Source organism: Micrasema longulum, unplaced genomic scaffold (genome assembly GCF_059751315.1).
Source record: "Micrasema longulum isolate JH-2025_06_02 unplaced genomic scaffold, ASM5975131v1 h1tg000012l, whole genome shotgun sequence".
Lineage (NCBI taxonomy): Eukaryota > Metazoa > Arthropoda > Insecta > Trichoptera > Brachycentridae > Micrasema > Micrasema longulum.
Window position 1 is genome coordinate 37584 of NW_028277220.1, and position 72089 is coordinate 109672.

The window sequence follows — 72089 nt, forward strand, 5'->3', positions numbered from 1 at the left end:
TTAACTAACAAAAATATCGGCCGTACTGACTATGAAGTACAAAAGACTAGATTAGGTGGCAAAAACTTTCAACAATTTATGTATCTAAAGAACTTCATAGAGGCTGAACTTGCTTCGATAGAGTAGAAGTCGATAGCTTCTGTTTCTTCAAAATGAATGAAAATATATATTTATATATACCTTCCGTTACAAATACAAGAGTTACTAGATACTCCACCATGATGCTGCAAAAAAATAAATACAACCTTCGGTCAAAGAGGATTGGCCTACTACTCGGTTGAAGTATACAATCTACTTCCATTATCCACAAGGACAATTAGTAAGTACTCACAGTATAAAATTGCTATTAAGAAATGGATAGTGGAGGTGGGTTGCACTCGGATCGATGAGTGGATCAAGCCAAATAGGTAAAATGTGTGTGCTGTTTATGAAATTTGGTCTATTGGTCTATATAAATTGGTTATGTTTTTTATGATTATTTTAGTTTTTTATTGTTTATTATGTTAATGATAATTAGGTTAATTGGATTGATTACGTTTTTTTTACTGTTATTATCATGTTAACTTAGTTAAATAGCTAATCTAAGGCGTGTTTCACATTTTTTTAATGTTTCCCTCGGCACGGGACACCCCAGTGAGGGAACATTAATAGTATAAAAAATAATACAAACAATGTAAAAGTATAAATAAATAAATATATATTTGAATAAAAATTTACTACTTTGCATGACGTCACTAATTCTTCCTAATCCAATAATACGACAGTTGTGATATATTTACACAATGTCTCGCCATGCATCCGCGTGGGAATTCGTTTCCCCACCATATATTGTATATGTATATAAAGTGTTAAATAAATAAAATAAAGATACTTTAAATATTAATAATAATACATGTCAGTTTGGAATATTTACTATTATCAGTTAAGTTCTCGGGATCAACAAAAATATGTAAAACTTTTAATGCTTTTTACAATCGGCCAGAATCATGAGAACGAAAGCCAAATGCACGTATTTATTACCAAATGGTACTGTTTATCTCCCGTACACCGACCATAAAACTTTTAATATAACTGATGCAAGATCTGTTTTGTATCAGCGGATGTGCGCGTAAATGAACTTGGTAGTCGGGTCTACAGTATGGAAATCGTTATCCAAGGCGTGACGATAAAGGAAAATATATTTAAATGACTGTACGAGATTGCCGGTGACAGGCGCAGGCGAGGGGATGTGACTATCGGCGTCGTGCAATAGTGACAATCGGCGGAAGTGGTCGCTGCACGAGAGGTAGAAAACGTCGCGAACTACGTCTTAAAACAGCAAAAAAAGAGTTAATTCCGTCTAACACGGATCAGAAAACTAATCCGATTTTGAATCAAAAAGTAAATCGGTTGATATCTTTAGTGCGAATGGTAAATTTAAAAACACGTCCTAATTTTGATTAAATGCATCACTAAAATTCTGCGCGCGCATACAAATACTTTGAAGAAATCCGGAAAAAATTCCGTCGTGACACTATTAAACGCGATAGAATCCAACATACTTTCGGGCTCTTACTTAATTCGTGTCCGCTCCCTAAGTGATGTTTAGTATAAAACAGCATTTTTTGATATTATTCCTATCCGATTACCTTTGTTTTCCATCCTTCTCTTAACCCATCCTTATGATACCTACCTAACATCAAGATGGAAGATTAAATTTTTTTGAATTTGGAACATATTATCATAATCCATTGTTAACTTTTATCATCCAGTGCCCAAAATATAAGAAAATAATCATAGCATCAAAGGTAGGTCCACTTCCGTGCTCCTTTCCTTTACTCAAATATTCCAATCTTACTCAAAATTGAATGATATTCACTTTTAAACTAACAGGTGAAGCATATGGTATCCACGAAATCTCTGCAGGCTTCTCTGACTGCGGTTAACTGTCGTGTGATTCCGGGCTCTAGAATCTATGTATTTTCTGATTCAGAATCTGCGCGCGCGTATGCGTAGTATTGCGCTTGAGCGCATAACGCGCAACATTGCTTACTGAGCACAGTGTAGTACAAAAATTTGCGGAATCAGGTACATATGCCCTAGAAACGGTCACATTGTCCAAAGCGCCGAAAAACTACGAGTGGCATAAAGAGCTATATAAGGGATGCGCTCTAGAGACAATAGAGCCAGAAATGAAGAGGTTAGAAGCAGAACAAAATTCACTGACATCATTCTCCGCATAGCGTGCACCAGAAGCTCGGTAGAGAAATGGGCAAAAAGCCTGTCGACTTGGATAACGGAATCTAATAACGGAAATAGACAGAGAAAGAAGAAGAAGCTATAAAATGACTTGTTCGGTTTTCTGATCCGTGCTATACGGATTTAAGTGACAATGACCGCAGTCAATAGCGCGGAAACGTGTAGATTCTTAAGACAAAGCGAGGAGACATTACACAATTATCTCTAAAGAACTTACTAATCTCTCAATTTCGTAAACATAGGATTAATTTATTATGGCAATTCTCCACAGTTATAACTACTGTCATTCACGGTAACTCACGATGAGCCATGAATGTAATATTATAGTCACCTTACCAGTTTGCAAGTAGCGGAAATTTGCTACGCCATTTTTTTTGTGAGCTCTGATATTCTTTTTTTTTTTTTTAAACCTACGGTTATGGTTACATAAAACGAGACATGTTTTTTTTTCTATTATAATCTTGTTTTAAATATTTAGTTAATCTGAAAACTGTAACTTTTTAAAAGAGACTAGCTCTTGTGCTTGGAGAGTGGCCTACACTGTGGCCATATCGACGGCCAAAACAGATAAAGTCACATTTCGACAATTTGCGATTTTTTAGAATCACAATCACACAATACGAGTAAAATTACTATGAGCGAATCTGAGGTCTTCCAAGTGCAGTTTTGCAACAAATGCTTACAAACATCTACGGTTTACGTCCGAAAAGCAATTGGATTTAACTTTGAAACGAATATAACAACGAACGCAGTACCCTCTAGTGATAACTGTTATCGGGCGAAGACGATTAGGATGACTTGGCCATACACAGCGGATGCCTGACGAGAACCTTAACCACCCGCTTACTTTTCAAGGTATTAGGTTCTCAAGTTCTGGAGGTCCACTGCTAACAGTCGTTGCCGGTTCATGATTGAATTACAATACGCAACATTTGCAAGTGTTGGCACAATATAGCAGTGGCGAGCCGTGATCTACTTTATAGGCAATGTACAAAAAATGATAATTAATTTGAGTATAAAATATGAATATAAAATAAGTACAAAATATACAAGTAATATAATTATAAATGACTATTTTTTCTGTGGTTTTGTTAAAATCAACTCAAACAACAATTATTATTAACCACGCGATAAACGTATCTTCATTCTACACTATTTTAATACGAGCAAAAGTTCATTAAAAAATACCACAGTGACATTCAGTAGATATTTCCATTATGATTTAAATGTCAACACTGAGCACTAGCCGATTCCTTTTTAATTAATAATGCTAAAAACGGCTACTTCGAACGCCACATGTCCTATGTCCATAATATGTCAACGGTATCCTATCGAAGAAAAATAGTCCTTCGAAAATAATGTTAGAAATACTAGATTCCAAATAGAGAATCTTCAAATAATATTTGTGATCTGCAAGCCTGTTTTAGTACTAAAAACCCCGACTGCGTTAAAAATGTAAAATATTGTGTACTTTTTAGTATAGAGAAATAAGCTGAAGTAATCGGCTAGTTTCATCGTCCATTGAGAACAAGTTGGGCGCACTTCATAGTTTTTTTTTGTAGGAATATATAAATGGTGGTGGTGATTTATAATATTTAGATCAACAATTATTTTATTTATTTTCCCATAAACATAGTCACTATAAAACATTATAATCGAAAGTCAAATATAATGGTAAGCTGTGCATAGTCGCTTATTTGAACGATTCGCTACTGCAAAATAGTAAGATAGGCCCGGAGGCCGTATGTGGAGATTATATGTTTTAACAAAATAATATAACCTCCACACACAAAGCGGTATCACTGTCATACAGGAAAACAAGAATAAGGTAAATGTACTGACCATGTACATTTGATTGATCACTAATTGACTTTACTGCAGTGAAAACTTTTAATGTTTCTATGATTTGTTATTTCCGCGGTTAGATTGTAAATATAAATAATATTCGTGTAAAAAAAATAAATTATTTAGTTTATTTTATTTAACTTTTTGTACCTACATAATGTTAATTATACATTAGCATCATTATATCACATACTACGAATACCGATAAAAATATACGAAATGGATTTAGAATAATTAATTGTATTTTCAAAATCAATTTGGATATTGTGGAGAAATGTTTTCATATATAAATGTAAAAAATAAATTTAATAAAAATACGTAACAAGAAAAACGCGACGTGTTTGGCCTTGGTTGTTGTGACGTCATGATTCGTGATAATGTTCTTAACACATTTCAATGGCCGGGAACAAATAAACTAGAATCGTGACGTATTAGGGGCGTGGCCAATGGAATGACCGTTTTTGCGGGAATTCAAAATTACAAATTTAAAAATGTTTTTTATGCTACCAATAATTAGTAAAAAAAAAATTTTTACTGGACAGTATTTTATAGACCTTTATTATTTTTTAAATGTTAAAAAAAGTGATATTTCCCTATTCATGTTGGAAACAAAAGGAAGACACTCGTCTCTATAAACAGTTACGGGAAAGTGAGGACATTCCTTTGCAACTAGGGGGCGGATTTGTATACAATATGTAATTTTTTTATTGGGTGAATGTGAAGTTTGTATAAATTATTTTTGAATAAAAAAGAATACAGTCATCGCGGGGATTCGAGGGATGGGGACGGCGTGTTGACCTCTGTCCATATATCCTCATCCCCCATTGGAGTTGGTATTTCTTAGGAATAATTAAGTTACCTTTTCTCAATGCCCCGCTGACAGTCCCCCAGAACTAGAACAGCTGCGAGCGGAGGGCGGGCTTTTGGATACCCTCAATATAACTAGGGGGCGAACAAGATAATTAAGAAATACCAATCGCCCATTTTATTAGTCAGAGATAGCCACGGTAAGGCAGTAACATTTTGATCCGAGTTCAAACAATAAATTAAAATTTAACATAGCAACCTATATAGTAAATGTGGCGCAACCTATCGATGTGTAAAATATGTATGATCTTGTTACCTTAGTTCCCCCGGGTATCGAAGTTTCGGCCGCGAGAGCTGCCGAATTGCCATTTGAAGAGTTGGGGGTTGATCCTGGATTCGCGCTGTCGGGTATAGCGCCTGTTGGAATAATAAATTGAATTAGCTATATGATACCGGGCACAGTAATTCTACGGCCCTCTAATACAATGGAAAGTTAACAGAGTAAGCTTCGATTGTGTGTAAAGTAAAAAATAAATTTTCTGCATGAAGAAAAAAAATATTATAGGTATATATTTTTTTTTAAACGTGTTACTTCAAATTTCAATTAAAATATACGCATACTTCGTACAGAAAAATTCTTTGTACTCAATTGAAGATCTGTTATCTTTCCATGGACCATAATTTGCATTTATTCTTCTGGAAAATCCAATCATATGCGACTACTCACTGAACGATGAAATATTATCATCTATGTCTAGTATACGAGATTTGGGCATTATACTTGACACTAAACTTTTTTTTACAATTACAATATTTGAGTTTGTCCAAATGTTCGTAGACAAAAGACAGGATTTCGCCCCAGAATTGAAGAAATATGGATGTTCAAATATGGGCAAAATGGTGAATGTTGCAGTGTGTAAAGTGGCCACTTAAGCTAGGGTTTCGTAGGACAGCGGTGCCCGTATTTTAACGGCCGTAGTGAACGGTGATGCAGTGGACAGCCATCGTAAAAGTGATTAGAGAGTGGTTTCCTAGGAAAACGGTGTTAAATGGTGTTGATAACACCGTTTTCCTAGAAAACCACACTCTAGTCACCTCTACGACGGCTGTCCACTGCATCATCGTTCACTACGGCCGTTAAAATACGGGCACCGCTGTCCTAGGAAACCCTAGCTTTAAACCAGCCAATTACAGGTCATAAGCCCTGTAAATGTCTAGACTTCCATATTCCCTTAGTTAGGGTATTCTCCATCCGTTGTAATTTGTTTTTTTTTTTTACAATTTATATTGAACATGTTATCAATAAATCTTTAAAACTTTTAAAAACGTTGCACTACCTCATATCAATACCGAGAATATATTGAACGCCCTTCGTACCATTGTGTCTTTCTACTTTTTTTTTTTTACAAAAAACATAAGAGCTAAAACAGAGAATTCAAAAAATAAAGCATAATTACATAGCAATGAAAGACATATTAATAGTAAAAATAGTAAACAAAACCCCACAAAGGCATGGCCTGTTCGTGGGTATACAAGAAAATGTTAGTGAATTTTTGCTTCTGTAATAAATAATGGACAGTTATAATATTTTTGTGTAACATAAGAAAGAAAAAATAAAATATTCTGTAAAATATTATGTTTTTTTTTATTTTATAGTAATTAAAAAAGGAAATGAAAAATATTTTAAAAAAACACAACAATATTTCTTATTATTAAAGACCAACAAAATATATCATAGAAAAAAAGAGTTCATATCTTTGGTTTGAATCCAGGATAGTGCATGTTTTTTAAAAGAAGGAAAATTTTGAATGTTTGGAATCTATGAAATATTATCATTAAAAAAATAATTTAAATTTTTGGGCCAATAAAATATGCATGTCTCTGTGCGAGCCTCGTTCTACAATGTGGTATTTCTAACACACGATTCATTCTTTGACTGTATCATCTATTTGAATTGCTTGTAAATAAATTTTGGTTCTTAAATATATATTTTAAACATTGAAAACAATATATTTGTCTTAGATCTAAAAGTTTATTTTCTTGGAACAATTGGAAAGAGGGAAAAGTGCGATTTTTGTAATAAGTTTCTACGTAAACATTTGTCCTTAAAAATGCTCATTGGGCGTATGTATAAAAAATAAATTTAAATGTACTCAGTACACCAAATACAGAGAACCTCGACCAAAACATAGAAATAATTATTTTAACTATCATATTTCATGGTCCCACATACAAGGGAAAATTGCTCGTTGCAGAACGAGAAAAGCTTCCCAAAGAAGCTCTAATAGTAGCTTTGGTATATTTGTGGATACTACAGTTGACAATTAGACCAAAAGAAGATTTGTTAATGTATGCACACACTCACAAATGTTTGCATACAAATCTACAAGACTGCAAATGCACAAAAATAGATCATGTATCAAAATATAAGTATTTAGGTCCCCTTTAAATTAGGAAGAACAGGTAAAAACAGTTTGCAATAAGCTAAGAGTTTGCCTACTTAACATGTACCATTTAAACCCATTACATACCATACCAAGTGCTAAGACTAGTTTACTTGGGGCTAGTTAACCCAATTATTCAATATGGATTAAGAATATGGGACTAAGTTTCAAATCTTAAAAACTATCGCACCTGTAAAAATAAAGATTGAGGCAAAAGACAACAATAAAATATTATTTGATTATGTTAACGTTTTGCCTATTAACAAACAGTGTCAGTATAATATTTAAGATTTAATAATTTTAATATTTTAATATTATTTCCATTTGTAAATACTCACTACAAACTACAAACCTTAAAATATCTTTTTTTTCACTTCAATTTTAATTTTTAAACAACTTTCATTTATGTTTTTATTTTTCCTTCTCTTTTTTATACTTTCATAATTAACCTTACATATAATTGCTTTATAATATGGAAACTTCACTGGTCCATTAGAATTAAGTCTAATTGTGTAAAATATTAAACTTTGTAACTGTACTGTATGTTTCCTGAATAAAAGAAAAAAAAAAAAAGAAGATAAAGACAGATTATTTCCTCGATTGCAGTTTTAAATCCAAAATAACCCACCAGATCGTGACCCGACAAGTATCGGCACAGCAGCTGACGGTACCACGACAGAAGAACTACTATGGAGATAGAACAATAAGGAGTGTAGTACTAAAACTGTACATATTAATAGCAGCTGAAAATCGTGAGGAAAAAAACCTAAATTCATTTTTTTAAATATTAAAAACAGCAAGTGAAACATAAGTGTGCATATAAATATATTTTATTTTTCATTTATTATTAAACTATGTAATAACTTTTTTTTTAATGTAATGTAACCCGCATACAAGCTTCGGCTTTGCGGGAGCAAAAATACAATTATGTATGTTACAGATTTGTTAAAATTAAAAAAATAAAAAAAATAAAATTACAGCGTGAATAGTAAAAAGTGAAACATTAATTTCCTGTGATTGGAAAAGACATCGCATAAATATTCACACAGTTTAATCCGGCACCTTTACTTTGGGATTAAGGTGTGCAAGTTTAGATCTCACAGCAAATTAATTCTTGGAGCAGAGCAATAAACGAGTTGGAGTTTCCCTTACCCGTTTCAACCCAGGCGCCGAGTTCCCTGCGCAGAGCGGCCGTCTGCTCGTTCAGTTGCAGCAGCTGGCCGAGCAGCTCCCTATAGCGCCCCAGCGGCAGCGCCGACATTGTCCAGCCGCTGAAACAAACTGTCAACTCAATATCTCCAATCTCCACATAGGACTCAAGAGTCACACAGTGTATATTTACTGAAATTCACAAGTACAAAAATATATGTATACAGGATGTGGCGTAATGAATGGATAACCTTATACCTACGTATAGGGGACATCATTATGGTTCAGAAAATAAAAAATGTGTTTAGTAAAAGTCTCATAGTTTTCAAGTTATTTGTAAGAAAATTACACCATTCGCCACTCTTTTCGGTGGTAAGATTGTATGTGTGTAGGTATATGTATATACAGCAGTGGCGAGCCGTGATTTTTTTTATAGGTAATCTATTAAACATGTTCATTAATTTGTACTACATATAAGTACTTACATAACATGTAAGTAATGTAAATAAATAAATTACTACTTTTTCTGTGGTTCTGTGAAAATCAACTCAAACAACAATTATTACTAACCACGCGATATACGTAGCTTTTATCAACACTATTTTATTAGAATACTAAACTTGTACAAAAGTTTATTAACACATACCACAATGACGTTCAACAGATACTTTCATTATGATCTGTCATTGACAGTACTGTCAAGACTTGAGCACTGGCCGATTTCTTTTAAAATGAATAATGCCTAAAACGGCCACTGCGAACGCCACCTGTCCTATTATATACATAATATGCCAACGGTATCTCATCAAAGAAAAATAGTCCTTCGGAAATAATGTTCGAAATACTAGTTTCCAAATAGAGAATCTTCTAAAAATATTTGTAATCTGCAAGTTTGTTTTAGTACTAAAAAAGCCGACTTGGGTTAAAGACGAAAAATACAGTGTACTTTTTTGTATGGAAGAATAAGCTGAGGTAATCGGCTAGTTTTATCGTTCAGTGAGAATGGACTGGGCGCTGGCGCTGGGCGCACTTCATAGATATTTTTTTGTAGAAAGACATAAACGGTGATTTATAATAAATAACAATTACTTTATATATTTTCCCATAAACATGGTTACTATAAATTATTATAATTTAAAGTCAAATATAATGGTAAGCTGTGCATAATCGCTTACTTTGACGATTCGCCCCTGATATACAGGTGTTCTTTAAACCCTGTCACATCCGAAACCACAATAACCAGTATGGGCAAGAAGACATATTAGCATATTTTAAAAAATATTTAGAACCAAGAAATTTAAAAAAAAATATATTTGAAGAACAAATGGTTGCTTACTTCTGCAGGGGAGAAGTGAGGGGACCGCGGCGCAGTATCAGACTCCCCCCTCTCCCCTCCTCGTTTCTCCCCTGCAGAAGTAAGCAACCATTTGCTTTTTTTGATATTGTATTTTTTAAAACTTTACTCGTTCTAAAAAAATAATTTAACGTGCCAACATGTCTTCTTGCTCATACTGATCATCGTGGTTTCGGATGTGACAGGGTTTATTAAACACCATGTATATGTGTATGTATCAATATGTATTTACTAGTAAGTTTATATTTTATTTGTCTGTCCTTTCTTTTAACTTGTAAATAATTATTATGTTTAAAAAATTGATTGCCTAGCTTGGAACGGGGTATGCATTCTTGTAAACTGTGCAAAGCGTATATATTACATAAAAAATGTATGTAATATGATATGCAGGCGTTTCTTAAAAGTAGCCGAGGAAGTTGCATTTTTTACATTAAGAGGTAGCTCATTTTAAAGTCTGGCATCTTGAGTAGAAAAAGAATGGCAGAAGAATGATGTGCTACAGCACTCGACATATCGAGGAATGGAATATGCTCTCTCCTGAATGTTTGTTAGTACGAAGCAGGAACGATAGCGAAATACTATTTTCATTACGTCAGATAAAATAGATGGGATACGAACGAATTTACGAAACGAAGGCACGATATGCTAAGGGGTCTACAGTACAGAAAAAATTAACGGATAGCGATCAATAGAAATGATTCTCAGATAACCTTAATTCCTTGGGGTTCCTTACATGGTTTTGGGCAGCGGAACAGTAAAAGAGGCAATAAAAGTTTGCAACATTATTTCAGCAACCAAAAAAATGTATTGTATAAAAACAGTGTTAATTTATTCCGCAGCTGACTATCCGCAGGAAGTAAAAATGGTAAGAAGGTAATTTCGTATTACCATAAAGCCGTACATTTGAATAAAGGTATTGCTTAAAATAATATTCTGGTCAAGTTTACATAGAGATTTGGACATTCGTAAAAAGTTGTTACAATAGGAACGCCTCATAAAGGACCCAGGAAGCCAAATACGGGACACCAAATTATATAATTATAACAAAAATTAATAAAGTTATTTAAAGATTCCTATTACTCTCGATATATTTTGGACAATTTAAATTAAAATATTATACTTTTAATTACTTTTCATCCAAACGAATTTCATTGAAGAATATTGTGAGACCACAATTTATATAATAGATTTTTAAAATCTACTAATAAAATATTAAACGACATGGAATTGTGTAAATAAATGGGTATGTTATTTATATTTATAGCATTTAAGTGTCCAAGCGGTTGAAGAATAAAGTTCTGTGTGTGAAATATAACCAGAACCCTGGACAAGTGTTTGTGACTTAGTGGCTGATATCAGTTTAAAATTCTGAATAAGAAATTCTAGTGAAGACAAGTCCGCCTCGTTGTGTAGTGGTTGGCGCGTTCGCCTTCCGCTAAAAGTAAATTGAGCTTGTTCATTTTTTTAAATACCGTGTGTACGGTGCATTTATGAAAGTATTTTAATTTTGTCAATATTTCGCGTAGCAGATGTTCTTAGACTGACTTGATCAATATACAATAAAAAAATATCAGGTTTTATTTTTACATTTTTTAAGTAATAAAGGTATATGAAAATGTCCAGTAAAAAAATATTATTTAGATAATTTATTAGTAGAATAAAAAATATTTTGACTTTTGTAATTTTGAATCCCCGCGAATACGGTCCTTCCATTGGCCACGCCCGTAATACGTCACGATTCATGTTTATTTGTTCCTGGCTATTGAAATTTGTTTCGAACATTATCACGAATCTTGACGTTACAACTACCAAGGCCAAACACGTCGCGTTTTTCTAGCAATGTATTTTACTTAAATTTATTTATTATGAATGAAAACATTTCTACACAATAAACTTATTTATTTTGAAAATACAATTAATTATTTTAAATCCATTTCATGTATTTTTATCGGTATAAGTAATATGTGATATTTCCCTATTATCAATGAGGAAGTTCAGTGGGTTTTTTTTATTTGTAGACTATAATAGACTATTAAACAAAAAAAAAATATTTTTATTTTTATACATCGTATTATCAGCGCTATGATTTTTTAAAGTTTTGTATTTCTGGGCTGGTATTCCGAACGCGTTTACAGCGCGCTATAATGCGTATTTAGTACGTAAAAACGCGCTATACCGCGCTATAATTTCGTTTAGAATACCAGCCCTGAAATAACTCCGCGTGTGACGTCAGAGATTCTCCTCCGCTTATTATCTGTCAGTTCTGCCGATTGGTCCGCTACGGTAAGCCAACCGGATAATTCACAAATTTAGAAAAAACAACATTTTCCACCAACGCAATGAGGAACTTCAGCCCTACAGGAAATTGGATACAAAAATGTTTTCTTGCGCGCAGTAAAAATTAGAGCATTAAATTTTACGGCAGTTTTTTGAAAATGTACAAAAAAAAAACAAAATTAATACAAACGCACTACTTTGAACGATGTTGCTGGTTCATATGAACCGACCAATGAAATATGAGAGCTGAGAAGGATATCCGGTTAGCTTACCGTAAACGAACCATTCGCAAGAACTGACAGAGAGGAACCTCTGACTTCACACGCGGAGTTTTTTCTGAAATACAAAGCTTTAAAAATCATAGCGCTTTAAGTCAATATTGAAATGTCACTATCTAAATATTTAAATTGTTCCTTTATCCTTATTCTTTCCTTCCCATCCCCTCTCCTCTCTTCATAGTATAGTGTTAATTTTTTTATTTTGTTAATCTTTGTTTTTAATTTTTGTATAAAATTGTAAGATTCAATATGTCCATGTATTTGTAATTTTCTCAAACTGAACGGCAAACCCAAAGGTATGTAGGAAGAAATTGCCTTAAGGCAATATGCCCGCCCTTATGTATATATATATAAACTTCTAGAGATATCTTTATCGTTCAAAAAATATGCTTCCATTAGATCAAAACTTACTTGATATGCCATGTTCGCAATAAATTAATACGATAACACTTGTGTAAGTGAATTAAGACTAAACAGATCAATATCCAAAAAACAAACGCTCGCACACACTGTTCCATTTTCAAATTTAAGAACAAAATGTATGAAGTGGGTACTTATTTACGAATAATCAATGCTATCTTTGGAATGATAATATCGCTACTTTTCGAACTTCGTCGTCGGCAATAAATAACTTTCTTGAAATTTGACTCAATCATTTTACGTTGTTCCTTCCTTTTAAAATACTATGTTACTTAAGCAAAGTTATTATTTTTTAGCTATTCTTTCGATTGGCATCATAAAAGTAGGGTGATTTTTTTTTGGACATTTAAGTCGGTTCGATTCCCAGACGAAGCAAGTAATTTTTAGAAAATCTATGAATGTAGAATTACTAACTTTTAAAAGTAACATAAAGTCTTCTTTCAGCAAAATACACTATCTACGATATTTAAGGTACTTCCCCTTCATGTCCCATAAGTTTGGGACGCCCTGTATATATATACATACATATATATATATATTGTATATGTATATAAAGTGTTAAATAAATAAAAATAAATACGATATACAGGGTGTTCTTTAAACCCTGTCACATCCGAAACCACGATAATCAGTATGGGCAAGAAGATATATTAGCATATTAAAAAAAATACGTAGAGCAAAGAAAATGTTTAAAATGAAATATAAAAAAAACAAATGGTTGCTTACTTCTGTAGGGGAGAAGCAAGGGGAGCACGGTCGCGCAGTTATCGGCGTATCAGACTCTCCCCTCCCCTTTTTTCCCCTGCAGAAGTAAGCAACCATTTGCGTTTTTTAAATATTTTATTTGTCAGAATTTTATTCGTTCTAAAAATTCCTTTTAATGTGCCAATATGTCTTCTTACTCATACTGATCATCGTGGTTTTGGACGTGACAGGGTTTAATGAACAACCTGTAAAAAAAATATTTTTTTTTAATTTGGCTTAGTTAAATTGTCTATCAACAAATAAAAAAAGACACTGAACTTAGTTGTTGTGAATTCGCGATTAAATTTTTTGCGCTAATGTCAACTTTTATTAAATTATGCATGGATTCAGGGATCCGCACTCCTGCCCGGTGATTCATCACCATGTAGGCTTGGTACAATACTGTTATTGGTGGTGGCAGATCGGCAAGCGGGCGTCTTGTCATGGCCAGACATCCATTACTATTATTTAATAAGTATTTACAACAGTGAGACCTTGAAAATATGCAATGTTTGTAGAACCTGACAGAGAAGTTTACTGCTTCTTTGAATTGCGCTCAGGAATACAGTTGCCAAACCAAAAAACAATCATTTAGAGCGCGCGTTTTCTCGCGCAAGGTAAAAATTGGAGCAATAATAGGGAGATATCACATACTACGAATACCGATAAAATATATGAAATGGATTTAGAATAATTAATTGTATTTTCAAAATCAGCATGAAATGTTTTCATACATAAATGTAAAAAATAAATTTAATAAAAATACATTGCTAGAAAAACGCGCCGTGTTTGGCCTTAGTTGTTGTGACGTCAAGATTCGTGAAAATGTCCTAGACAAATTTGAATGGCAGAAACAAATAAACATGAATCGTGACGTATTAGGGGCGTGGTCAATGGAATGATTGTTTTTGCAGGAGTTAAAAATTACAAATTTAGAAGTATTTTTTATGCTACTAATAATAAGAAAATTTTTTTTTTTACTGGACAGTATTTTATAGACCTTTATTACTTTAAAAATGTAAAAAAACGTGATATTTCCCTTTGTATGGCAAAGTTTCTTGTACGAAAAAAAACATTTTAAAAAATAACTACTTTGAAGGAAGTCACTGGTTCATACGAATAAAACAATGATAAGAGAGATGTGAAAGATATCCGGTTTGCTTACCGTAAACGGACCAATCGCCAGAACTGACAGAGAATGAACGGAAAAGAATCTCTGACGTCAAACACGGAATTATTTCGGAATTACAATACTTTAAAAAAATCATAGATTAGATATATATAGCATAGCCTAGATTTTGTCGGCCTCGTGGTGTAATGGCCGGCGCGTTTGCCTACCATGCAAGAGGTCTCGGGTACGATTCCCGACATGGTTAATATGAAATATTTATTTAACATTTCTTAATTTTTAAAATTAATTTTATACCATTACTGGGTTATTATTATGTGTACACTTGATTAATGACTTACATAACTGTGGAAAATGATTATTTTCTGTTTTTACAATTTAAGTTCCAATGTAGCCTTATCTTCTATATGAATTATATGCAAAAACTGTTGTTTTTTTCCCAAATAAATAAGTGGGTGTTTTTACACTAGAACATTTAAAAGTCCCTATACTGCTACCTAAAGCGTAAGACCGATCATCTTACCTTAATGAAACAAAAATGATCGCGATACGGTGCAATTAGTGTACCAATGCAGTGCCCTATGCACCATTATTTGCGGAAAGGCAATGATGATGATACTACGACATATATATAATAATTGAAAAAAAAATATTGGCTTAGTTTAATATTAATAGTATAATAACATATTTAAGAAAATAAAAATCTTCATCGGTACATATCGAGACGGTAAACTAGCATCGATATTTATCTACGAAAATGTGTATATTTATATGAACATACCTAGTATCTTCGTAGGTAACCTGTAATTGAAAATGTTTAGAAAAAAAAATTGTAAACATATTGTATTTTTCTCAGAGAAAACTTAATTTAATATCGTAGATAAAATTTCGTAGAAAAAAATTGAGATAAATTTTAACTTCCCATGAAAATACGGGCCCTGGGCCTCGATTACAACAGCAAGTTAATAGAGTTATCTTCGTCTGTCTATAAAGAAAAACCGAAATTTGTGTACGAAAATGAATATATTTTTGCATGAACATTTAAAGTATCTTCATCGGTAACAATTGAACGCGTTTAAAATAAAAGAAAAAATGTATGCATATTCTGCTTTTCATACAGAAAACTTAATTTTACTTTGTAGATAAAATTGAAGATAAATTTTAACTTCCCATTAGAATACGGGCCCTGGAAATTCTGCTTTTTTGAATGATGTACGACTCTATTTTATCGGAAGTACGATGTAGCAAACATTATCATTTTTACTTACATAACTAAGTATCAGCGTTATAAAAGAAACAACAATACAATAGAATAAATCTGTGAAAAGGCTAAATCTAAGATAATTAAAACAATGAGCAATTTATTACACGAGTATTTTCCGGAAGCTAAAAGGCTAATCGTAAACACGTAATCGAGAAATGATGGAATCGATTGAAAGACGTGCATAAATCTGCTTCGCAAAACACACAACGGAGAAAGAGAGGAATCACAGACAGTAATTAGTAGTCAGACATTCAAATGATTGTCAATTTTTATTGTTACGTATCGTGAGAGTGGCGGAATAAATGAGCGACCGTCAAACTGCCAGTCTGTCGTACGTTTTGACAATAGTAGGTAGCTACTTGCGGAGTAACTTTCACACAAGACGGATTATTCGCTCTGCGCTGATAACCATTTGTCACAATAGTATCAAGAAGCCTGGTAAAATAAAGGCGACAGTTGATTACAAAAGAGAAGTGATAGAGTCAGCGATTACCTACCTATTTACTACTATCATTGTATATGATGATGATCTTTCGCTGGCTTGGTTGTCATTGAAAACAATAATATAATAAAACAGTAAAAATTCTCGAAGGAATTTCATTGTAATTTATTATGGAAATAAAAGACGGGTGATACTTAAATCCACAAATTTTTAATTCAAGCATAAATATTAGATTGGTTTAAAAAAAGTTAAAATAATCAAAAATAATAAACAATTTTTAACCATAATATAAGTATACAATATCATAATTGGAGACGAGGAACTAGAATCCCAACCGTCCATGCGCTCTGTAGCTGCAAGACGTGTTGGGATATTTATCTATTGTACAGCGCCTTTGAGGTGATTTTCACAAAAATGGCGCTATATATAAATTATCCAAACATTATTATTATTATTATTACAATGTGATAATACAAAAAATAAAACAAAGGTATACATGGTTAAATGGCGGACATATTCCTGCTAGCAATTTCTTACAGCTTGACCAAAAACTAATAAAAAACAATGATAATGAAATTTTTATTAAAAAAACAAAAAAAAGTTAAGAAAACACAAACAGTGAAAACATTATGTAAGTTATTTATTTATTTGTATATACGCCCAATGGGCATTTTTATGGACACATTTATATATAGAAAATTAATATAAAGGAAAGTAGAAAGACAATGGTATATTATTATAGTAGATTTGGTGGGAGTGGAAGAGAGTGAGAGGTGTTTATAATTGAATTTGATTAAGTGATCGTTTGAAAGAATCGACGCAATCAATACTGGTATGTTTGTTGGCAGACCTAAGAATTCTGGGCACAGGGGAATGTAAACCATTGTTAGTTCTATGGTTATCGGTATGAAAGAGGAAGTTTTGTCTGAGAATTCTAGTTGAGATATTTAATTTTATTGAGCTCAATAGTTCAGGCGCATCAAAGAGTAAGTTGAGAATTTTAAATAGGACTAGAAGATCGGATTTATTTCGACGGTCTTGAAGAGAATATATATTTAAGGTAGTATCTAACTCATTATACGTATATTGGTCTCTGGATAACCCCAATCTCCAGCCTATCTTTCTTAAAAATCGACATTGAACTGATTCAATATTCTTGATGTGAACATCATATATGGAGACCAGATAACAAGGAATACTCTAGGTGCGTGCGAACCAGGGAACAGAAGACAGTTGTGGTTCTGATAAATCCAAAGAGTTTTAAGGATTTATTGATAACATGTTCAATGTGAATTGTAAAAGAAAGTTTAGTATCAAGTATAATACCTAAAGCTCGTATTTATTTATTAACGGACATTGTCCATGTATACAATTTATAAGGTTTAAATATTACAATAAAAGAATAGTTTAAAACATTTGAAAAAAAAAGAAAGAAGCATTGACAAACATAAGGGACATCGAGACAAGATCTGGACTATTTATTTAGTGCTCGTTTAAATCGTTGTAAACTTAAACCAAAAAAGTCCAGATCTCGTCTTGAGTTAACAATACGACAAAGGCGGGTCATTGGAGAATTTAGGCCATAGTTTGTTCTATGCTGATCGATGAACAGTACTTCATTGTTTCTCAATCTACGAGTCGGAATATTGAATTTTACTTGTCCCAGTAATGATGGAACATCGATTATACCATTTAGTATGCCGAACATATATATGGAGTCAATATTAGTTCTACGTTTTTGTAGACTAGAAATATTTAACATTGACTCTATTTCAGCATAAGAATAATTATCTCTCTCTAGTCCAAGCATCCACGCTATTTTTCGAAGCAAGCGATGTTGGACTGATTCAATGTGATTTATGCGATTGACATAGAATGGAGACCAGACCACTGAGGCATATTCAAGAAGAGGGCGAACAGTATACTAGATACAGATGATAATATTTCATCGTTCAGTGAGTTGTCGTATATGATTGGGTATTTTCCAGTTATGGTGTCTATTGCTTACATTTAATGCATTTGTATTTATTCATTTGCATCTTTCAAATATTCATTTATACATAAGTAACATGTATTTATTAAAAACACTTTAACACTCTTAGTTTTTTTATTAATACAATTTACTTCCTTAAATTTTTGTGAAGCTTATCATAAATTTTACTGCCGTGCATATGGGCCCTCCCTGTATAAGTGATTGTTTCGCCAATGGAATTTTTAATTTACTTCTATGTCTGGTGTTATGAAAGTGTCTCTTTCCTGTGTGCTAAAATATTCAGGTTTGATTTAACAATAATACAAAGTTCCATAATATAAATACCCGTCTTTGTTAATAAATTTAATCTAATAAAATTGGCCTACATGTTGCCAGGTAATCAGAATTTACCATTTTCCTAATACATTTTTTTTTTTTTAATTGCATATTGCTCCTAAAGACCAGAAGTGAGATAAATTGGAAATCAATAGATAAAATAAACCAACGTAGAATTAAAAGTCAAAATTAAATAAAATACAAAATAAAATAAAAGGAAAAAATATAATTAGCAAATTTGATTACTTTTAGCGTTTTTCATTTGATTGTTATGTTATTTATTTATTTATTTATTCACACTCTTTATCAAAATACAATTCCATATTCACTTTGCCCAGCTAACAAGGGTACATACCCCGTTCCAAGCTAGGCAATTACATTTTAATATATTATAATACTTAACAAATTAATATAGAGCACAGACAAACAAAATATAAACTTATTCGGATACACATTTTGATTCATATACATACAGACATACACATATATACACATGTACATACACACACACGTACATACACCCATGCGCATACACATACATACATTCATAAACACATAGACAATTTATTTATGCGAAACTTCATGGTTGTCATCTATAAATATATATTTTTAAATTATTCTTTATTTTTTATATTTTATTTTTGACATCCAGTAAGGTTCTCCAATCCGTGGCATGCATCAACTTTTCTGACTCCCTACGACCAATGTCATGAAAGAGCGAGGTCAACACCTTCCGTAACTTGACAACACTCCCGTCTTTCCACGATTCTGGCAAAAGGTTATGGACCTTTTTGCCTACGTTATAGTGTTGTCTCGATGCCAGAACAGTGTTGACCCCTTCACTTAGTATCAGATCCCTATTAGAGTATCTTGTATTATGGTTGTGGTTGACGCTTGGGTAAATGTCTCTCTTATACATTATAACTTATATGTAACAGTTCTTTAATGTATGCTATTGTAATTTTAAAATATAAAGGAACTACAAAAATATAAATGAAAGATCAGAACTACTAACTATAGCCAAGAAACCACAAAATCAGTTTAGTTTTTATATTTTTACGTTAGACAATGGCAATACAAAACTAATTATTTGAATGGACAACAAACCGATATCTCTAATTTTATGCGTATTTTTATATATGAATATACGAGCCCGCGTACGGACGTAATCAGATACATGCCGACCGCAGGTTTCAGCTGAGCAGAAAATTCGGCCATTTTTGGGCAAAACCAAAACCGAGGTGGGTAACTAATTTGATTGGTCGATTCACAAGAACTAGTGACGTAAACATTTTCAAGATTCAATTTCCCGTAGTACTGAACTTCCTCATTCTTTATTCTTACTGTTTTTGTACAAATTTTATAATAAAGAAGATACCAGAGTCGAAATTGTCGCAAAAGCGATGAAACTAGTTACTGATTATTCTAAATTGGTAGAAAAGTATCTATCTTCTTTTATTTCTATAAAATGTTTAATACTTATTATGTATTAATCAATAAAATTATTTAAAACGTTATCGAGTCTTTTTTTTTAAGGCAAAAACTTTGTTCCAATAAAGAAAAACATTTTTATACATGAAGCCTATGTAAAAAATTTAATATGTTATATGCAACTAATATGGGGAACAGGAAATCAAAATGACATAAACAGACTACAAAGACAGCAAAATAAAATATTAAAGTTAGTATATGACCTACCTTATCTAACAGCAACTAAAGAACTTTTTAAACACACTAAACAATTAAATGTAACTGAACTCTTTTAACTAGAATCCTTAAAATTTATTCATAATTTAGCCACTGATGTAATTGTAGACGAAGAATTAAAACTTTAAAAAAAAACAGTGGTAAACATTAACACAATACTAGAATATCAGAAAAATATCATATACAACCTTTTAAAACGAGAAAAGAACAATCGAGAAGGGACTGAAATTATACAATAAACTACCAGACAAAACTAAACAAAAAACTCAGACAACCTTTACAAAAGATGATAAAAATATTATTATTAACAGTAGAATTAGAATTTTAAAAGTAAAAATATTTTGTTAAATGTACGTAAACCCGTATCAATGAAAAATTTTAATGAAAAATTTAAATAAAAAAAATAGTATAGTGCGTTGACCAGATACCTGTGTAGACGTAGTAATTAGTAATGGGTAATGTATGGATATGTGAAACAAATTAGAGATGGATTTATGCTGTAAGAAAGTGTGCAGTGCGCAGTCGCGGTCGTGATGTGCACAATTCTAAATGAAATTCGGTTAATAAGAGCATATTTAAGTTTGTTATGTTTTACATTCATCGCTTTTTAAAAACCGCAATTCGAAAGTGGAATGCTACATTAATATCATAATAACGAAGAGTGATATAACTATTAGCGACCAAGAAATATCAGGAAAAGTTTATTAAAAAAATATAAAAAAATTACATAATAAATATAACTAACTACTAACTAACTAACCATCACGCCATTTCCCCGGAGGGGTAGGCAGAGAGGATAGAAAGCCACACCACTCTGTCCTGGCACACTTCCTTTGCTTCCTTCACATTCATACATCTTCTCATGCACGCACGTCGATTATTCCGACTTTTCACATGACCACTTTCAAGAATTTGTTGTACTTGATCATGCCATGTCTTTCTCGGCCTTCCTCGACTTCTACAACCAGACACATTCGCATCATAAATCTTTTTAGCCGTTCTTTCATCATTCATTCGCTCCACATGACCGAACCATCGCAAAAGACCTTTCTTAATTTTGTCGATAATGCTTAACTCAGCCTTGCATTCTGCTCTAATTTCGACATTAGGGCACCTATCATACATTGTTTTTCCGCACATTCGCCTGAGGGATCGCATTTCAACAGCATTCAGTCTACTTTCGTCCCTTTTTTTTCCAACTCCATGCTTCGCTTCCATACATTAGGGTTGGTACCAGAACTCCATTATGAACTGCTAATTTAGCCTCTTGCGATAGACACTTATTTGCTACGACAGACTTTAAGGCACCATTAACTCTGTTACCGGCACTAACCCTCCTTTCAATATCCTTGTCCATATTTCCATCTCTAGTAAACATACTACCCAGATATACAAATTCTTCGACCTGTTTCAAACTATCTCCATTTACTACAATTTTACATTCAGGCATAGTTACATTTCTTCATAGTTACATACATAATAAATATATCCAAAATTTAAATAAAACACCATATTTTAAATCCTGATACAGTGGTGCATTGGGCACTGCATTGGCACCCTACTTGCGGAAAATCTAGTTTTAGCGCTCTAGGGCCCCAATTACAACGGGAAGCTTGAAAAGTTATCTTCAATTGTCTATTAAGTCGAATTTTCTGTACGATTCTACAACGGAGTTCTAGTGCCAACTCTAATGTATGGAAGCGAAGTATGAAATTGGAAAAACGATGATGAAAGTAGGTTGAATGCTGTCGAAATGCGATCCCTCGGGCGAATGTGTGGTAAAAACGATGTACGCTAGGTGCACAAATGTCGGGATCCATCAAGTGTGTAAGGCTAAGACATGCATTATCGACAGAATCGAGAAAGGCGTGCTGCGTTGGTTTGGACATGTAGAGCGAATGGACAGCGAAAGAACGGCTAAAGGGATCTACGATGCGAATGTTGATGGATGCAGACAACGAGGAAGGCCGAGAAAAACATGGCACGATCGAGTCCATCAAATACTTGAAGATGGACATGTCAAAAGTAGGAATAATCGGCGTGCGTGCATGAGAAGATGTATGAATCTAGAGGAAGCGAGGTCTCTATGCCAAGATAGTGAAAACGGCGTAATGATTTATTTGTGTTTGTTTTGTTAGATAATGTGTATATTTTAATGATTTTTTTAAAAATATGTTCAATTACACGTTAACGATGAAAGTACATCATTTTTTAATAGAAATATTATAATTTCGTTTAAAAAATCTATTTACTTCATAGACATAAAATAATTGAAGACATAGGGGCCAAGGACCCCGATTACATTATTAAGTTTTATAAAAACAGTATCCTCGTAGTTCGCTTGAAATTGAACATGTTTTAAAAATAAATTTATGTGAATAATTCATTTTTTATACGGAAAATTCGATTTTTCTAGACAGACAATAATTTAAAATAAATCTGTTATCTTCCATATTGAAATACGATTCTAGGCCCGTATTACAATGGGAAGTTGACTTTTATCTTAAATTTTTACTACAAAGAAAAATGAAGTTTTCTATATGAAAAATAGAATCTGCGTACAATTTTGTTTTTCTAAACATGTTAAATTACAGGTTATCGACGAAGATACTTTATTTATTTTTTACAAATATACACATTTTCGTACATAAATATCGTTTTACTTTATGGACGGTCGGAGATTTTTTATTTTTTAATTTTATTTAATATAATGAAAAAGTTACAACATGTTAACAAAAAAGAAATACATAATAAAGCAAAAGTACATAAACAAAAAACGAAACAAAATACCACACCAAAAAAAAAGCAAACTGTTGTGCTTGCTGTGGGATTAAAATATTAATAATTTAAGTACAAAATACACATATATTTCAAAAAATAAATGAAGGTAGATAACTCTGTTAACTTCAGATTGTAACTGCCCCCCAAGTCTGGTATTCCGAACGCATTTACAGCGCGCTGTAAGGCGTATTTAGTACGTAAAAACACGCTATACCGCGCTATAATTGCGTTCGGAATAAAAGCCCAGGGCTGGTATTCCGAACGCATTTACAGCGCGCTATAATGCGTATTTAGTACGTAAAAATGCGCTATACCGCGCTATTTTTTGGTTTTGAATACCAGCCCAGGTGTACATATTATAATGTTCGTAATATATCGAAATAGGGGTAAGGAGATAAAATTAGAAGATCTTTTCTTACCTGACACAAATCAGTGTTGTGTGAGGTACTTTGATAATGGACACATGTTTACGAAATTGAAAATAAATCTGGTATAAAGTTTAAATTTAAGTGGTCACATTCTCGTAGAGATTCCTATGTAAAAAAAAAACATTGATTTATTTCAAAATTCCAGCACACTATTATGCTATTTGACGCTGGAACCATACATCACACACGAAAACACATTTGAGCGAACGACGAATTGACTAATACTGAATTGTGTGAGAAAATAATTCGGTAAAATGATTGAATGAACGAACACACGACACGAATAATATTATGATTTATTTTTAGTGGTGATAAACATCATACCAGTACATTTTAGGCGCCGGAGTTCCAATGCGAGCCTTGGGGGGCACGATCGGTGAGTCACAAGTTTACTACTCACTACTCACAAGGCACTTTACAACATTATACACTGCACAGTAGTACCCAGGCGGTGCAATATTGCCTCACAGTGTGTAGTTGTAGTGCAGTTATACCCCACTATCCGCTACCGCACTGCACTAACCTCAAGCTTGTATTACACGGATCAAAAAATCGTACACAATCTTGTGCAAGATTTGACCCGACGACTATTCTGTCGCATAATACACGAATAGGATGAAATCTATGGTCAAATTCAGAAAAATTAGAACACGTCCCATTTTACAATAAATATTTGAACCGAGATCTGCGCGCGCATTCCACGTCTGTGATATTATTCATTGTCAACATCAACTGTCACCTTATTTAACTTAAGTCTTTTTTGTTTCCCTGCACTTTTCCACTTCACGCTTGTCTTTCTTTTCTGGAAATAATCATTTTTAATAAAGTTCACCATCCATAGAAACTTGATGTTGATTGTTGATCGCAGAACAATACGTTGTAATAATAAGAATAATACGGCCACTTAAATCAGCCAATGACAGGTTAAAAGCCCTGTAGATGCCTAGACTGCTATATCCCCTTCTTTAAAATGTTCTTCATGTATCTTGTAATATGTTAATACGATGTTAGTTATCAGTAGTCGCGTAGTCATAAGAAAGCTCGTTTTGTCAACTGTGAAACCGCCCGTTATCTGTCATAGCGCCCAATATTTAGCACAGTAATTATTTTACATTAAACTGAACAAGATCTTGCGCAAGATCTTGTACCATTTTCTGATCCATGAAATCGAAGTTTATGTTGAGGTCCAACATAAATAAAATCAAGGATCTTTAAATCAAAGGGCATTTCTGTAAACATGGTAAAGTCATAAATGCAAATAGATTTTTTTCTGGGTTTTTGTGCCGTTATTCGCACTCTTTGCCGACATTCCCAATCGCATTGCATCCGTAGCATTGGTGGATATTTTAACAAGGATAGGAACCACTTCAAGAAGGGTATGTTTTATAGAAGTTTAGACAGGGTTTAATAGCTACTTGTGACTGGTTTAAAATAAAGGACACAATTAAAATAATATAATGAAGTCAGACGTATTAGCAAAGATCTCCTCTGAATAATTAAATAATTTTGTTTTTTTTTTAAATATTTTTTTAAATTTTAATTTTATTTATTTTCTAAAAGTAATATCTTATACATATTATGAAGAACGCTTTAAAGAGTTATATTTTCGCAATGGTCTTTTCAAGGGCGTACGGGTTGAAGCGTACGAAGCGTTTTAAATTTATTAAAACAATCAAAAACACTATTCGTCAAAAAAATCACATATTTAAACTAATTTCGTATTAAGTGACATTAATATTTTTAATTATTTTATGTATCTCTTTTAAAGGGAATAATCGTAAGCAAAGCGAGTTTTGTAGTCTGTATGTAAATATATTGTGGTGTGGAGTTCTATCAACTCTGCCTATCCCCAGAAAAATTGATGTGATGGCCTATGACGGTTTTGTCTCTCGTTTATTTGCTAAACAGTCAAGATGAAAGAGATAGAATTTAATCCGACATTTATATAATTTACTAATGAATTGTGTGTATATTTAAACCTTAATCTTTGAAAACGTTAATCATCCCACAATCATTTCAATCCACTGCAACCTATGGAATAGCTGGCTGGGGGGTTGTGCGGTCCATTTTAAAGCCTCTTATAATTTCACATAAATTATTATTGAGAATAATATTCCGGCGCCCTTCAACATACCCGTCAGAACAGTTGTCCCAATACATGAAGGTGCTGGATATGAGACAACTGTACCTAAAAGAAGCACTTACACACTTCTGGTCGAACGATGAGGAGAGGTCTCAGCAAAATGTCCGTACGAGGTTTTCCCAGAGCACGAATTATGTCATACCCAAAGCCCGTACGACTTTTGCTAAGAGGCATCTCTCATTTATCGCACCGAGAGTGTTCAATATTTTGGAAGGGCGTATTAAGCTCTCAAGGACAAAAACTATTTTCAAGAAAGGAGTTAAGGACTGGATTTTCCTTAGTGGGAGGGATTTGAGTATGAAACTCCTTAATGATTTTCCGAATGTAAAGTATATGTTTTTTTTAATATTTTTAATTTTTTAAATGTCTGTGTCAACTAATTGCTCGTCCTATCTCAACACAGGACTTCTAGTCCCATGGAGTTGGGACTTATGTCTCAAATAATTTACAATAAACTTATGTATGTAAATAAATAAATAAATCATAAAACAAAATTATGTACGTATTACATACTATGTGGAAGCCTAGCGATAATATGTGATAAAAAAAAAAAGAATTCTCTAAGAATTATTTTTTTTAAATTCTCACATTTCACAACATCTTCGATATTAACACTTGTTAAAGCCCAGAGGTGCTTTTCTGAACCACTCTCGCGGCACGAGAAAACAGTTTTTCTCGTGTATTTTGTATGTAAATACACGAAATAATACGGCCGCGAGAGCGTTTGCAATACCAGCCCAGAGATAATAAAATATAAGCTTTGCTTGACATTGTTAAATCGCTTCACGAAATAGCGCCAAGATACCTATCGGACCTCTGTATTAAGTCAAATACATGTCAAAGAAAATCTACTCCTAGGTTAGCATTTTATTCGGGCAGAGGAAAACATCCAGCTACTCCAGCGTTGGCCAAACACCTGGGTTCAGAGATCAGCCCCTCTGACTGGAACCAATATAATAATTAATTGTATTTTCAAAATCAATATGGATATTGTAGAGAAATGTTATCATACATAAATGTAAAAAAATAAAATAAAAATACGTTGCCAGAAAAACGCGACGTGTTTAGCCTTGGTTGTTGTGACGTCAAGATTCGTGATAATGTTCCAAACAAATTTCGATGACCAGGAACAAATAAACATGAATCGTGACGTATTAGGGGCGTGGCCAATGGAATGGCCGTTTTTGCGGGAATTCAAAATTACAAATTAAAAAATATTTTTCATGCTACTAATAATCGGCAATTTTTTTTTTACAGGACAGTATTTCATAGACCTTTATTACTTTTTTTTTATAAAAAGGTGATATTTCCCTATTGCCTTCACACTTGCGAATCGTCAATAGTAGTAGTTCAGATCTCGACTGAAATCTCACTTTTTTCCTTGATCAAATCCTTAATTTTAAAATCGGTTTTTTAAAATATGTAAGCGATATGTATACAATTATTGTAATGCGCCGATTGAGGTGATTTTACACAAAAACGGCACTGCACAAATCAGCCAAATATTATTATTATTGGAAATGGAGCTCCGATTGCACGTCTTCAGCGCGATAGAATAAAGAACTAAAACCTACATGTCTCACTTACGTATTAAGAAAGGGGAGATAGAGTTATCACACGCGGAATTTCAAAGGAACACATCATTTTGATCATTTTCTTCAGGAAGGCTTATCTAGTTATTTAAATCTATGTCCACAACTCACATTATTTTGAGTTAGATATATTTCTGTGGCGAATTACACAATCTAGTGATACCGATAACTGCGGAGAAGATAGAAATATAATATTCACTTTTTATACGCAAAATTTAAGTACCATATCACACTGATTTAAAAATCCACGTGTAAAACATACGATAGACGATTGTTCGACACTGACTCGCCAATGTAGTTGAAGACATACTGAACGACGAGGAGAACGGACTAGCCGCTGGCAGTTGGCACTAGTGGTGGAGGACTGGTGTATGGAATATGGAGGGAGTCACCCCATCGATCAGAAGACTCGAATAAGAGAATGTATATTCAATTAGGTACTCGGTCAGATTTACTTTGTGCAGCTCAATCCACGATCAGGTATTTTGTATTTAAAATGTGCCGTTTGTATAAGTATTCTTAGGCAGTAATTGAGACCACAAAATACCCTTTCCTTAAAACGCTGTTAACAGCCCTTAAGGGCGCGAAATTGGCAAACAAGGTATACTGAGGGCGTAACTAGAAAAACAAAGCCAAGTTTACTATAAACAAACTATTAATTATTATATCACAATGGATGACCGTCAACTCACGCGTATTTCGACAATTAAGAATCTTGAGGTCATCTAATTATTTATTTATTTATATATATATACGCCCAATGGGCATTTTTAAAGACATATTTATACATATACAAATTATTATAAAAAAAGTAGAAAGACTCAATGGTATATAGTAGACTTTGTGAGAGTGGAAGCGGGAGAGAAGTGTTTACAATTGAATTTGAGTCAGTGATCGTTTGAAAGAAGACAACTTGTTATTAAAGAAATCAAGACTTGTTTCTTTGTTGGCAGACCTAAGAATTCTGGGCACAGGGGAATGTAAACCATAGTTAGTTCTATGTCTTTCGGTATGAAAGAGGAAGTTTTGTCTGAGGTTTCTAGTCGGGATATTTAATTATATTGAGCTCAGTAGTTCAGGCGCATTAAAGAGTGAGTTGAGAATTTTAAATAGGACTATAAGGTCGGATTTATTTCGACGGTCTTGAAGAGAATATATATTTAAGGTAGTTTCTAACTCATTATACGTATATTGGTCTCTGGATAAGCCCAACCTCCAGCCTATCTTTCTCAAAAATCGATGTGGAACTGATTCAACATTCTTGATGTGAACATCATAATATGGAGACCAGATAACAGAGGAATATTCTAGGTGCGGCCGAACTAGAGAACAGAAGAGAGTCAAACATCTATGAAAGCTCACAGCGAGAGAAAATGTGACTTTGCACTGAAGATGTTGGGTTTTATTTTTCTGGTAGGGTTTTCAATGATTCCCGAACACTCAGAATCCTGTACAACTCGTTGGTTCGGACCCGGCTTGAGAGTGCTTCGGTGATATGGAGTCCGCACGAACTATTCGAGATATTTGGCGAGATATTCCCCCATGTTGGAGGGTTCAGAAAAAAAATCTAAGGTATCTCTACATGAGGGAGTATGGTAGTAATCCGTGGCTCTATTCTACCGCTTTACCTCTTAGGCATGCTTGGTACCAGCCATTCGGTTTTTTAATATGCTAATATGTCTTCTTGCTCATTCCGATCATTGTGGTTTCGGATGCGAAAGGGGCATGCTTTACACGCTGTATCGAGAAAACTAAACGAATAATTTTATTTTTCGTCGAATGCAAATTTGTCTTTAAAAATTTAGTCTGAGATAAGCATCAGAGCAGGGCGGACGTCGCGTCGCTTAAGGTATTGTTGACACATCATCAACTCACGCGTGCTCAATCGGTGCAAACTAGAGTACGCCGGCTCATTATAAGAGGAGAGAAGAGAAGGAAGAAACTCGAGATAATGATAAAAATTGAAGGGAAAAGAGGTATCGGCCGGTCGAACGCCATAATAACGGCCAAAACAGAGCTCTACAAACAATCGTGACTCTCCGTAAAACGATTGGACTGTGAAAAGGGAGAATATTAGGGCTTTAATATGTTGCCTATAAAAATACCACCCATTGTTCTTGTGTATTTGTTCGTGAACCAAATTAAAGTACAATAATATTATTATAATCACGAAACCAGATGTGAAATGAATTCAGCAATCGCGGCAAAGTCGTGTCGAAATTGAGCGTTATGAGCGATTTCTCGGAGAATGCTGGGAGATGTTATGTGTGGAAACATTTCTGATAATTAAATGTGTATTCTTGTCTATTTAAAGGAAAGTAATGAAATGATTAAGTATATTATATTGTAGTCTTGCGAGTCGACGTTCCACATATCACACAGAGCGTTCTATGTTCCACTTTCCTCGGCTATCAACATCAACCAACGAACAAAAGCTTGGAAGGTTCCAGAAGCGAGATTATATTAATTGCATTATATTGTTGTATTAAAATAAGACTGTTGGTTGATGGGTGCGTAGGTTCTTAACGTTTTAGGCATAGAATTAAGAATAGTCCAGAAACCGCATACGCACATCAAACAGAAGGCGACTAAACTACTCGTAAATGAGTAGGTTTACGTTTTGACCCATTAGTTTGTTTGTAGACGTCGCTCAGTACGCAACTCCTGATTTGAATTCAACTATACCGTGTTGTGTCCTTTTAAACTGTAGAAATACTGCTAGGATCTTAAAGAAACATGATGCAATCACATTTCATGTGTAATTAGCAAATGAATGTGTATGTAACAAATGCATCACTTAAGGCTTGAATTATTTTTCCAGATCAGATTCTCAAAGAAACAAAATGAACATTTCGTTAGTGTTGCCAGGGTAGTAATTTTTTTACCCTTCTTTGCTCATCTAATGAGAGAACTAATGAAAATTGGATCTCGGATTAAACAACTCTATCGTGGACATTTGACCGATATTATCTTTAAAACATCAAATATTGTTTAACATGATATAAAAATATCTGTTTTATATAAAATAAAATTAGTTTTATATTTTAAGTTTAAAGTTCATTAATTCAATTACTCTAATTAAATGACCCATTACTTATATACTCTGTTGTGTCAATCAATACTTCCGCGTGCACAATACAATTTCATAGAAAGTAACAGATTGCTTTTTTTTTACCTTACATTTGTGTAATAATTATATTTTTTCCCATCGTACAACATTACGCGGCGGCATCACGAATGCGCGCGGCGAAAGTGGGGATAGTGGGGGAATTATTGGACACAGTCCGATGTATTCAAATATGATTTTACGCTCCTTCTGGACTATTCTTAATTCTATGGTTTTAGGTTTAAGAGCTAGTTGCACCATAAAAAGGTACGTTAAAAAAGTTTTAAATTTTATGATTGCCGGGTTTATGTCAAAACGGGCAAAATAACGCCCTTATGCTGGGCTCATTCGTATTTAGAATCTTATGTGACTTTATAAGACACACACAAACTTTTGGTTGAATTTCCAGAGTTAAAAAGCGCGTCATGTGGTCCGAAAAATACGGTACATTAACAATAATTATGAATGTCGCAATGTCTCTGTTTAAATTTGTTGCAACAGAGAGGGAAAACATTTTTGAGAAGGGAATATGGGAGTCTAGGCATTTACAGGGCTTATGACATGTCGTTGGCTGGTTTAAGTGGCCACTTTACACACTGTGTAACATTCACCATTCTGCCTATGTTTGAACATACACATTTCCTCAACTCTTCCATCTGTTGACTTTTGTGAAGTAAGTGCCTAGACTCCCATATTCCCTTCTCAAAAATGTTTTCCCTCTCTGTTGCAACAAATTTAAATATGAGCAACTCCCTAGGGAGAAAATCCAGCCAGTCTGCAAGCATTTGGACATACTCAAAATATTGTTGAAAGTCTCTGTTTGATTGCAGGAATAATATATGCACAAGTTCCCAGCGTTTTTAAATTCTAAACAAACTGATCAAGGGTTGCACACAATTGAATTAATAACATTTTTGTCTCGTATAGAAAAATACATAATAAAGATTTGTGTGCGATTCAAATATGAATGAGTAAAACGCCGCATTAGCTCATTATTTATCAAAAGTCTGTCAATAATGATGATTTTATACCTATGTTCAAATATTAATTACCATTATTGGGTGTTTTTATTTTACAACACTTATCATGTATAGCGTTAAGGCCGTAGGTATTTTGATAAAAATTAGAGAAATATTATGATTTTGTCAATTTAAAAGCCGTTCTTTCAAAATCTATTTTTAAAAAAAGTAAATGAACATTAGATAAAAACAATAATTACTTGTATAACTAAAATATAATTACTTGTTCACGGGCAAATAAATACTAAATTGACGTACATTGGCCAATGTCTTTAAAAAATACCACAATATTTGAGTCATTTAAAAATCTTTTACAAAACCAAAATTTAATTTTTATCTTTAATACGAGTAACTTTCCTGTTCAATTTATTATCTTTACATCATTAGAACAAATTTTACTAGAATACTCCGTCTTTATATGTGTACCAATGTACTAATTCAAAGCAGCCAGAAACTAAAATGCACGCAACGATCCATAGAAAGACAGATGCTCGGTGTATGTCTAAGCGACAGAATAAGAAATGAAGAAATAAGGCGCCGATCCGGAGTCGTGGATATCATGGATCGCGCAGCAAAATTAAAATGACAGTGGGCAGGACACTCGGCGAGGCAAAATGATGGCAAGTGGACACCCAGAATAATAAAGTGGAGACCACGGGCACACAAAAGAAGTGTTGGAAGGCCACAAAAAGATAGATCGATGACATTGTCTCGATAGTTGGTGAAATATGGATGATAAAAGCGGGTGATGGGAAGGAATGGAGACGTTTGAAAAAAGGCTTTATCCAGCAGGGGAGAAAACAAGGCTGAAGAAGAAGAAAAATTTACTAATTCTTAGTTATTATATTTTAGTTATATTATAAAAAAAATTAAGTATATTTTTTTATCAGGAATACCTTAGAAAACCATTTTTTTTAATGCCACTGTTTTAAAATGGCAAAAGCGTATGTCTACGTTACTTTTTTATCGGACTACAGTCTTAATAATCCAGTCATATGTACATATTTGAAAGAGCATCCGAGACTACGTGTTTTTCATTTTGCGTGAAAAAAACCTTCAAAATCCGATAACTATTTTAAAACTATTCAAGTTGAATATTGAGGTAACTCTAGTTAATCGGCGTACTCAAATGAATCGTTGAAACCTATAAACACACAAGTATAGCAAATTTGACCACTTAGGCACTCGGCACGAAATAAAATAGTGGAAACTGTAATAAAATTGCCGAGTTTTCCATCATACCAATTTTGAACACGCACATAATAATATTATGTAGGTTTATACGTAATAATATATTTTGACATTGACCCATAAGGTAACGGACCACGACCTAGAACACAAAGTCGAGATTAAACATTGAATAAAAACCTGAAGATATATTGTTATGGTATTTATTACAATCAATATAGTGTAAAGTTTCCGCAAACCAAATTTAGTAAAATTAAGGAATGATGACTACTGTCCATGCTATGATATTTCTTCACAGAGTATCAGAACATCTGTTATTTCAGTGCCCATTTTTCAGTTTACAACGCCATAATCTTTAAGCAGAATGCAGGAAAGATGGAATATCTTTAACAGATATCCACACTGTGGTTAAAAGTAGTTATCACGCGCCATTGTTCTTGAACTTTGCAACAATGGTGATTGAACTCATAAAGGTAATAAACCAAAATCAGTGATCGAACATCCCATTTCCAGGACAAACAAAAACGATTTTTCCGAGTACCTTAGCCTTGTACATGACACGTAAGGGTACTAAATACAGGGGTCCATATATATATTTTAAAAAATAAAAAAGGAAAGAAGAAATCGAGTAGTTTCCAACATTAATTTATTAAGAAGGTGGTTCTACACTGCAATATTTCATATTCCCAGACTGACATCTGAAGCATAAGGCTGATCACCTCACCTTCGTGTGATAGACGATCGATGCGCGCTGCCTCGAGTGTACCGATGCAGTGCCCTATGATGGCGATGTATCGAACGGAGAATGGATTAGAAATGATAATAGCATGCGATATGACGACGGTCAGTGAACCGCCACCGTCCGACGGTCCGACGGTCCGACGACTCCGACGGCCCAACTCCCAACTCCAAGCCGCGAGCGCGAGATCGTACTTTCGCCTTCACATTGTTCGTGCATCGTGCGCCACAGTACATAATTACAATGGCCATTTAGATTACCGATCTAAAACAACGCAAACGAGACGTTATTTTCATAACACGGGATTGTCAAATCCTATCGTGTAAAGCCAAGCCTGATTATCTGTTTTTCATTCGCTATGAAAATTGCGATGTTTGCAAAAAAATTCATTACCATCAATATTTTAAGTAAGATTAGTAAAAATATTTAGAAAACATAACATTCGTAAGTACGCGACCTAGAAAAACTGGTAACATCTTAATTCTAAAATTAAATACAGCTACAGCACAACATCATTATACATAGAGGAACGTTATAATAATAAAAATACGTATATAGTTTTAGTCCACTTTTATTTAGAAATTTTTACCAGTGACCGGGTTTCGTCGTGACCGACATCGTCAGACTGGTGGGAGACTAAACGAATTTCTATGTTTCTATGTTAACCGCTTAAAGAATTGCTTCGATAAAATAATATTAAACGATCAGGACACACGTTCATTCCCTATTATCCCACAATAAATAAATAAATAAATATTGTATCCATTAAAATACAAACAATACTAATCTACTCGTATAAGAATTAACTGCCGGGAATTTTACTTTCAGAGAATCACTCAATTACCCCCGGGCCCGGGGACATAGCTGTCGATGGAACTACCAACCAGCGGCTCCTGTTATATTTTAATAAAATTTAAATACATGTAATTCAAATACATTTTCATTATAAAACTTCATAAAATTACACAATTTTCACCGGTTTTTATTATATACGGGGTTTTCCAATAAGAGGTTTCATTTTGAATAGCCCGCTATTTGGGCAGCTGTCACTTTCGAAGCTGTCATCTTTTGACATTTAACAAGTAAAAACTACGTCATTACTAAAAATGGAACGATACACGCTTCAACAACGCATTGAAATTGTTATAATTCACTACAAAAATGGTGAAAATTTTGCGGTCACAGTTCGCAAAACTAACGCACTTTTGGGTCGTTGTGGAGCACCTTCTCGGCCGGCAATAGTGAAACTGGTGAAAAAATTTGAGCTGTTGGGACAAGTTAGTGATGTGAAGAATCGAAACCGTGTGCGTCGCTCAAGAACAACTGAGAATATTGCTGCTGTAACCCGTAGTGTTGACGAAAACCAAGTTAGCCGATTCCTCGTCGATCTTTGGAATTAGGCATTCCACAAACGACATTACACCGTATTTTGCATAAAGACCTAAGTCTTAAGGCTTTTAAAGTTCAGTTAACACGAGAACTCAAGCCGGCCGATCACCAGCAACGTCGTATCTTCGCTGATTGGGTCCTTGAAATGCATAAAACTGATCCTGATTTTCATCGAAAAATCATCTTCAGTAATGAGGCCCATTTTCACCTCGGAGGCTAGGTTCATAAGCAGAATTGTCGAGATTGGGGCTCGGAAAATCCAAGAATGATTGTTGAAAAGCCTCTCCCTCCTCAACGTGTCACTGTTTGGTGCGGATTTTGGGCTGGCGGTGTGATCGGACCTTACTTATTCGAAAATGAGGCCGGTGCAACTGTTGCGGTGAATGGATTGCGCTACCGAGCTATGATTAATGATTTTTTTATGGCCGGAATCGGAAGATATTGATGTGGACGACGTTTATTTTCAAGAAGACGGCGCTACGTGCCACACAAGCAACGAAACCGTCGCAACTTTGCGAGAAAAGTTTCCTGACCGTGTTATTTCTCGAAAAGGTGACCACAATTGGCCACCGAGATCTTGTGATTCAACACCTTTAGACTTTTTTCTTTGAGGCCACGTGAAAGATAAGGTCTATGCCAATGCTCCACAATCGATTCAAGACCTTAAAGATGTAATTCGTGAAGCTATCGAGGACATACAGCCGAATGTGCGAATTGGTCATGGAAAATTTCATGAAAAGGATATGGTGCTGCAAGCGTAGCCGTGGCGGCCATTTGGCTGATATCGTTTTCCATTGTTAACGGCTTACCTTCCTCTTTACAATGAAATAAACACCCATTGATTTCTCTTAAAAAATACTAGTTTTTTTATATCAAAATGAAACCTCTTATTGGAAAACCCTTTATATTCAAACAAAACTTAAATTCATACAATTGTTATTACTTTATACTTAAATTATTTTAATTTAAACTCTTTTATTTCCATAATTATCTAAAATCATTATTTACAACCCATGCTTGCACTCGTATATAATATAGAAATTTGTTTGGTCTTCCACCAGTCTGACGATGTCGGTCACGACGAAACCCGGTCACTGGTATAAATTTATAAATAAAAGTGGAATAAAACTATATACGTATTATTATAATTAAAATGCAGTTCCACCAAGAAATGTCAGTAGAAAAACTCAATCTATAATGGAGGAATACCTTTTTTAAACTCTTGTGTGCCTGTGATGTCACACTAGTCGACATAGGACACAAGACTTGATATATATATATCTCTTATTAAAAAAAATGATGAACTTGTATTTTTTGTAATCTTCAAATGGACATTTTCACACCGGATTTGGAGAGTACAATTTGTATAACTATGCTAGATGTTAATACAAAAATATTTATCCTTGCTACGGGAACGATGAATTTACGCTAATTAAGAAACACATATGTATAAGAGAGAGCACGAAGATAGAACTCATAACTAGGAAGACAGAGACGCTGTTCTATGGTGGGTGTTGTGTAAAATAGATTCAGTCGGTTGATGACAGTGATGGGGGACGCACGCGCGTAATATGAGTTTTAATTTATTTTGGTATAACAGGGCTAAATTATATGTTTTATATGCGTAAATTCTGGAAAAGGAATTATAAAACAGTATATCTGCATGTTTTTTTTTCTTCAAATGTCTGAACTTTTTACTAAAATATTCCGTCTTTTACTAGTGGTAACACGATGTACGAAAAAAAAATCATTTTTTAAAAAAAATCGCGGCCCTGTACTATATTTTCAAAGATTTTTTCGCTAAACCGTTCCTTTGTTTTCATAATATGAAATGTTTAAACGAGTTTCAATTAATAATATACGCCACTGGCTAATAGAGTCGCCCATACGGACAAAAACAATTCTATCACGTATCAAGTATCAACCACGAAGTAAGCTACAGTTTACAAAAATACAACGGGCCGCATGTACGCAGAAATGCAAACGCAAACCGAAACCGTCCGTTAAATTTGTTGTTAAACTTAAAACCAAACCATACACTTTTAACGCTTTTTTCTATGCAATAGAAAGGCCTTCTCTAGCGAATTACAACTCTGAGGTTTTAACGAATATATTTAATATTTCTACCCCAAATTTAAAAATAAAAAAGCTGAAACCTTCACAGATGTGGGCGAGATTATTTTACTTCACAAAAATCAACGGATGGAAGAGTTGATGGAAAGTGGATGGTAAAATATAGGCCGAATGATGAATGTTACTCAGTATGTAAAATGGCTACTTAAACCAGCCAATTACAGGTCATAAATGTAAATGCCTAGACTTCCATATTCCCCTTTCAAAAATGTGTTTCCCAGTTGCAATAAATTTCAATCCTGCTAGGAGTGGAATCCATCCATGTTGGACACTCAAAATAATTACAATATTTGAGTTTGTCCAAATGTTTGTAGACAAATTGTGAATGTTACACAGTGTGTAAAGTGGCCACTTAAACTAGCCAATTTTTAAAAGTTTTATTTATTTTAACAAATGAGTAACGTACATAATTGTATTATTGTTCCCGCAATGACAGGTCATAAGTCCTGTTAATGCCTAGACGTCCATATTCCCTTCATTGAGGTAGTTAACAAATTACTCCACCCCTGTTGTAATTTGTTAACTAAAAATAATTCTTACTGATGAAATATAATTATTAAAATTCATCAACAAGTCATCAAAAATTTTAAAAATGAAGAAATACGGATGTTTAAATTCAAGAAGTATGGTCAAGTTTTCACAGGAAACTTATAGTTATCAGTAAGTCATAATGCTTGGAGTTATCAGTAAGCCATAATGCTTGGAGTTATTAGTAAGCCATAATGCTTGGAGTAGGTTCTTCACCTTTCTTTAGATATGTGTCCAACACATTTATACATTTGAGAATAAAGCGATGAGTGTTAAAGCGTTAAAAAAGTGCTGGATATTTAATAATATTCTTTATAAAAAAATATTTGAACTGTAAGTAAATAAATACTGTTCTTCAGTCATCACAGAACCAATTATGGTATTTAGTCGCCTTTGTCCAGAATGATGCGTGCACTTTAGAAATTAAAAGACGTATCCTAATAGCAAAAAATGCCATGACTCGACTGACTAAAATTTGGCAAGATCGGGGCATCTCGAAAAAAATTAAAATATTCATAGTGCGTACGCTTGTGTTCCCAATGTTCTTGTATGCCGCAGAATCGTGGACAATTAAAGCACGTGAGCAGGAGAGAATAGATGCCTTCGAGATGTGGTGTTGGCGTCGAATGCTGAGAATACCATGGACAGCCAGAAGAACAAATGTCTCTATACTGGAAGAACTCAACATAAAAGTTCGCCTATCGGCCATATGCTGCCAACGTATGCGCAGTTCTTCGGTCACATAGCTAGACGTGACCCAGAAAATCTGGAGAAAATAATAATCGCGGGCAGTGTGCCAGGACGAAGAAGCAGAGGCAGAGCTGGAGCTCGATGGATCGACCAGGTGAAAACAACCTCACGGGCGACCCTATATGGAGAGTACCAATGATCACGACCCTCAGAACTGAGGAACGACAGAGAAGAAGAAGTCCAGAATGATCAGGACGATAAATACATTTAAATATCTTGACTATTATGGAGTCAGGTTTCATCAAACAACTCGTCAATCTGTTGTGTAAATTTGTGTAACATTCAATTATATTCTTGTAGATGGGGTCAATGCTAAATGAACTCCTGACACCACTGCTACCAAGGCCTCGATTATGATGGGAAGATGAGGACGTCACACCTTCACCATGACGGTATAGTTGAAGATAAATTCTCTCGAGCGATTACGAAGATATACTACCGATCCCCCCGAAAATGTTGTTCCACCGAGCAATTAATGAATTACGATTAACTTCAATTTTTTATCTTTCTGGGGTTGGCACATTTTTTCTTAAAAGTCTATTAAAAATATGAGAGAGAAGTAAGTAAATTTTAAAGTCGAATTAAATTCCGAGATAACTATCCGTTTTGAAAACGAGCGGCTAGATGCAGTGTTTAGACTGGCTAGATACTGCCCTATCAACATACAAGAGCATCTAATAAATTTAGTTATTGTATTTTTTCCATTTGTTTTACAATCTTTCTGAGTGTACGTATCGAGAGACGGCCTTTTAATCGCTCAGTAGATAAATACAGGCGATCGTTAAGTATACCGTCTTGATAATTGGTAATTGTCAAAAGTCATATTCAAGCGAGCATTTTTTGCTTGAATTGGGATTTATTGAAGTTAATAATCGCTTTGAAGTTGGCACTTTTTACAGAAGCTTATTTAAAATATATTTTAAATGTTAATGAAATAAGGAATGCGGATTAAATGTTCGGGGTCATTCATTGGTTCTATTCGATCATATGCCGTCGAAATGACAAGTTGGTAGAACAGAAAACAAGAAGTACAGAAGTTCAGTGTACCGTCTAGATATGTACAGCTGAAGATAGCATTCATAATCGAGGCCCTGAGTAGATATATCGTAAGAGGTCCCCTGTAAGTCAGTTCTCTCCCTCCAAGCCCGGGTTTATAAAGGGCCTGGCTGTTGATTGGAGGAGAGATCTCATATTGCTAAATCTCCTCCTCCAAACCTCTATAGTAAATATATATAGTAGTCCTAAAAGTAGTGGGCTATTCCATTATAACACCCACTCACCTACCCTCTCACACACTTACACTCACACAAACACACTAGCATGTATTGTACGAGTATTTAATGTATTTCTGTGGATATCTGTCATTGGTTTTATTCTCTGTATATTTTATTTGTTATATTTTTTTTTCATGTATTACTGTTAATAAAAAATAAAAATAAAATTAGGTAGGTATATACTCAACTCTAACTATTCTTACGTAGCTAATATCTAACATATAGTATAGTTTATACAAATCAACTCTATTTATTTACTTCTAAGATAATGAATGGTACCTTACATTTGTTATTGTTATGTACCTATTTTTATTTTTTTTACTAAACCTTTATTTTTCATGAGAACAATACATAAAGAAATAAAAAATACAATACTTTAGGTTGAACATGCTAAAAAAGAGTCACGGTCTTGTGTATGGCAAGTGTCCAAAATAATATCAAATATTATCAATATATAATATTATATTATAATTAATGAACAACATTTAAACATAACAAATAGTGATTATTATACCAATGTCGTTATTGTTTGTGAACCATAATAAATAAAATAATTAAAATTTATAATTAATTTTATCTTGCTTTCTCTGTTTTTTTTTTACTACTTTTTGAATACGTATAAGCATATTAAATTAGATTTACATTTTTTAACATTTAAAAAAGAAGAAAAACTTTTTATTTGATTAAATTATATTTTGTACCTTTTTTGTTTAATCTACCTATTAGTATGTCTAAATATATTTTACCTTTTTATTTATTTATTATAATTTTTTATCATATTATAAACATAAAATTATAAATTTATACAAGGTTGCTTTTACTATCTGACTATGGTACTCACCTGTTCATAATTATTATGGATAACTTATACAGCGCCATTTTTGTAATATGATACCTCAAGGGCACTTCACAAAGTGATTCTATAGATAAATAAATTTAAGTTTGTTTTTTATTTTGTTATCACATGCTACGGATTTATTGAAATGATTTTGATCCATGTGTGGGACTCTGCCATTTGCGAATGTCAGCTTGAGGAGAGAGCTTTAAACTATGTTTTTTTGGATGCCCCATAATTTTTTGTTATCCTGGGTTTCTATCCGACCTCTCCGATATTAACATCCCATTCCCTATTCATATTCTAACTTTCCTGTCCCCACCCAATAAACGTGTATTTAAAATTCTATGTTAAGATGTAAATATGTTATATATTTTGTAAATATTCAAAATATCAAATACTAACTCACTAACTAGTATATATTAACACATGTGTAAATATCAAAATAAATTTTTAAAAAAGGAAAACTCGACACTGACCAGAACACCCCAGTTGAGAGGTGAAAAGGCCATAAATAACGAAGAAGAAGAAGACTATCTAACTAGGGTTTTTTAACTCGTTCTAAGCCAGTCAAATATATTTGTACAGGTGTTCTTTAAACCCTGTCACATCCGAAACCACGATGATCAGTACGGGTAAGAAGACATATTAGCATATTTAAAAAATATTTTAATGTGCCAATATGTCTTCTTGCTCATACTGATCATTGTGGTTTTGGATGTGACAGGGTTTAATGAACACCCTGTATACAAAAGAGTTGTTGTTGCTAAAAGTCACTGCATGCCATATATATAATAAATATCCAATATTTTGAGTTTGACCATATTTTTGTAGACAAGGACTGGATTCAACTCCCTGGGGAGCTGTTAACATTAACATATTACAACAGAGATGAAGAAAATTTAAGATAAGGTAATATAGAAGTCTAGGCATCTACAGGGATTATGACCTGTCATTGGCTGGTTTAAGTGTCCACTTTACACACTATGTAACATTCACCACTCTCCCCATATTTGAATATCTATATTCCTTCAATTCTTTCATCTGTTGATGTTTGCAGAGTTAAAGAGCAGAAACCTTTATTTATGCGTGTGAGATTTATCTAATTGAATTATTTCACCTACCCACATGTTTATAAATCCACCTGGTCCATGAAGAAGTATAGAAATTTAAAAAAATAAGATTTTCAGGCGTTGCCAATACAATATAAAAATAAGTTACTTTTTGTTGATCATTTAACGCTATCTTATATCTTGGTTATTGTTTTATTTGTCTGTATACTTTTCGTGCCTTATTATTTTGCGTTAAGCGTGTATCCCAATAGATTCATCTAATATTTACATTCCAAAACATAAGGATGGACATTTCAACCTTTGATAAGTAACAAAACGTTCCAAGTTATGGACTTAAGACCCGAATACTGTAGTCAAATACGCTAGTTCAAACTGTGACTATCTTGACTTTAAATATAATACTTTCAGCTCAGTAATTTACTAAATTGTACAAGTTTTTAGTGTAATTATTACATTCATTAAATGTCAAATGCAGGATTTGTGATAAGAATTTTAGTCTGTTAAAACGTCTAAAGGCAAATTAAAAACACAAAAGGAATTCCAACACATGCCAAACATATTACATTAAGTTACGCGCAGTAAATAAAAACGCTACTTTCTGTCAATTTCGCAAAGAAAGAAAGATTTGAGTAGGTAATCATTACTTTTATTGCGGGTGTATATTATGGAACGGTAGCAATATCGATTATAACGCTCTATACGAAATAAAGTAATCACAGTATACGTATTGTGAACAATAGTGATATAAAATAAATGTCAGACTTACCATTTTAAAAACAATTTAAATAACAGTCGCAAAAATACACTAAAAAAGAAACGTAAACAGCCTTCCAAAAAACATGGCCGAAAATTACTAATTATTAGGGTTGCCAAAAGTATTAAAACACATTCGCCAAAAATGTGGGAAAAGAAATAATTTTTATTCATACAATAACTCGTTTCAAATTCAATAATTTATATCCAAGTGTAAATCATTAAAACATAGATTTTTTTGGTAAATATTTTAAATCCGATATAAAAATGAAATCTATCAGACATTCTATATTTTATCTTTAATGAATCTAATCTAAGCAATTGTTATATTTGTTATGTTTTTGTTCCTCGTGCTTTTCAGATATTTTATCATTGATATTTAGTTGTGTACTTTTTTGGAAAAATATTAACATTTACATAATCTTGATGATTAAGGATGAGTAGGACTAAAAACTAAAAGACTATTTCAGTCTGTCAATCTATTTCGGTTAACTTGGTTTAAAAACTGGGCGTTTAATTTAAATATGTATAATCTTAAAAATGCATGATTTTTTTAAACGTGGATAAAAAAAAAAACATTTAAACCCAGTTAAAATTATCTTGTACTCTTTTTTACGTATTAGCTTTTGAGTGACAAACAAATAATTACTTCGTGCATACCTAGAAAAACTAGAATTTCTATGAAATTCATTGTTTAGTTTAAAATTGACAATTTGAAGAAATGCTAGGGCCGTAGAGAGTACTGAATTTTTCAATACCACTTTTATTTATCACTGATCATGCGTTTTCATATTTTGCATTTTTTTGCATGAATTTAAAAATGCATATGAAATACTCGCTTAAAAATTCAAACGCCGAGCATAAATCTAACATATATCGTATATATAATTTCGTAGTGCCTAAGTAATTTCCGTAATTAATTTAATACAAGTTTAGAAATATTTCATAAATTATATCAGGTCGTTAAGTGCTTGTCATTTTTAAGATATTTTTTAGTATAGAGGTGTATTTGCGGTATGACCAAGTTCAACAAATACTTGAAGACGGACATGTCAAAAATTGGAATAATTGGCGTGCGTGCATGAGAAGATGTAAGAATGTAGAGGAAGCGAGGTATGTATGCAAATACAGGATGATATGGCCATTCTATCCTCTCTGCCTATTCCTAAGGGAAACGGTGTGATGGTTTGTTTGTTTGAAAAGCAAAAAAGTTTAATTATCAATAACCGTTTAAAAGTCGCTATAACGGGATGTAATTTGGAGTTTTGGCAACTATTTGAAGATTTCAGTATTGCCACAAATTATTAATTAACTAAATTAATAAAAAATTCAATAAAATGAGAAATTTTATTGTAGAATATATATTTTTATTTCTAATCCATGGGTGAAATGATTTAATAAGTTAAAAATCTTTAAATTCAGATAACTGTTTTTTGCGTTCGGTGGAGAATTTTTCCATTGGTTTGTTTTGTGTTTATGGCAACATTGTATTTCTGCCATCTGACTTTTCCATATTTTGTCCCGATTTATGTTGAATATAATAAGTTATTCCCAACAATCCATTATTAATTAAAGCACACATCAGTTTCTCTTGTGAATACTTGCATGTCTTGTTAAAGTACGTATTATTTTCATAAATTATTCTCATGAATTAACACGCGTAATATCTCAGCATTCAATGTTTTCATACAACTATTAGAGATAATGCATCGACTAGTGATGTAAGAATACTGAAAGAAATACAAAATAGGAAGTAGTTTACCTTTATAATAAAAAAAATATACTCATAAATAAATTTTTACCTTAACTTTTAATAAACAACGTTTATTTATTTCAGATGTTCATGATTAGCTGGAAATCAATTTCGAGGTTAGGTTCTCACAGAACCTACCGAAATTTTTCTTCATTTTCGTCGCCGGCTGTGAATACCGCTTCTAAATCGGTACCCGATATTGAGTCAAACGAAGCTACTAAACCAGATGAAACCGCACCGACGAATGATAATTTACCCAAAACTACAGGTAAGTGGTATTCAATACCTAACATGTTTTATTTTAAAAATATTGTTAGCTATCATTTGCCGCTGAGTTATCTTCCTAAGTACTTGAACTTCAAAAGTCAAATAAGTTTTTATACGCACACTGAGAAATTACATCAATACACATTAATATAAAAATGTTCCAACAGATTTATTAACAAAGCGCTAGCGTTATTTTATAGTTACTTGATGTAATACTGCGTGGAGACACTTAGGTACAATTATTAGTGTTTACGTATTTAAATTATGTCTTCCATGCGTTTGTTTATATAACTCAACAATAAAATTTATTATTTGTACAAAATTCCTCTGATATTATTTCCTATTTTGATATACATTTTCTTTAAACATCGGTTCAAATTTCAAAATGTGTGAGAAGTGAAATCATAAAGAAACTCATATTTATGTTATTTTTATTGTTTAAATAAAATACTAATTATGATTTTACGTTTATATGTAGGAACTTTTATTGTCTTATGATAAAAAATGTGAATTTATCGTTGGTTATTTTAGTATTCTGTGGTATATATTAAAACAACAAAATATTTCAAATATCGTCTTCAACATAAAAGAATTCTTTCACACTTACTTTAATATCTATGTATTTAGATATTATTGTTATTATTTTTAAAAAGATGTATATTTTTCAAAAGATAAAACATGAACTAAACAAAATGAACTTTTTCAAGTAATTAATATAGTAATTTTTAACGAAAGTTTGTTATTATTGTAAATAAAACAGTTACATTTTATCAGATCACAAAGATGGTCACACGATGTAGGTCTGATTATCAATGCTAAGAAGACCAAATGAATGTACATTAGATCGCCAAATGCCAAATTTGATTTGGAGCCCTGTATAGTTTCTCATGATTTTCATCATATTCATCAGAATGTAATACAACCCCGCCATTGTGATGTATTAGATAATATTAGTGAATATGTTTATTTAGTATTACTGATTGATTGCCATTATTTTAAATGGGATGCACATGTACAATGTACAAAAAAAGACTTGGACCAGTAGTTAATAAAATGTACATATCAAGGCTACACTGACAGAATGCATTAAGTCAACAGTCTTTATATTTTTAAATATAGGTGCAAGATGTTGGTTAAAAATTTTATGCTATGCCTAGAATAAAGATTACTGTTTCAAAGCTTTAAAAACATAAAAATAAAAGAAAATTGTGGGAGAAATAATGCGTTGAAATAATAAAAAAGCTTTAAATGCGATTATCTCGGCACTTGTTTTAATGACTTAATGCATCTGTCAGTAAAGCCTCGATATTAAAATATCACATCCATGAATAATTTATTTGTCACTGTCAGATTCAATTATAAGATATGATATAACTTCATGCACTTTTTCTTGTAATACAAACATAAACCTTATTGATTGATTTGGTGTTTATTTTGTAGAACTCCATATTTAAACTTATAATTAGAAATCAAACACTGATTTGAGTCTACTGAACACTTTATTTTATTTTTACAATTCATTCGTTTGAAAATGCCCTAATAAGGGGAAACAATTGTCACGAAGTTTTTATTTTTATATGTTTATATTTGTAAAAATAAAATAAAGTGTTCAGTAGACTCAAATCAGTGTTTGATTTCTAATTATAAGTTTTAACATAAACCTTGTTCAAAATTTACAAAATTATTTTAAGTAATGGGGAGGGACGATACTCTAATCTTTTTTTTATGATGGATTCACAACGTTTCCGGAAATGATCTCCATTCTAGCCACGTTCGGCCGCTGGGTTTGCACGAGTAACATTTTTAAAGGTGATTTAGTGCTCGTTTTATTATCATAGATAAAAGTTAAGTGCTTGATTTGACAGTAAATTTATAAAATATATGTTGGAATATATGATATGGTCTTTTTACATTTTATACTTAATATTTATACGTCTCCCTAATGGAGCAGGATGCTCATATTTAGAGAGGGAGTTCATTTTACAATTTATATTGCGGTTTTTTTTGTGATGTTTATAATTTCAAAAACATTCAAAATATACATATATATTTTATTACAAAAATCGATAAATAGCATAAGAGTTAGGATAGAGTGGGTTTCATGTGATTTGTTAATTTGTATTTGAATACTTTTGTATTTTCAATATTATTTCGGAAGGTAATTTATTAAAATTATTTTTTCCCGAGAAGGAATAATGATTTTGTGCTGCGCTAGTAGGGTGGAAATTTGTTTTTTTGGAAATTTTGTGAAGTATGGATCTTTTTATTTTTAAAACTCGTATTTTTTTATGGATGTATCTATTGCTTTGACCCATAGGCATGTTCCGGAGTGTCAAATGTATTGTGTTACATTGATTATAATGTTCCTTTAGTTTTGATAATAAAAAAAAAGAAATGAAATAGCAAAGTTTGAGTATGTCCAAATGCTTGCAGACTGGCCGGATTTCCTCCCTAGGGAGTTATTCATATTTAAATTTATTTCAACAGAGAGGTCAAACATTTTTGAGAAGGGAATATGGAAGTCTAGGCATTTACAGGGCTTATGACCTGTCCTTATGCCCTAGGGAGGAAATCAAGCCAGTCTGCAAGCATTTGGACGTACTCAAACTTCGTTGAATTAACTACCTGGTAAAAAAAGAAGTATAAAAATTGGAAAATTGTTTTCAGGCGTTGCCTATTAGGTGATTTGGCTCAGCCAGATGAATCTCACCCACGTGATAAAGGTTTCAGCTCTTTTACTTCACAAAAGTCCATACTGAATCGATTATAATGTAAATAAAAATTAATATTTGCACCTGTATTATCATTATTTGTGTATAACCATATAATTTTTTTGATTTTATATTTGGTCTTAAAATAGTACAAACATTATAATATATGAATGTCCTAATATTAAATTATATCTAATTATCATTTGTAACTAATATTGAAGTCCGAGAATGGACGCAGCAGCCTCCTATAACGAGCGTCTCGGGAGAACCTAAACCCATGTTGCCTCTTTTTTAAACCTGCGGGCTCACACTGCCCTGGAAGGCCGTCGATGGCGATCTTTCGACTTTATTCGGCGGAACTAAGGGGCACTGGATTGACGTGGGAGGTGGCGAGAGTGCTGGCTGGCGATAGGGTCTCCTGGAGGCAACTGCTGGTGTTCACATGCTCCTTTTAGAAGCAGATGTGGAAAAAAAGAAGAAGAAGTATTATCATGAAACTACATATGTACACTTGAAACTTAAATTTCATCACAACACTAAGGTTTTAACGAAAAAGATTGCAGAGAACAAAACATTTTAAATTTTGGGAAGAAGTAGAAGATTTGTTGATAAGGGTTCATGCAAAATCACTTATTAATCAATTGTTTTTCATGACCGATTTCCAGGTTTGGTAGCTGCTGCATTTGCTTCCTTGAATGCCACAGACGACATTGATAGTCTGGTAAAAAATGGTCATCCTGCAAAGAAATGGCAGTTTCAAGCTAGTGTTAAATATATAGATGATAAAATTGCTAATGCGACCGATGTCAAATCTCTACTCTCTATTGTCGACAGCTCAATATTATCCCGAAAACATTCATTAAAGGTAAGCAAAACAATATTGTATTATGGTCCTGAAACATTTGTTTACTAAATAATATATTAAACCCTTTTTATTAAATTGTATGATTTAAAAATACATTGAGCTTATTATGATATCATGGCATAAAAAAAATGGCATTAAAATGGCATAATACGTCTGTTTATTTATTTGTTTTAGAAATTATATAATAATAAAGATACACCTCTGATTACTTATTTATTAACCTTGTGCAATTAGGTATTTCTCAATTATAGCGTTAACATGTGTTGTGAAAGATTCCCGGCTCCCGGGAAGCCACCTTTTTAACGTTTAGTGTATTTTGATAGCCACAGGGCTCTACTTTTAAATGTTAGGACAACTCACTAAAGAGAACTAGTGACGTCACGGACGGAGTAATTTCAAAACTGAAAAAAAACATAGTAATGAGAATACGATACATAAGAATATTTTTTCAAAAAAATGATTTAGTTTGAGTCTATTAACAAATTTTAAAATTTTAAAAACCACTGAATTTCTTCATTGAAATAAATATCTTGGGAGTGCCTTAAAAGAAATGGATAGTAAATCTGGCAGACATAAAAGTCTGTAAACTTTTACACTCTAGTTAAAATATTTTTTTAGGCCTTCCAACTTATTTTTTGTCCAAAAATTATCTGACGGAAATGCGGGCGAACAACTTCCCTTAACTAATATTTATTTGCAACGTTTCAGATTGTTTCCATGCTGGCAGATTGGTCATCATCAAACAAGGTGAAACTATCGGAGTTCGAGACAGATCCTCGCTTCCTTCAGCTCTGTCGTACCCTGGGCAGGCAGAGGGTTGCGGAGGACGCCAATCACAAGGCAGATATCACCGTGAGGAACTCCGAGGACCTGAATACTGTTCTCAACATCACGGGGGATGATGAAGCCGCGAGACTGATTTCTAGCTTAAATGTACAGCAGATGGTTAAGGTAAGCAATCAGATTCTCAAATCTTGATTTTTAAATATACGTTTACTATGACAGAACAATTTTTGAATTATTATCAATATCACTAAATTCTAAATCAATCAATAAATTAAAATTGATAAAAATGTAATCTACCTCAATTTTAACAATCCTCAAAATAAAAGCGGTAAAACCACGCACGAGTTGCATATTGCACTTAAAATTAATAGTCTTTGCGCTACTAGTTTTTTTGGTGTTCCCAAAAACAATGTTTTTTTTTTTGGTTTATTTATTTACTTCATATAAAACTTTTTATTTTTTCTTTTCTTTATGAACACCTTATTGGGCATAACCCGTGTCGAGGCAATTATTTATATTATGTTCTAGTTACAGTAGTTGGTATTTATAATAATATACATACATACACATAAATGTATGCATAGATGTACACATGCATATATGAATAAATGGTAAAATCAGTAATAAAAATAGCAAATAAATCATAATAGTAGTATTTTTTATTTTTATTTATTTGGATAACCAACAGCTATAATTATCTTTTACATATATTACAAAACAAATAACAAATAAGCCAATTACAGGTTTTCACAAGTAGCATCACAGTGAGTTAAAAAAGATTCTCGAACATAAAATGAATAGTAATTAAATGTAAATTCAAAAGAAAAAAAAAAATACTACGAATTATTTCGAAAGCAAACGCCGTACGTCATTAAGATTATTTGCAAATAAATCTATGTTAAATGATTTATTTATTAAATTAAAATTATTAAAAGTTCGCCATAAATATAATACACATTGGTACTGTGCAGATATTGAGCCGAGAAACATGTTACCTTCGCGGGCTATTTGGCTCCTCTGCATCAGTCAGCTTCCGGCCCTCCAACATCCGCACAAATTCCTATACAGGTAAACGTCGTTTTGCGCCGGTTCGATTTACGCCGATTTACAATTACGCCGGTTGGTGCCGGCGTGGGATTCCCTAGTTCGGCCGACACTAGATGACAGTAGGCGCCGCGATTCTAATAGCAGACACACTTCCACACGTTGTTTTATTCTATTACCGTGTACGCAAGCAGCCTATTGTGTGTGTGAAATTGTTTCCGAGTTAGTTTTCGTTTTGTTTTTAAGAAAAATAAAAAGGCATGATTTTATTTTTTATTTCATTATTATTAAAATTGAAAGAATATTAAAATATTTGTAGTTTATGCTATGATTCTGCAAGAAAGGAACCAACAATCAAAGCAAATGAAATTGGATGCTTTTTTTCAAAAAGTGTGAAAAATTAATTTAGTACCGACAAACTGGTGAGTTAGTATTTATTATAAAAAATTCTTAAAAGTTTTTATTAAATACATTTTAATTTATTTAGTAAATATAAGATATGTATTAAATAAACATCTTGGATTATTCTTAGAATTTTGACACAGGACCTAACTCTATATCGTGGGTATACTGGCAAAAAACTTCAACTCATAAATCCCTGTTTTGAGAATTCAAGTATTTAAGTTTTGTTCCAATTTCACTCTTTTATATCTTATTTAAATATGGTAAGATGTTAAGTGCTCATTTAAGAATATTTTTTTAATTTTTCCTTTTCTAAATTTTATATTTAGTTATTTAAAGCTTTTGCCTGAATAAAATACCCAGTATACGACTTAACCGTAAATTTATTTTTAAAACTACAGATATATGACATTTAATATGACTTGGTGTGTTTTTTCCAGTTTGTAGACCGTAAAAACTTTACAAAACTGCAGTCAAATCTGCATATTTTCGAGTTAACATTTTTTGTCAGAATACCCTTGATGTCTTCCATTATATTTGTGTTCATTTTACGCCATTGTCTCTCGGAACAGAACCCCGACGTAAAACGATGTTTACCTGTTCTTTATTTTGAACATTCTTTTAGAGCCATGTTGAAAAGTATTCGATCCTGGGGATTATCAAACTAAATCTTGTTTTTTTATTTTATTTTTGTGAGTTTCTTTAAAACACAAAAAAATTCTATGTTTTCTTTAGGTGATGTCCAGTTTAGCTCACAAGAAAAGAAGATCTACTCCATTATTACGAGCAATAGCATATAATATCACGAAAAATATGGAAACGTTGGATCTCAAAAAGTGTGCAGACTTATTCTTCGCCATGGCATCGCTGAACTTCCCTGACACGGTTCTCATCGACAGAGTTTGCAGGCGAGTACCAGAAATACACAGAGTTCATTTGATAGTTAGTTCGGAGTTTCAAAATGGCAGTAAGTCAACAAATCGGAACCATTTTAATACACATGCTTTTATAAGATGATGACTAAAATTTAATAACTTATCTTCTAGATCATTAAAAAATATATCCGCTAAGATTGGAGACAATGGTGAACCCATTGGGAGTCCGACCCGCTGATTGTAGACATTTTAATTGAATTCAAAATAGTTCTGTGCCGCGCAGACGTCATAAATTCTAGTCATTTCTTGTACGAAATTATCACTTAATTTCGAATCACATAATAGCTAAATAGGTGCGAAGGTTTTTACTGTCACTGTTATCAATATGTTTCTTTTTTGGGTAATACCGTGTGTGTTTGATTTGTTCACATAATAGCTCTATAAAAACATTTTTTGCATCTTCTACGGGGACATTCGTAAACAAATTTATTATATCAAAGGAAACTATTTTGGTATTATGTGGGATATATAAATAATTAATAATACTACATTCCAAAATTCTTCACCCTTGTTATCAATATTCCCCATAATTAGGAAAATCCCACCCCCTCCACCACACATTGCCTTGCCCCCTCTACCCGACCCCATCAGTTCCTAAGTTCTAATCTGTGTATATATTTTAGTTTATTTATTTATTTATTAATTTACACGCCCTACGGGCTTTTAAATATATTAGAAATTATATTCAAGTGCAGCATTGAAACATAAGTATGTAAATTTAGTTAAAATTAAAGATAACATAAGAAAAACTAAAAGATACAATAATAAGTAAAAATAAGGAAATGTACCAATATGGGTACACAGAAAAATATTTAATAAATTTACATATGAAAACATACACACATACATACACATGCATATGCATACATACACATATACATATATGCATGTACATATATATACATACACATACATGCACATATACATAAGTTTATATATTATTATAAAGATACATGAGAAAAAAAATAGTAAATAAAGAACAATATAAGGTATTTTATACAAATTAATTTATAACCTTTTGAATACTTAACCTATATTTATATAAAGACAGACGAAATATATCAATTTCACCATACTCGTTACCTAGTTTAGTTTATATTTACACCTGATGATGGGTAATTCAGAATACCTGAAACTAGTTGTGTTATAATATATTAAACTCTTATGTGGTAAAAATTACAAAGTGTTTCATTTTAAATAAATTCAAAGTGCCAAAGATATTTAAGAGTTATGAATAATGCGAGGCAAACTGATCTCCACTCGATTTTCCTTTTCAGGATTTTTTCCTTTTTACCCGAGGGTAGCCATTGATTCGAAAACAATAGTCCAGGATTCTGGTTCTATTACACGCACAGAACTTCCTCCGGCCTGATCCAGAAAAAATACAATTGTTAAATTTATATTTGCATTGACTTCTTAAAAATCCATTTCGTCTAATTGTTTCAGTGACATTCAGGAGAAGTTACCACAGAACATGGAGAAGTCTTCTGTTGTGGGTTCCATCGCCACCAGCCTCGGTATCCTCAGGCACAAGGACATGGAGATACTTGATATACTCACACAGTGGATGGTCACACACTCTGATGTCTGTCGGCCCCATGACATAGTAGCCCTCACTTTGACTCTAGGAACACTCGGATACAAGTCGCCATACCTTCAACAGTTGCAAGTGGTAAATATAACTCGTGAATTCTAAATATGTTACAATAAAAGTCGATAATATTGATACAAAGTACAAAAGTTACACCTAAACTCCTTTGTTTAGTTTTAATTATTGAACTATGAGCGCTCGTGCGCTTCCGAACTTGCATATTTTATTTCTGCCTATTTGTATACGCCTAAAGATCTTTTACAAAAGTTGCAATCAATTTCTTTACATGTTCTCAACCGTGTCACCAGAAGTCAAAATCTGCTATTTATAAAATCTTCTAAGAACAACTTTGGTTTTTATGCTCCAATGTCCAGAATGTGTAGATTAGTCAATTCATCACACGACTTAGAATTTTTTGGGATAGATAGATCTTCCGGCTTTTCGTAGATCTCTTCTCGACTAAACAGTGTGGGATGAAGTTGGATTGGCATGGTTTAGCTTAAAGTTTTAGGTCTTTCGTTTTTTTGAATATATTGTATACAATTATTGTTTTGCCCTTGTTTGTCTTTGCTAAATAGTTTTATGTTCTTTTTGTTCAGTTTTTGCATTTATGTTTCTTCATGTAACTGTTGTAATTGGCTTAGGCCATATAAATATAATAAATAATACGTATTGTAAATACACAAATTAGGACAGTACAATGTTATGTTCATCCAAACACTAGCAAAATGGTTTATTATGCTCTTGTACAGTCTTCTCTTTCTTATGGAATAATTGGATGGGGAGGAGCCTATATTAAGCCTGTAGAAACCATACAAAAACTCATTATCAAAATTATACTTCATAAAAATGCAACTTTTCACTCCAACCAAATATTTCAGGAAGCTGAACTTTTGAAGCTACGAGAAATTTATTGCCAGCAATATTAAAAATATGTTTTTATGCGCCAACATTTATTTCCTAAATTTTTTATAGATCTTGTCAAAGATTGAATAGTTTACTTTAAATGCCTTATTATAAATCCAGACTCGGGCAAAGACACTCATTTTTCATAGCTCCAAAACTGTTCAATGCATTCTACAAGGACAATATGGTAGAGATTAATTTAATTTTTTGTTGATATTATGGATAAAAAAAGCTGATTTAAATACATATATACTTTTATTATCTCTTTTTTATTGACAAAAAAATTGTGTTCTAGCACTTGTTTTTTATTTTTTGATTCTATCGTATTCTTCCTTAAATTAAAAATAATATTTATACCCACACACAGGCCATGCCTTTGTGGGATTTTTTTTTGTGTTTATGTAATAGTTTTTTTTTGTATTTGTAACATGTATACCTATTGTAAAATGCCAAGAAATGGTTTTAATAAATAAAACTTTAAAAAAAAAAACAATACTAGCATAAAATACTCAATCCTTTTCCAGTATATTTAAAAGTACAATAAATAAGATAAATATAATGTTTAACACAGAAAATAAAACATTGTATTAGGTATATGAAAATCATTCTAATTTAATTAATTTATACCATCCATGTTTGATTGCAGTGGTTGGTTGAATATCGCCTTTTTAAATTCATTTATATGTTCCAACTCTATGTATTTTTTGTTCTGTAATGATTGGGAACATTCACAATACTGTCCATAAATATTTTATAATGAAAAAAAATCATTGTTATTCATTTATTTTAATTCATTATTTGTACATGAACCCGTTTTTGCCGCCTGCCCTTAAAATACATACATTTTTTTTTAACAGTTGGGTCCATCAGATATCAGCAAACCTTCTCTGTGGTTGGACTATGTGTGGTCGCTGGTAGTTCTGGATCATGTTTCCAATCAGCACATTGACCATGTCCTCAGCCCTAACTTTGTCAACACCCTCAAAATAGAATCAGGTAAACTGACGCAAATTATTTATGTGTAAGGATTGTCACCCTTAATAATTGTTCACAGCATGTAATGTGTTACAACCAATAACTTAATAAAAAGAAAAGTGAAATACGAAAGCTATGGAAACAAGTTTTAAAAAAATTCAATTAGAAATAAAATAACTCATGTTATAATAATAAAAAAGTGAATTTTAAAAGGCATAGAGAAAAAATAATATCTCTTTCTCTTACATGAATTTTTTTAATGCATATTGTGATTTGCTATCTCTTTTTTTTAAAATTGTTAAGAGCAATGCAATATTTGCTCTATTTGAAATGTTGTTAGTATAATAATAATGTGTCTATTATACGCCAGTAAGATGGACTGCCAAAAAATAACCCATATACTTGTATTCTTTTTTCAGTAATTCCATTCTCCTCACGTAAAAAACTATTGAACATTAATGCCTATGCTAAACTGTGCGTAAGCAATTATAAGGGACATTTATTGGATGATAATGTATCCCAGGATCTACCCTTGTCTCACTCCAAAGAGAAGTCACAATTTGTTACCAGTTTATTAGACACGTTGAAAAATCTTCTCGCTTCAGAAGCCAACCTGATTAAAAACTGTAATTCAAGAATGGGCTTCCTATTTGGTAAGAAATAATTTAGAATACCAAACTGCTGCTTAACTTGATAATTTGTTTGTTTTTAACTTTCCTTACATTTTTAACAATATTATTTTTTTGCACTATGAGGTTGTCTGGGTTTTTAAATTATTATTTTTTATGTGGCCGTTGCAGTATTATTTACCTTATAACGCACAAGATTTGTATTTCACATGTTGATTTCGTTTCCTGACTATCTTTATTTGAGTACTGTTAAGAAAGTGAGGGAATTTTGCATGTGGACCTTTATAGGAACTTCTCCACATTCGCTCAATGAAGAGAAAACCACAGAAAACTCTTTCAAAAGAAGCCAGGCCATTGACAGAAATCAGTATGCCTTCCTTTTATTTGAAACGGGATTTTGTGTCCTGTAGGACCTGTTATTTATTGTCCTTATCACCTGTACTACTCTGACCATGTAAGATACTTACTGATCAAGATACTTTTTAATTTAATTTAATTTATTTGTTACTGGAGTACCTGGCATGGGAGTGTACTGTTGCACAGTGCATAAAATGGTTACTTAACCCAGTTGATGATAGATCATAAGCTCTGTAAATGACTAGACGTCCATATTTTCAACAGCTTTATCTCTATTGGAAAATATAATAATATTTTATATTAATTTAGCTAAGGGATCATAAGGGATAAGAGCATCACTAATGTCCGAGGGAAATAAATATTTTGCTCTCCTGTAAAGTTGATATTTTGTAGAAACAGTAAAAGCTCATTTTTACTTTCCTCAATTTTACGTTTTCCCGCTTTTTACGCCGAAATGTTAAGGTCCCATTTTTGTCCATACATTTTCATTCAAATATCCCTCCAATTGACGTTTTTTATGTTTTTTGTTGAAAATTTTTCAAAACTCATTCAATCTATCAAAAGACGCCGAGCCACGCGTCGCCACGTTTGCCCAAAATGGTGAATAAAATTAAGGTAAATAAAAAAATGTGTAAATTGTTGTCTCAAACTAAATTCAAAGTAGGTTCGGTGTAATTGACCATTTTGTTTCAGTATCTAATTTTGACATTTTACCAAATTGTGACATGCGATTGACGCATGTTAAGGAAGAATAAAGTCTTTACATCAATAAATTACGATGCAGAAAGTTTAAAAATTTGGCAATAGAAATATTATTCAAAGTTATAAACATAATTGGGAAAGAAGATGGTTAAAACCGTTATAGTAAAAGTGTGAAATATTTTTGCCGCGATGTAATCGACAGTCGAAATTATGTGGTGCCATACTAAAAAAAGTGATACCATATAAATAAAATTGAAAAAGATTTTTGATAGGTGCACAAATGTCGAGATCCGTGAACTATGTAAGGCTGAGATATGCATTATCGACAGAATCAAGAAAGGAGTGCTGCGTTGGTCCGGACATGTAGAGCGAATGGACAACGAAAGAACGGCTAAAAGGACCTGTGATGCAAATGTTGATGGATGCAGAAAACGAGGAAGGCCGAGAAAGACATGGCACGATCAAGTCCATCAAATACTTGAAGATGGACATATCAAAAGTAGGAATAATCGGCGTGCGTGCATGTATGACAAGATGTATGAATGTAGAAGAAGCGAGGTCTGTATGCAAAGATAGAGTGATATGGCATTCTATCCTCTCTACCTACCCCTACGGGGAAATGGCGTGATGGTTTGTTTGATATAAATACAATTTCTTAATATTTAGGGAAAAATCATTGTATGCATTTTATGCAAATCCAAATTTTTATTTTCGTGTTTTTAAGTACCTACATAAAATAATTTGAACATTTTTTTATTTTAATTCAATTTAAAAAAAAAAAAAACACATCGTGGTATTGATTGAAAAAATATTTTTTTTTTTTAAAAATTCATAGGTAAATATGAATAATCCCCAATTATGACCGTTTTAACAAATTTTTCTGCAGTTTTTCATTTCCGCACTTAAATGTTTTCCTCAGTTTAACACTTTTTTTGCTGCTCCCTTGAAAAACGTAAAACAGGGGTTTAACTATATATATTATTTTTTCATCCCTTAATGTCCTAGCCAAATTATCTCCGAAATTCATTTCACAAAACCTCAATTTATGTGAGAAATCATCTCAATTTTTTAAATTATGTATCTGTAATCTAATTGTTTTTCAAATATGTATGTGTTTTCTAAAATTACTCACTAAACTTGATTGACAGATGTGCATGTCAAAACTGTATTTTTTTTCATTTATTTTTTTAAAATTATTTAATAACCCTCATTTCTGCATTGATGCTAAAAATTCATAGTGATCAATGTCAATGGACATACATAGTTATATTTCTCCATAAAGCCCGCCATGCATAGGTACAAATCTACAAATAGAAAAACCAAAATAAAAAATATTTTTTCTTTAATTATATTATTTTGTTATAGATTAAAATATTAGCTAATAATAAAACATAAGCAAACAGTATGATAATAATATATGAAAAAAATGTGATATCACAATATGAATGTGTATTATAATTTCAGATGCTGAATGCCTCTTGGATTCAAATTGTATATCTTATCCAGTGAACAGTAATAAAATTCACAAAGGAAAAAAGTAAGCATCGTTTTATGTTAATTATAATTTATTTATAAATTAAAATAAAATAAATAAAACAACTTCGTTTTTAACCACTAACTTTTTACTTATTTTTTTTCCATCGGACGGTTTCAAAGCAAACAAGCTTCTTCATCAAGGTTTACGTAACTAATGAATTAATTCCTATTTTGTTTTTATCATGTTTACTAAATACTACACGTGGACCCAATAAATCAAGTATTTTTTTCCTTACTAGGGTGGTAATTTGATATCAATATTTTCGAAGCTAGACAGGAGAGGACTAAAAGAAATATTGTTTAATTCGTTATTAATTATTTTTTTCTTATAATGAAAAAAATAATAAAAAGTTAGTGGTTAAAAACAAATATGTTTTATTTATTTTATTTTAATGAATAACCACAAAGTTAGTGCTTCAAATATAAACTTTATATTTATAAATTTATTGCATGCACATAAATATTTAATACCAGGAAATCTATACAACACTAGAGCATTTTAACATGAATATGGAGTGTCTTCTGGTTAGGTTAGTCTCCGTGGGCACAGTGTCCATAGATAAATGACACATTCACGCTGAATTATTTTACCATAAATCTAGAGCATCCCTGAAGAAAACAATTTAGCATTTTCTGTTTAACTCAGTACATTTTATTGTGCAAGTCCAACTTTTTGCACACAGGGCGTTAACGATATGTAGATCGCTTCTAACATCACTTGAACATGCGTACTGACAGAATATTGGTAAGAATTTATGTGATTCAGTTACATGCAATGTGCGTACAATGTTAGAGCGTATAAAACGGTATGTAAACAAAAACAATGGCGGATTTAGCATTCCAATCTGGTATTGATGCGCGTATTATGTCATTGCCCATATTATCGCCTGGTCAGACTCATTATATTATTAAACTTAATATTTTTTAAGACAGGTTGAAAAAATGTACATAAATGCACTGGCAGTGTTTTCGGTTAGGAGCCCCCTGTGATTACTTAACCACGAAAGTTAGTTTTGAACGTACTGTATAAGCTGTAAAAACCGGAAGTAAAAAATTGCCAAATAAGACCAGATATTTTACTTAAAGCTGATTTGGTTCAATTAAAAATATTTTATACAATTAGTTAAATAATATAAACCTTAAAACAAATATTCTTTTCGCTGATTTGTTGTAATAATGCTTTTATCACATCTGCTTATTTTTTTGCAGTTTACATAAAGTGGCAATGATAGCGTTAGATTACCATGACATCTGTAAGCAGACTGCGGATCCACTCGGCGCCATCACATTTTATCAGAAGTTATTACATGCCCAGGTATGTCCATTTCACTCGTCATTTAAACATTCAGGGGTGGAAATAAGTCTGCCTTGTGACACTACACGGTAGTTGGGGAGATCCCGGGTTCAATTCCTGGCGAGCTCAACATTAAATACTTGTACGATTAATATAATTACATATAATGCATTGTTTCCAGGGATATAAGGTGTTATTACTACCGTATACAGAATTCAATCCTCAAGAAAAACTTATCAATAGGGTAAAGCTCCTAGAGAAAAAACTCAAAGAGACTGTCAGTGCTGATGGGAGAGCAGGTGTCAAGTATTAAATTACTTAATTCGATAAATAATCTTAAGTTATTTGACTAGTTGTTATTTTTTCATAGCTAAAGTTTATCCGCGATAGTGGCGTGGCATCTGTGATGAGAATGTTAGCTGCGTTTTTACAATTCAAAACGCTCTGAGAGTAACCCACAAGTTAGTGTGAATGTGCATAAATAAATGTATTTATTCGTCAGGAAAAAAACACATATTTGTACATATATTTCTGTAAAAATGTAATGCGTCTTTGGAAATGTTGCTGGAAATTTTAAATGTTTTAAAAAACTTGTCACATATTACATTTTACTCAGAAAAATCAATCTGTATATGTATTTAAAATTAGCAAAAATATGCTTTTGTTAAAAATAATCTAGCTAAATGTTTTGCAATTTCAAAGTTTGGAAAAGGTTTCCCGAAAGTTGTCAATTGTTATTGAAATTTCTAGCACCTATATAAAAGCATATAAAAGCTGGTTGTATTTCATATAAATATTAAATTCTTTAAGATTTGTTTAACTGTTATGCAAAAGGTTTTCACTTGTATTATTCTTATAAATAATTTAATAAATGCAGCATTTTTTTCAAGCTCATTATTACCACATTTGTTGCACAAATGCAACGTGCAGTTAAAACCCATCTTTCTTTACTATTATTGTTTTAGAATTTTCCAGTTTTTAAAAATAATAAAATGGCATTGCATAATAAATTGTATGCTTTTGCCAATGTCATGTTGAATTTTTTATAAACAAACTGGTTCGCAGTACGCAACCAGGCCCAACCGTCGGGTCTGCAAGCGACATGAAGATAGGTAAGTCTAACAGTTCTGAGAAAGTTCTCTCCTTTCAAAACTAAAAAGGAGAATCCCTCCACCAAATAAATTAGAATGAAATACATAAAAAGTTACTGCTTTTTCTACAAATGATAAAGTACGAAAAATTATGTTTAATTGATTGTTTACTGGTACTACAATTATTGTTCATGAAACAATATTTTCTAAGTACATAAAATATTTTATGACTAACAATTTTTTGGTCATAAAATAGTTAGCCATTATTTAATTTTGATACAAAGTATCAAACTCCTGTTGTAATTTACCCTAAGCAAAATGGTCAGTAAGTAAAAGGAAATATGCATAAAAAGCTTAAACAATAGAAAAGACTTTCATAAATTGTATATAATATACTCAATCTTTTCAAAACCACATATTTAATTGACCACAAGTAAGAGTGAATTACAGGAATAATTGACATATTCTTTCATTTGTATATGGTTTTAAATAAAGTCTCAGGATACATAACGACTGTGTTTAGGACAAAGGCTTTCAAACATAATTTACGCCAAAAGGTTCTATTATTTTTGATGTGTATTTAATATATGGACAATTCTTATGGTTTTTTTTATAAGCAAATAAATTTATATAAAAAAATCACAAGACAATCGGTACTGTGCTTATTGAATACCTGTAGGAAAATAAGGGGAGATATAAAGGATTAAACTAGTCATTTAAATAAAGCGAAAAACGAGCAAAACAGGAGAATAAACAAAAGTAGGTTGTTTTATTCAAAATATTTCTGGTTTATAGAGTAGCTACCTATTTCCATGGGTTGTTTGTTTATGATGTGCTGTAAATTGTCCTTGTACAAAGCCACTTTCTGTCATGATAAATTTAGGAGAGGTTGAAAAATACTTAAAATAATGAAAAAAAACTCGAAATTGTTCACGCTGCGTCTTGTCTGTGTTTTTTGTCACCTGTCAATGCCTGGAGTGCGGAAGGTGAAGGGGAGAGATGAAAAAAGTACAGACAACAATATTATATATCGTACATGCGTCCTTCTATTTCTATCTATGGCATGACCAACATTAAAATAAATGCATGATAAAATTTATTGCCAACTTACAAAACTGCCATTTTTGAGAAAGCAAATTTTGTAAATGAAAATGATGGACGAAATTAATTATTGATTATTTGGATTTGTATAAACACAAAAAGAGTTCTAAAAAATCCTTTACAATATGACTGTTAAGTATGTTCAATTCGATATTCCTCCATTGTGATAATAACTAGGTGTATTCAAAATTTATGATTGCTTGAAAATACAAAAAAAAGAAACTGTTTTTTAAAAAAAAAATTAAAAGCCTTTGTACCGAACATAGTCGATAATAGTAATTTTGATATTACATAAATGTGTATGTAAGTTGAATATGCGAGGGTTGATTGATATACTTCACCCCTAACCTGTTTCGAAGTGGATGAGACAAAGTTTTTGTGCCTTATTTTTCAATGTAATCCTCCTGGACTTACATTTCCACAGCTTCCTGGTAAAAAAAATCTGTCCAACATCTGCCAACCACTCATCTACACAGCACATGACCTCATTGTCGTTTATAAATTTATTTCCACACAAATGTTCCTCGAGTTTTGGAAATACCGGTAGTCCCCGGCGGCTAGATAAGGTAAATATTGGGGGTGTTCAACCAATTCAAATCCAGCTTCGTGAATAGCAGCCATTGACACTAACGCCTTGTGTGCATTTTGCGGTGATCAGAGGCCTGTAGCAACTTAAGTATTGATCAACCCTTGCTCTATATTATGTTGTGCTCATTTTGTCTATCATTTTATGAAAATCCAAATTATATACACGTACATGTTTTAAAAATCAAAATTGTATTGTACCCATTTAAGAAAACGATAGTGACAGCAGAAATGATCGCATACCCACATAACTCAACAAGCAAGCGTTCAATTTTGTACAAAATTAATTTTAAGAATTCGTATCAATTGAACAATTGTGTTATAATTACCTAATATTACTTTAAATGAGTGGTGTAGAAACAAAACTCACATTTTACCAAAAAGAAAAATGCGAAAAACATCTGTACCAATGTTCTTACTATTTTTTATGGAAATAATTTTATAATTAGATTGCAACCGAAGAATGTACTTAATTTCTACATTAAAACATATAATGATAATGTTTATGAAGAAATGGGGACAGTTTCAAAAACGGATAATGTGAGTTTTGATTGGTATAATGTGACCTTATACAGTATGCTGTCATTGAAACTGGCATCACAGGATCGATTCCCAGCAGTTGCATGAAAAAATCCAAGAAATATTTCTTCTCAATTTTTCTCTTTTTACCATTTGCTGACAAGCCTTTAAAATGCTAATTTATAATGTTTGAAATGGATTATATGTCAATACCAACTTTATCCAATGGATAATGCTAGTTTCTACATCGCTAGTATTTTCTGTAAATTCAATTTTGACCACAAAGTAAAGTTTTATGGATATATAGTTCTAATATGAGTAACATGGCATATTTTTCTCAATTAATTTTCAAAATATGAGTTTTGATTCTAGACTACTCATAATTATTTTTTAAAAATGTATTTACAAATCAACCTCCATTGATAAGTTTTCTTCAGTGTGTCAAGTTATATTGCTAATATTTAAAAAATATTACTCCTATTTGTGAAATGTTATTTTATATAAAAATTAATTATTGTGACTAGAAGGAAAAAATAAATTAACTTTTACAAAAGTAGATCAAATGGTGTTTTTATTTAAAAATGGAATATTTACAGGCCCGACATGCCAAATATCTGTTGGAAAACTTTGCGTTTCAAAGACATAAATTCTTTGAGAAGGGAATATAGAAGTCTAATCATTCAGGGTTTTTGATGTCATTAGCTGATTAAGGCTATCTTCACAAGTCGTGTAACTTTCACTATTTTACTGTATAGTACAAATTGTATGTATCAACAAACATAACTCTTTTTTGTAATCGCTGCAAATCAATATCGCCTTAAACTTGAAAATAAACATACAGGTTTTTGTAAACAATAGACCATCCCATAGAATTAAGAATAGTCCAGAAACCGCATACGCACATCAAACAGAAGGCGACTCAACTACTCATAAATGAGTAGGTCTACATTTTGACCCATTAGTTTCTTTGTAGACGTCGCTCAGTACGCAACTCCTGATTCGAATTTGACCATGCCGTGTTGTGTCCTTTTTAAGTGTAGAAATATTGCTAGGATCTTAAAGAAACAGGATGCAATCACATTTCATGTGTAATTATCAAATGAATGTGTTTGTCACAAATGCATTACTGAAAATTGAATTATTTTTCCATCTGTCAGATTGTCGAAGAAACAAAATGGAAATTTCGTTAGTGTTGCCAGGGTAGTAAATATTTTTACGCTACTTTGCTCATATAATAAGAGAAAAAATGAAAAATGAACCTCGGATTAAACAACGCCATAGTGGACATTTGGCCGACATTATCTTTAAAACATAAAATATTATTTAACATGATATAAAAATATCCGTTTTATATAAATAAAATTTGTTTTATATTTTAAGTTCAAAGTTCATTAAATGTAAATGTAAGTAAATTAAATGATTCATTACTTATCTACTCTGTTGTGTCAATCAATGTTTCTGAGTGCATTGTTTTTTTTTTTACCTTACATTTGTGTTATGGTTATATTCTTCGCGATCTGACAATATTACTCGATGACTTCAAGTATGCGCGCGGCGAAAGTGTGTCTAAGTGGGGGAATTATTGGAAACAGTCCGATGTATTCAAATATGATTCTACGCTCCTTCTGGACTATTCTTAATTCTATGGACCATCCTAAACACTCAGACTTGTATGTCGAAAATTCCAATTTTTGTGTCCATTTTCTAGTGTTTGTTGAATTTTCTCATACCAAGTCTTTCTAGGACTTTCTTTATCAATATTCACATCTTCAATTCTTTCCCTCTACATGTTTAAACCATCATAGCACCCCTTTTTAATTTAGTCAATAATCCTTGCCTTATCTTTTTTTTAATACAAAATTTTGTTTCTTAACCCTCTAAATGTGTCTGTAACACACGTATGTAAGCCACGCTGCATACCAGATTTCTTGCCAGTCAACGCAAAATAAAGGATGTTAATGCGCTGAACTTTGGTGGCCGATAAAATCTTTAACTTGTACTTTATGATGTTACAACTCTGATAAATATGAGATATTTCATACTACTAATGCCATCTGTCAATGAAAATGATATGTTAGTTTACTTAAAATTCAGATCTAAGAGATCATTCATTCTAGATGCGAACCTAAGAAAGCAGCTCACTAATCTTAAGTTCTGGCACATTGACATAAATTAAAAGTGTCTCGCCTGGCTCCTTCCATTAACTACGTCAGCGTCGTGCACGGTTCAGCTATAACAAAGGGGCAAATATTTTGATTTTCAATCTGTATTGAATTTGTGTACATTTTTTTCTCTACTCGATTTCCCTTCTCAGGATTTTTACCTGAGAGTAGTCATCGAGTCCAAATCACTCGTCCAGGGTTCTGGTTCTATTTCATACACATAACTGTATTCTTTATTTGTCCGGAAACATACAAAAGTAAAACAAATGTTCACTTAACAGTGGCCATAATAATGATTTGTTGATAGAGATTACAAGAGCATCCCATTAACATATTTTTATCTTTTTTACATCCTTAGCCTATTATGTTCATTAATTTAGTGCCTACTGGAAGGTGACTTTAATTTAGAAGTAACTTTAAAATGCAAAGTGTCAGTTGTGTTATGTTATGCAGGCTCTTAAATTATGCTACCTAAACATATCCTTCTCTTGATTAGATAAGTAGTTCCTATTTCTTTTATTGGCTGGAGCATATTTTGGAGATTAAACACTATGGAAAATATTCCAACGGGGGGTCGATGTAACACTATCGTCAATTGAATAATTGAGCAGTTGGCACTAGTAATCATTCCTAATAAAAGACTTGACTATCCGATTTGTCGAATGTACTAGACCCAATTGCATACTGTGATTTACATAGGTGGTGTGTTGCAAATCACGCTTCATATGTTTGATTTTTATCCGGTGAAGAATCGGGCCGAACTTCTCAACATCAAAGCAGAATAATTCCATCTAGATTAAAAAATATTTTTAACAGAGATGGAGCTCTCATTGGCCGCCTTAAGTAATCTATTTACACATATAACATTCACCATTCTGCAGAGGTTTTCCATCTCTCTTCAAAATACTTGTCTATCTTGATAAAATGCCCGGCATATTCAATTCAGTACTTGTCCACAAACATTTGGACATACATATTCAAAATGTGAAAAGTGTGTAGTCTAATAAAAACAGTAGAAATTAATTATTACTAATACTGGCGTTTTTATCGCTTTCCTCTTATGGTAACACTTTAAAAACAGCAGTAGGTACTAAAATAGAACATTGTGACCTTGTAGTAAAAATTTGATGTTGCCAACACAAATCACAAAAATCAGTTCTAGTTCTGATCCTTACTGTAGGTACTTTTAAACTCTATTGTTTAGCACTTATTCGCATATTGCGGGGTAATTAAATAACCATAACAAGTAATGCATTCAAATCATCAGTATATTATTTGAATGTACTACGAGTTGTCTATTTTTAGCATTCATGGAGGAAGACACAACAATGTGTTTTAGTAGTTAACTCAAAAACACTGATTTTTAAGAATATATTATGTATGTATGCCATATCCTAGATGAATGATTTTGTTGTAAGTGGGTGCTGTAATTTATATTTAAAATTAAAATAAAATAATACTGATGAACAGAAAAAATCTTACCTGTCATGCTTGATTTTAAATATTTTTTAAGGATGTTAATAAAACAATTGATTAATACTAAAACTTTACTACATATTAGGAACTGTAGATACATAAATAAACATTTAAAAATAAATCCATTTAAACAATTACAAATATAACAATGATTTATCACAAATTTTCATATAAATATATAATAAGGAAATTCTCAGTGCATTTCTACCACATTGCCAATAGTTTCAGAAGTGCTATTAATAATGAAACAATACAGCAATTAGGATTAATTTTATGGCTAAAATTGTATAATTTAACAACACGGTTATTAAGTGGCATAATGTGTCTGTAATTTTTGGTGTATTTTCCTTCAAATCCTTCGGTTTCTCTTATTATTTCATACTGCAAATATAAAATGTTTATTATAATCTATTGCTGGCTAAGCATTACATTACCATTAAAAACACATTTTATTTATGTATAAATGTTAAAGATGAAATGTTTAATGGGAAGAAGTTAAATAGTAAAAAATATATCTTTTATAGCTAAATAAAAAAATGTGAAGCATACAAACGGTTTAGTTTGCTAGTTATTTTTTCTCAACAGAGTAATAATTTAGTTAACGGTTTTTTTTCTAAAGTAGGAAATATTTTGGGCGGAATATTTAGGAGTAACATTCTTTTATTTAAAAGAATTCAATCTCACCTGATCTAACGACATATATACCATATTAGGAAAAACAGTCCATTGAACAATCTCATAACATGGTGGTGTTGTTAAGGAACCTTCGTATCTGTAAAACTGGTGCAAATTTTCGGGTAAAAGAAATCTGGAAAAATGATATCACCAAATTAAATAAAAACTATAAAATGGATCAGGAATCTGCACTTTTGTACATTTTTTTTTTTCATATTCACTTAATCAAATATTTTACAATATAGATAGGTAGGTACCTAGTTTAAAATTACCCATATACCAATGATTGTTCCTAATAAAAAATAATGTTGTATAATAGTAATCATTAAACTTTCACATAATATTGCTACTTTTCTAATGGAGCAAAATGCTCATGTTTAGATATGGAAAAAAAAATATTAATAGGTACAACATTGATATACATATATGTATGTATAGGTACAATGATAATTTATTATTGAATACAATATTAACATTTATTAGTTTACATTGTGTGTTAATTTAATTTCCTTTTGAATATTTATTATAAAAATGGGAAGATTAACAAAAAGGTTTAAAAGATAAATAAAAGTGGATATTTCTAAAAATATATATGTATTTACTGTTTTAAAACAGGGATCAATCCCTAGTTAGACAGTTAAGATGTATCATCAGCAAAAACCAAAAAATAAGTATTTACACTTTTACTACTCATCAAAGCTATTGTGTATATATATAACTAAATGTAAATTGTTATAATAAATATGTAACCATAAATAAATATGGATGTTTCTGTATGAAAATGTGTATATTTCTAGGACACGTTATTCAAACATGTTTGATAACATATTACTGATGAAGATACTTAAAATTTTTAAACAAATATTTGTGTTTTCGTTTGAAAAATTTGGTTTTACTTTATAGATAATTGAAGATAAGTCTCCTAACTTCCCATTGTAATGGGGGCCCAGCGTAGGTAGCGGGATTAGAACGCCACACCTCCATCTTACACTCAGACTTTAATCTTCTACATATTTATTATACTTTTGTGTATGCAAACATATTTGACAAGTCCACTGTCAAGTATATTTTGAATTTATTAATTTACTAACAACATTTACACGAAAAATATTTTTACCTGTTATTTTGTTTCTTTTCGAATATGCCCAAATGTTTTTTCAATACATACTGGATTTTATCCCCTAAGAGTTTATAAAATTTACATAAATACCATTTTTCACTATGTATTTTTGTATTATTTAATTTAGTACTCACTGTTATTTGGCATATTTGTTACTCTGTTTTCTTACTAAAGTATAGAGTGAGATTCTAGAAACAATATCATCATTATTACTATTTATTTAAATTATGTTTTTATATTTTTTTTTCTATCGATTTCAATGATGCTATTATTATGTATATTTTAATATGTATGAATCTAAAATTGTCTTCTTTGGAATTTTATTATTTACTATACATACTTTCTTTTTCTGGGTTGTTATTCTATTGCATCGCATGTCATTATAATTTAATTTAATTAATTTGACTATTTATTTTTTATTGTTAATTATTATGGCTTGACACGGGCACAGCCTTAAAAGCCTTTATAATTTCATTGATATTTAAACGTGTGTAATTTTAAATGAATAAATGTTGCCACAGAGATGGATAATATTTTTTGTAAAGAGTGTATGGATGTCTACTGGTTTACAGGGATGATAACCTGTCATTGACCGGTGTAAGGTGTAAGTGATCACCACACACATAAATATTAACACTTTGAGCACCGGCCAAATACACATAGAATTTACCCTGTGCCCGGCCCATTTTTGTGAATTTTCATGCATTGTGAAGGGTTTCTTAAACGTGTAATTATTATGAAAATACTAAGTTAAATCAATTTTAACTTCTCATATTTATTTAAAACAGTTTAATTAGTCATTTTTGGATGATAGTTTTGCCAACATTGGTCTTTATGGAGAGCCACATTGCAATGTTCGCATATATACCTACAGCATCTCACTCCTTTTTTTGTGTTTTGTATCCCGGAGCCGTGTAAACACGTGATTATAATAACCATAGCGTTGTGGCCCGGTCTTGTGTTTTCACGTAGTTTACCAGCAGCTAAAAATTACTAATAAAAGTCACCAGATGTCAATAAAATGCACTTTTTTAAACAGCTGCTAAATCACGTGAAAACACGGGACCGGGATACAACGCGTGGTTATATAATCACGTGTTTACACGGCTCCGGGATACAAAGTGTTAATAAAAATGATGTATTCGAAATTGTAAATTGATAGTTCTAAAAACTTACCTGGGAACAAACTGGATGTATTCTGTTGATCCCACTTTGGATGTTGCTTTTATCGCTCCCATCACATCAGAGAGCGCGGTGGTAGAATTATGTATTGAAAACTGAAATAAAGATTTTTCATAAAATTAATCATTTAAACATTCACAGCATGCATTTGAATATTGATAAATATTTTCTGAAATAGGAATTATAAAGTATTTTAAAATTATTAAAATACTGCGAATGTGATTGATGATTGTTTTGAACAAATGTCAAAAAATAAAAACGTTTTTTTTATATCTAAGAAAAACTTGGTCAATTAAGTACTTTTTTTTTATTGCAATAAATTGATGAATTGTGTCAACATTAATTTATCAAGCTAAGGCCAATCAGAAAATATTTTTAACCTTTCTATTTCCGTTGACATGGAGGCATTCAATTAAAAGAATTATAAACATTTGTTTTCATTAAAAACAATATGTATTATATCTTTTATCCATTAATTCTATGCTATTACCATTCCTGCACTTCTTATACTGTCTTAAAAAATATGGGTAGATACTTTGATCTGCTTATTAAATTGACATTAGATTATTTAAACTTTCACTTAGATTTTTTTTTTAATTTACCCATTTGGTTTTTGGTTTTGGACACTAAAAAACATAATTAAATATCATGAACAGAATGTGTTTTTAACTGTTTAATAATGTAGCAAGCCTAAAATGACAGAATAACCCGCTAAGCCTTTATTTTAAAAGCTTGTCAGCTAAGTTAAGTTCAAAGGACTAATGACATATTTTGTAATTAATTTTCCCAAACTAATGTAAAGCAACAGTTTGGTGTAATATAATAAATGTGTATTTTGTTTACCAAATTCTCATTTTACTCAAACACAGCTTCAGCAACAATCTGTTCAAATTTGAATTCAAAAAGTTTGATTCAAAGCATTTTGTAAAAATCAATAAAGTAATCTTATTGCGGATAGTTTTTACAAAACATCATAGTTCAGCAACTATCTTGTCTACCAAAGCATCTTGAATTATCATTTAGATATTAATAAATACAATATACAATACCCTACAAGAGAATTTACCATATAAAAAACTCCCAACACTTGTAAATCGTCCTTCTGTGTGACGCTCACATCTCTTTTATTTCTTATTAGGTTTGGCTTTTTATTTTTGTGTACAAAATGTGCTTCCAGTGGTAGTCTGTAATAACATACAAAAAGTCAAAACAAAAGTAGTCCAATCAACTGCCTGAAAATGTACAATGACCTATCACATAAACCAAATCAACTGCCATTCGAAAATTGAAAACATTATTGAAACCTTCCTAAAACCTACTCAACTAAATATACTATATTGTATTATAATATAAATCTGTTTTTGAAACCTGCATGCATAGACTATGCCTGCATGCATCTTATTATTTACAGATGAAAGATAAATACAGTAAAATTATCGTACTCTTATAAGTCAATAAATTAAAAAATATGTGTCTGATCAAAATTTTTGTAATAATACATTTAGAAGCAGATTGAGTTTTTCTAGTTTATGGTGTTGTGTGTCGTTCCCAAACTTTATCGACATTTTGGATTGTATTTCAGATTCATCATCAGTGTTACAGTACTATATTAGAAAGTTGTTAACATTTAGAAGACTATGTATGTCGCACAAAACCTATCTTAAAATATTAAATGAAAGCACCCATTTATAAGAAGTTGTTAGATGAATTTATGGCAATTTCATATTTCGGTAGTCAGATGGCAGAAGGGACCATCTGTAATGTTTTCTGTTTTTTAAGTTTTCAAAAGTCTTAATAAGTATTTCAGCAAATAAACATAGAAAAAAAAACAGCGTTATTTAGAATGGTAATTTATTATTAAAAAGTAACAGTAAAATATTTTAGTTTTTTGAAATTGAGTGGTATTTCAGCTCTCCTGAACATTATTGAAAATTACAGACAGTCCCTTCTGCCATCTGACTACCGATGTATCTAATCACTTATTTCATTTGTTGAGGATAAATATCGTATAATATATTTTTCATTGGCTTAGGTCGTATATATAATTTAAAAAAAAAAAAAAAAAAAAATGAAAAAGGAGAGTAGCTAACTACATACAATAAGTTATAGTTTTCATTTCAGTTTTCAAAGAGCTAAATAATTGCTTTTTATTATTTTTATGTGATAGCCAGTACCTTTTCCCATTCAATGTGTGCTCAGAATTCCAGTGAAAGTGTATTTGCAGTAAAGAATATTTCCCTCTCAAAGCTCCTCCGATAACATAAAGGTCGTCTTGCGGGTTTATAATTATCTTGACTAGAGAAAATGATACATTACTTATGTGTATTGCCGATTTATTTTAATCATTGTTTACAAATCAATAATTTCTTAATTAAATTAACTGTAATATCATCAGGTCAATGCTAAAGTTGCAAATCTACATTTCAGATTACAAGTTATATTAATATATAATGTTATCCAAAACAACACACATGGAATTATGCAACAAGAGATACCCACATATTTTTAAGCTTGTTCATTGCAATTTATATATTTAAAAATATTAGCTTTAAATTTTATGCCTCTATTGTATTGTGTTAATTCATAAAATTCTTATAAGTACGTAAAAACGAATTAAAAATATATTAACGTTTGAAGCATAAGACTGATCATATTGTTTTGTTTAATTGAAATGTGTTGCAATTGTTGCACCAATTTAATTCAATGGGACCTATAATTATCATATCGACCCTACACAAACGATTTTTTTAAGTCATATTTCATAAAAGTTGAACTTTTCCCTCCAACCAATTACTATAGGAAGCTGAACTTTTGGAACTAAGAGAAATTTATTTCCAACTGTCTCTAAAATATGTTTTTATGCGCTTACACTTATTTCCGAAAAAAAAATAGATCTAGCCAAAGAATGAATATTATATTCAAATATTATAATATATGTAGAAATTTCATGTTGTATATCAAGAATCAAGTATAGACACTCATTTTTCATAGCTGTAAAACTGTTCAACCCATTCCTTGAGGATAATAATATGATAGAGATAAAGTATTTGAACTTGTGTCGTTTTTTTTTTAAATCATGGATTAAAATCTTTTTTTTCATGTATGGCACATACAGCAGAACTCTGTTTATCCAAACTCCAGTCATCTGAATTGCCAAATGTCCGGATCGTTATCAGAAAATAAAATCTCGAAATAAGGACCCCTCTACTCGTAAACGAGTTTCTTTGTCAAAGCAATTGACTTTGCTGGACATGTTTAAGTAAGTTTTTAATGTGATTCCAATTCGCT

At 32.0% G+C, this 72089-nt stretch overlaps 2 protein-coding genes and 1 long non-coding RNA gene across 4 annotated transcripts in view; 1 reads left to right on the forward strand and 2 right to left on the reverse strand.

Annotated features, from left to right (window-relative positions):
- Nucleotides 1–4782: 4782 nt before the first annotated feature.
- On the reverse strand, nucleotides 4783–42220 carry LOC148285695 (uncharacterized). Its single transcript, XR_015824155.1, has 3 exons — nucleotides 42151–42220; nucleotides 8487–8605; nucleotides 4783–5307 (listed from the first exon to the last, which is right to left on the reverse strand). It is a non-coding gene; the product is annotated as an uncharacterized LOC148285695 (long non-coding RNA).
- Nucleotides 42221–43613: 1393 nt separating this feature from the next.
- Nucleotides 43614–59400, forward strand: LOC148285696 (FAST kinase domain-containing protein 4). The gene is made up of 11 exons (XM_088236755.1): nucleotides 43614–43755; nucleotides 43975–44158; nucleotides 47534–47733; nucleotides 48442–48684; nucleotides 50701–50873; nucleotides 52347–52572; nucleotides 54255–54393; nucleotides 54792–55025; nucleotides 57525–57597; nucleotides 58806–58911; nucleotides 59072–59400. Exons 2-11 carry the CDS (start codon nucleotides 43975–43977, stop codon nucleotides 59201–59203), a joined length of 1710 nt encoding a protein of 569 aa, XP_088092881.1. The 5' UTR covers nucleotides 43614–43755; the 3' UTR covers nucleotides 59204–59400.
- A 6484-nt stretch (nucleotides 59401–65884) lies between these two features.
- Nucleotides 65885–72089, reverse strand: part of LOC148285697 (putative carbonic anhydrase 3) — a 12924-nt gene continuing 6719 nt past the window's right edge. Inside the window, exons 4-8 of one of the 2 annotated variants that reach the window (XM_088236492.1) lie at nucleotides 70976–71096; nucleotides 69868–69985; nucleotides 68796–68896; nucleotides 66509–66632; nucleotides 65885–66205 (exon numbers count right to left, since the gene is read on the reverse strand). In XM_088236492.1, coding sequence (XP_088092618.1) covers nucleotides 66029–66205; nucleotides 66509–66632; nucleotides 68796–68896; nucleotides 69868–69985; nucleotides 70976–71096 — 641 coding nt within the window. In that variant the 3' untranslated portion in view covers nucleotides 65885–66028. Of the gene's footprint in view, nucleotides 66206–66508; nucleotides 66633–67753; nucleotides 67808–68795; nucleotides 68897–69867; nucleotides 69986–70975; nucleotides 71097–72089 lie in introns of those variants that run through there. The other variant, XM_088236562.1, reaches the window with a different exon arrangement.

Excerpts from the sequence above, each read along its gene's own strand:
- LOC148285696 (XM_088236755.1), top strand. The coding sequence starts at position 43,975 with ATGTTCATGATTAGCTGGAAATCAATTTCGAGGTTAGGTTCTCACAGA. Across the intron at positions 54,394-54,791 it reads CACCCTCAAAATAGAATCAG|TAATTCCATTCTCCTCACGT; the intron begins GTAAACTGACGC and ends TTCTTTTTTCAG. Across the intron at positions 55,026-57,524 it reads AAGAATGGGCTTCCTATTTG|ATGCTGAATGCCTCTTGGAT; the intron begins GTAAGAAATAAT and ends TTATAATTTCAG.